We start from the raw sequence: 72,089 nt of genomic DNA, 5'->3' as shown, positions 1-72,089 counted from the left end.
AAGTGCATCCTTCGTTATTTATACGGTGAGGTAATATCGTTCCAATCACTTTCTTGCTTTATAAGTAAGTTCTTTCTTTTACCTATTTATTTATCGAAGGTATGTGTTATATTGTGTATACGATACATGTTATGAGTGTTCATTTCCAAAAATTTCAAGTGTAACCGTTGTGTGTTTCATTTAATATTTTTATAGTGGCCTCATTCAAAATATCTTCAAATGTGATCTATATCTTTTACTATTTAATGCTTACATTTTTGTGTTTGCATGTCATTGGCTAGAAAATTATGAAAAATAATCATACGCATATGTATATCATCAATTAGTTATTCATGAGTCAAGTTGAGTCTTCCAAAGTCATTCTAAATTCACATATGTCAAAATTTTAAATTTTTAAACCTCATGTGTCAACACGTATTTCGTATAGGTCGACACATAAAAACAATTTTTTGAATTATTTAAAATTGGTTCAGTATGCGTCGACTCATGTTTGTATAGGTCAGCACATATAATTAATTTTTGAAATCTTTTGAATTCGCTTTAGTATGTGTTGACTCATAACCTTTTTAGGTCGACACATGCTTCCAAGAGGTTGACTAATAAGTCATTTTTGGGTAAATTCTCTTCATTTCTATTTTGTTCTCATACATGCTTTAAATCTCCATCACTCTTTGTTGGTTCTAAGTGTTGGCAGCAATTTTGGTAAAACAAAGAGTGTTCACAAGATGTTATGTGTGATGTCTTAACATGAGATATCCTATGTACCTGCTGGAGCTTAAGAAACATAATCATGCAGGATTGTTTCAGAATGTCATACACAAGGTCATGGCATCTTATATGTGTGTACCTGTTGGAGTTTAAATGAAAGACATGATCATGCAAGATTGTTTCAAGATGTCATACACAAGGTCATGGCATCTGATATGGTTGTACCTACTGGAAGTTATAAATGGAATTATGGAATTATGCAGGATTGTTTCAGGATGTCAGACCCGATGTCATGACATCCTGTACACAGAACATTCAGTGTGAATGTCTGGTGTTTTGTGATTGCATAATTAATGGCAATCTATGTATGATTGAAGATCTGATTTGCAGGCGCATTCAATCATTAATTACAACCTGATTTACTTATTTTCCAAAAAGATCTAACTAGCTGTCATGAGAAGATTTGATTGGAAAATAGATTTAGGGTTTTCAAGATGTCCAAGCCCAGCTGAAAGCTTCTATAAAAAGGGGCTTGGAAAACCTGTTTTAACACACAACCAATACTAAGCGAAATATAGAGAGAGAGAGCTAGGGTTTGTGTCTGTTTAGTCACGAGACTTGTAAGCCATTCAAGTCATCTTTTGATGATTGAATTGGACTGATTTGTGGTTGTAATTTGTCACTCTAAAGCTGTTAAGCAAGAGTGTGTGTATACTTGATCAAAGCTGTGAAGCAAGATCAAGTGTGTGTCTACTTGATCAAAGCTGTGAAGCAAGATCAAGTGTGTGTCTTCTTGATTGAAACTGTGAAGTAAAATCAAGAGTGTGTTATTGAAAAGTGTTTTCTTTTCTCAAGGGATTGTTGTTTAAGATCACAGGTGTGATTGTAGGGAAGTGAGTGGGTTCTCATATCTAAGAGTGCTTAGGTAGAAATTGCACGGGTAGGGATTAGGTGAGAAAAACTGTAACTTGTTGAAGTGTACGGAGAGTCTTTGAATTGATTCTATTTTAGTGAATTTCCTTCCTGGCTTGGTAGCCCCCAGATGTAGGTGCGCAAGGTACTCTGATAACACACTACCCTTAATGGCCTTCTGAGTTACATACTGAATGTCATATTCTGATAACAACATTTGCCAGCGAGCTATTCTTCCAGTTAATCTAGGTTTCTCGAAGATGTACTTGATGGGATCCATCTTGGGTATTAACATTGTTGTATGACAAATCATATACTGTCTCAAACGACGAGCAGCCCATGCTAATGCACAACAAGTCTTTTCTAGCATGGAGTACCTGATTTCACATTATGTAAACTTCTTGCTCAGGTAGTATCATGCTCTTTTCTACCCGTCTCATCGTTTTTCCCCAGTACATATCCCATGGATTCATCGAGTACTGTCAAAAACATAATGAGAGGCCTTCCTGGAACTGGTGGCACTAAGATTGGTGGTTCTTGCAGATACTGTTTGATTTTATTGAATGCATTATGGCAATCATCTTTCCACCTAACGGCTTGATCTTTTCTTAATAACTTGAATATTGGATCGCAAGTGGCTGTCAGATGCGAGATGAATCTGGAAATATAGTTCAATCTGCCCAAGAAACCACAGACTTGCTTCTCTGTCCGAGGTGTTGGCATCTCCTGAATAGCTTTGACTTTGTCGGGATAAACTTCTATGCCTCTCTGGCTCATAATGAATCCTAGAAGCTTTCTAGATCTGACTCCAAAAGTGCATTTAGCAGGGTTTAAGCGCAGTCTGTATTTCCTCAATCTTACAAACAACTTCTTCAGATGAATAACATGCTCCTCTTCTGTCTGAGACTTGGCAATCATGTCATCCACATAGACTTAAATCTCCTTATGTATCATATCATAGAAAAGAGTCACCATGGCCCTTTGATAGGTTTCCCCAGCATTTTTCAGGCCGAAAGGCATTACCTTATAATAGAAAGTTCCCCATGGTGTAATGAAAGTTGTTTTCTCCATATCTTCGGGAGACATTTTAATCTGATTATATCCTGAGAATCTGTCCATGAAGGAGAATACAGAGAACTGAGCTGTGTTATCTACCAATACATCAATGTGAGGTAAAGGAAAATCATCTTTGGGACTAGCTCTATTCAGGTCTCTGTAGTCTACACACATTCGAACTTTTTCATCTTTCTTCGGAACTGGCACAATATTAGCAATCCACAGCGGGTAAGTTGCAACAGCTAGAAAACCTGCATCAAACTGCTTCTTGACCTCTTCTCTGATCTTGACAACCATGTTTGGTCGAGTTCTTCTCAACTTCTACTTGATGGGCGGGCATTCCGGCTTCAACGAGATCTTGTGCACAATTATGTTGGTGTCGAGTCCTGGCATATCCTGATATGACCAAGCAAACACATCCACATATTCATGTAGTAGCTTGACTAGTTCCTCCTTCATATTTTTTTTTCAAAGCAGTTCCGACCTTGACTTCCTTTCTATCCTCCTCAGTCCCCAAATTGATCATATCCACTGGTTTCTGATGAGGCTGAATCATCTTTTCCTCTTGTTTCAAAAGTCTGGTCAACTCTTCTGGGAGTTCGCAATCTTCCTTACCATCCTCTTCAGCTTGGTTAATTGGGAGGTCGAAGTCATAGGGAATTATAGCATTATCGTGTTCAATGGATCCAATTATTAATGATTTGCATGGAAATGATTTTTATTTTTAGCGGAAGATTTTGAAAAATGAAAGTGATGTGAAATCAAAATTTCCATTTTTTAATTTTGTTGTTTATTTGTTTGTAAAAAAATTAACAAGATGAAAGACAAGGATCTCAAAAAATGTGCTTTGTATTGATGATAAGTCTTAAATATTAAGACAAAATGGGCCCTACAAAGCTATCCATATGCCTTGGGCCCATGGATCTCAAAAAATGTGCTTTGTATTGATGAAAGTGATGTTTTTTAGAAAACAGTAAATTATTTTTAACAAGAAACTATATCCGGAACATCTGTTGCCTTCTAGTTAGTGAGAGCGGCATCCGGAGGTCCACAAAACACCATCTTGGACAAATATGGATCTTCATCTTCAAGAGCATTCACTTGATCATCACTTCCCCTGATGTATCTTTTGATCTTTGAAAAGTTCAATAGATGGCTGATATCCTAATCCACACTTGTCTTTCTTCTCTGGTAATTCAATCACTGTGCCCCAACTTCCAGGGCAACTAGCTTCAATTGCAGGTTTCACACTCTTCCACGAGGACATGACCCCTTTGGGTTCTTCAACAAGTTTCAGCTTAGTCTGGACCACATTGACCACTTTAAGGGCTTGGAGAGGAGTTTCAACAATGTCTTCACCTACTTCAATGTATCTGAAAGAAGTCAATGGATGACGAAAATATCTTCCTCTCCGGATACTGATACCAGCTTACCAGAAGTAACAAACTTCAGCTTCTGGTGAAGTGTCGAGGTGACAGCTTCAGCAGCATGGATCCAAGGTCTACCTAACAGACAACTATAGACATGCCTAATATCCATTACCTGGAAGGGAATATGGAAAGTTTGAGGGCCAATCAGGATTGGGAGGTCAATCTCCCCAATAACTGTTCACTTAGACCCATCAAAAGCTTTCACTATCAAAGCACTGGGTCTCATCTGCACCCCTTCAATATTCAATTGTGCCAGGGTAGTCTTAGGTAACATGTTCAAGGATGAACCTGTATCTACCAGTACTCGAGCCAAAGTAACATCTGTACACTGAATGGAGATATGAAGCGCCATATTATGTTCTCGCCCATTAGGGGGTAAATCATCATCAGTGAACATCAAACAACTACTAGCATTGAGATTAGCAACCACATTATCAAACTGAATAACACTGATATCTTCTGCCACATAAGCTTCGCTCAAGAACTTTAATAGAGTAGTCCTATGAGCCTCAGAACTCATAAGTAGAGAAAGAATGGAGATTTTTGAAGGAGTCTGGTTGAGCTGATCTACGACTTTGTAATCACTCTTCTTGATGATCTTTAAGAATTCTCTATCCTCTTCAGCAGTCACTGCTTTGTTATATGAGCCTTCTCCTGCTTCTAGAGGATTCACCTCTTTCCCCTTCGTTGGTTCAACTGTTGGTGCACTTACTTTGTTTGGGATCACTTCAGGAGCGAAAACCCTTCCACTTCGATGTTAGTCACATCTGGCTCTTTCAAGATTACTGGTTTGTTACCCACATAAACTACAGGCTCATAGTTCCAAGGAACTGCTTTGGTACTGTCAAATGAGAATGGAGCGGGAACATAGATAACCATGGGCTCAATCTTCTTCACTGGCTCTAGGTCAACATTTCTCTGATAAGGGACCATAAAAGGCTTGGGAAGCCTCTCTTGATCAAACACAAGCACAATCACAGAAACATCCTCATCAATCTTTGCTCTAGTGAACTGAATAACCCGCTGATCCATCAAACGTTGAAGATAAATTTTGAATTTACCACACTGATCAGGGTTGGACGAACACACCACACAATTATCATGTACTCCATTCACCAATTCTGCTTCCATCAATCTAGCATGGACCACTGTTAAAAGAGTCTTCAACTTGAACACATCCTTTATAAATCCATCATCAGTTGAACTTTCTATAGCATTGACACCTGAACCATCATGTTTAGGCAAACGATTGTTCCCCACATTTGGAACATCAACAAAAGACAATATTTTCTAATCTATCAACTCTTGAACTCGGAGCTTGAACACCTTGCAATTCTCTGTTGTATGACCCTCTAAATTAGCATGAAAGGCATATCTAGCATTCTCATCATACCAAGGCTTATGCGGCTTCGGCATTGGAGGTAATTCCCTTGGCACGACAATTCCATTCTGAATCAGATATGGTAGAAATTGAGTGTAAGTCATTCGGATAGGAGTGGTATTCACATTATTGTACTCTTGATATGGCCTCTGTTGATTTGGCCGTTGCTGCTGAACTGGACGTGGTTAATTATTCTGTTGATTTCTCTGTTGATGTTGATGTGGAGGAGCCTGGAACTGAGGTTGTGGAGTTTGATATTGAGGAACTGGAACTTGATAGTGAGGTACCAGAGCGGGAATAGGAACAGGAGCAATTGGACAGTAAGGTATGGTTGGATATTGAGAAGCCGCTACGTAAGGGTACTGGTAATAAGGCACAGAAGCAGGAGCCATGTATGGTGCCCTCCCCCTCTGATAAGAAATGGCACTAGTCTCACCCTCCTTCCTCTTAAATCTGTTGAAAGGCTTTTTCAAGATTGGTTGACTGCTGGAACCTCCCTGGATTTTACCACTTTTCAATCCTTCCTCTACTCTTTCACCCACGATCACCATGTCAGAAAATCCTGTGGACACACTACTGATCAATCTTTCATAATATTGTCCCTGCAAGATACCCATGAAAATGTCAATCAATTCACGATCAACCAATGGCGGGTGCACCCTTGCAGCCAATTCTCTCCAGCGTTGTGTGTATTCTTTAAAAGATTCATTGTCTTTCTAGGCCATACTCTGAAGCTGAGTACAGTTTGGTTCCATGTCAGTAGTATATTTGTATTGCTTTGCAAATGCTTCAGCTAACTCATCCCAAGTGTGGATGTTGTTACACTCCAACTGCATGTACCAATCTAAAGATGCCCCAGTTAGACTATCCTGAAAGCAATGGATCATGAGCTTATCATCTCTGGCATAGGCAACCATTTTTCTACAATACATTTTCAAATGTATGTTAGGACATGTGAGGCCTTTGTGTTTTTCAAATTCCGGCGCTTTGAATTTTGGAGGAATCACCACGTCTGGGACCAGACACATCTCCAAGGCACTCAATCAGGTTAAGTTATGTCCTTCTAAGATTCTTAGCTTTTCGGCTAGCGCACGATACATCAGGATAGCCTCAGAATCCTGGACAGTAGTAGGGATGACCATTGGAGTAGCTCCATTATAATTCTGCATTTCAAACTCATCTTGGAGCTCCTCATCAATGCGGGGAATGACTACTTGATTGACTATCGGAGGTCCTTGCACATCGACTCCATCAGCTACTCCAGAAGTATGCGCAGGTGGAGGCACATGAGTTCTTTCAGGCAGTGGAACAAAACCTGGAGGAAGACCGTAGATAACGGGATTTGGAATAGGAACTGAAGGTCCTGACTGAAGAGCAACCCCTTGAACTAGAGCATCGTTCCTTGCAGCAGCGGCAACACGAGCCTCTTCTTCCCTTCTAGCCAGAGCTTATATAGCCTCAAAGATCTGCTCGATCTTGATTTTGATAGAGTCCATCTCCTCTCTGAAGGCAGCTTGTTCTTCTCAAACTACATCCATGATTCTTCTTGTGTTGGAGCGAGTAGCGTATGCACGTTGAGGAATCAGCTTGAACTACTGGAGACGAGGAAAAAATGAAATGAATTTTTGTTTTGAGAAATGAAATGCATGATGCATACTTTAATGCATGTGGCTATATAAAAAAATGTATTTTATGCTTATGTTCAATTTTATTTTCAGGGAACCGTGTTAGATTCCTTGTTATTTAGCAAGCATTCAAAGAGATCATGGGGAATAAAAAAAGAATGGAACCAAACTTTTTGTACAAAAGAAACTCAAAATCCTTCATTCATTCAATTCAAAACAGAGTACAAGGATTGAGTACAGAATATTCTTTCAAACATAAAGGAAAGTACAAAACGACAGGGTTAGACTGTAGGCTTCTGTTTGTTGAGCTCTTCCAACTCTCCTTTGAACCTTTTCATCATGTCTTCACAAAGATAAATAAAGTCAGTCACTGAAGGAGGGATGTTGTCATTTTCTATGTCTTTTAGAGCACATCTTAGCATAAAAGGCACATTCTTAGCCATGCCATTACAAAAGTCTATCAAACTGACAAACTTGTCTCGATACTAATTTCTTTGTTCATGTAAAAACTGGATGGTTTCCTCGCAGGCTGCCAAACTAGCATTCACATTTTCCCTCGCGTTCATCCAATTCACCTTCATGTAGCAAAGAGTCATGCCGGCCTCTCCAGTATCGTTCCCACTCATTAGAATTTTTAGCCTCCTGGCACTTTCCTTTCCATATTTTCAGCCTCCTTCTTTTGTTTTGTGGCGAGCTTCCACCATTTCTATTTCTCACGACAATCCCTCTCAGCCTCTTTCAGTTGGCTTTTGACGGTATTCAAGCAGCTATAAGTCTGATCTAACCCATGTTTGACTCTTTTTTCTCTTATATTCCTCCTTATCAGTCCTTTCCACATTTGCTTGAAGCTGTGTTTTCTTCCGCCCAAGCTCCCACTTATGATTATCCCTTTCTTCAGTAATCCAGAGAAGGTTCAATCGTAGCTCTTCATTCTCTTTTTCCAACCTTTGGATGACAACTTTGAGCTCTCTAGCTTCCTCCATAATGATGTGAGTAGGTTCTGGAAGATTTGTATGCATTGGAGGCTCATAAGGGTATGATAGTTTGTCTTGAGAAGCTCTGGCTTGGACCCAACTCGTATGTGGCTTTCTAGCTATACAATTCTTCTTTCCACGCTCCCTTTTTCCTTCTCTATGAACTTTAATCCAGGCACGACCTATCCTCTTCACCAGATCAAAGTCCTTCACTCCTTCTCCCATCATGAAACCTTCTAGCAACTTGTCTTCTGGTTTTTTATCCATAGGAAACCCAAGTTGCCGCATAGCAAGCTCAGGGTTGTAATTGATGCAACCTCGAGTCCCTATGAGTGGCACATTATGGAAGTTGCCACATTTGACGATTATGTCCACATCATCATAAACACGAGAGTACCAGGTGATGTCATCGGCAGTGAGAGACATGATTTTTTGAGACCACTTGAGGTTATCCTTGTTCTGAACAAAAGGCCATTCGCTTGGTAAGTGAGATAAGAACCATTTATACAGTAAAGGAGCACAACACTGGATCATCCCCCCTTCTTCTCATTTCTCCAATGGATGGAGTGATAAACATCTGCAAGCAAGGTGGGAATGGGATTCTTGATCAAGAAAATGCGTATAGCATTCATGTCCACGAAGTCATCAATGGTCGGGAACAAGACAATCCCATAGAGTATCAAGGCTAACACAAGATTGAAAGCGACCCAATCTTCTTTACTTTTGAAATCTGAAGCTTTTCCCACTAAGAACTTCAAAGTGAAGCCCAAAGTGTCTCCTTTTGGTCCAAGATTAGCTTTCACTTCCGCTTTATCTAGATGTATAGATGAACCTATTTGTTCATGTGTAGGAAATTCCCCTAGACCGGTGTAAGGGACTTCATCCTTGATACCAATGTCTGCTATATGTGAGAACTCTTCCAGTGTTGGCGCCAATTGGAAGTCCTGGAATGTGAAACACCGTAAGGGAGGATCATAGAATTGTGCCAAAGTAAAAATGGCCCAAGCATCCACCTCGGTGTTCATGATAGTCAATAGGTCACCATACTCAACACAAAAGTTGTTCCTTCTGATTTTTTTCACATCTGAGATCAATCCCATAATCAATCCTAGCTTTGGATTCCTGGACTTGAATGAATAAGTACTTTTCTGATTGCTACCCATGTCTTCCAAATTCCTGCAATCAACAGAGTCTTCAGGTCACTTGAAAATATGCACATGTCATATGTGTTATGATTATGAAATGTTTTATGTTTATGTATGTACAGTTGGGTAGGTGATCATTGGAACATTCAGATTAATTACTTCATGGAGGAAAGGTTCAAGGAATAGGAAAACCAAACACAGGTAGGCTCTAGGGTTTAAAAGGTTCCTAGAGTAATGGACCCAATTCAAGAATATTATCGTCAGAACGACTAATCGTAAGACAATAATATCTTTAAAAGGATCTATTCTAGATGAGGTCTTTGTATCAACCCAACGAGTCCTAAGTCTCGTAGGTCAATACTACACAATTGTCGACTCTACGGTTCTAGACACGGTTCCCAGAGTCATGGATCACACCTGACAACATTATCGTCAGAATGACTGCTCGTAAGAAAACAATATCCTCAAAGATGATCTATTCTGAGTGGGGTTTTCGCATTAACCCAACGAGTCCTAAGTCCCATAGGTCAACACTACACAACCATCGGTCCTAAAAGCCATAGGTTTAGAGTTCTACAAAAGGTCCTCAGAATCATATATCGAGGTTGAAAGTATCACCGCCATAATGACTAATCGTAAGACAATAATACTTTCAAGGGATCTCATATGAGTGGGGTTCTCACATCAACCTAACGTGTCCGATGTCTCGTAGGTCAATACTACACAACCACCATCCTAACTTAAGTTTTTCTCATAACTCGGGTATAAAGCTTTTCCTCACACAAATGCCAATAGTGCAGAAAGTTCCAATGATACCATATACCAATAACATAGTAATTGGAAATATAGATAATAAAGGCATATATAGATAAAAAAAATAAGAATTAAATAAACAGATAAAAGCAAAAAATCAAACACAAAACAAACTATATTAGGGTTGACTCGCTTAGGAGAAGTTCTCCAACATTGATATGTCCCCAGCAGAGTCGCCAGCTGTCGCGACGCGAAAAATACCCGAGCGTAAGGAACACTCGAAATATAAAAAAAAACAGAGTCGCCACCGAACTTTATTTATTCCCAGAGAGGGAAAGGGGAAATATCGATAAAACCCACGAAAAAACAAAAAGAAATGGTCGTCGCAACCAAATCGGGTTCAGGAGTCGGTTATGCAAGGGGAAGGTATTAGCACCCCTCACATCCATCGTACTCGATGGGACCCATTTAGTTAGTTTTGTGTTAGAGTGTTAGTGTGATATCGTTTGTGATCTTCTACTTATCAGCTGAGGAAAGAGAAAGAAAGAAAGGAAAGACTTAGGGTTTTTAATATTAATGTGTCTCACAAGATTTCGCAATCCTGCTCCTACGTATCTTCAGGTGCTATGAAGAACTCAAGGCAAACGTAGTTCTGCCCAAAGAGAACTACTAGATGGATTGCTTTTAAAGAGAGTGATGCTTGGATCACATTTGAGCGATTAAACCTTTACTTGCTGCTCGCTCTTGGAGGCTAAAGTCTTTGTTTGTTTCATATCAAAACGGATATTGCATACTCTTTTCTGAAAATGTTTTCGGAGTCGCACAAGGGCGAAAGACAAGTTTGATGAGTTTGAGTTGATTTTAAGCGGAGACAAGCATCCAAGCAGGGAGCTCTACTACAGTACTCAGATGCTCGAAAAGGAAGATGCCTAAGCCTAATCACTCTCTTTTCATCCAAAAGTTTATTTATGAAAATGTATGGCAAATTAGGTCAAAATTCATTAACGGAAGACAATTAATCAGATAGAGATCTCTACAGCAGTGTCTAAATAATCGGGAAAGAGAAGGTCGATACCAAATCAATCTTTTTCTTGTATAAGAGAAATGACCTAATTCTGGTAATTACTGTATGTTAATATGGAAGACGAATGTTTGAACATTGAGCTCTACAGCAGTATCCTAACATTCGAAATAGAGAAAGTCTAAACTTAATTAGTTTCTTCCATTTTTATTGTGAAAAGATTTTAAAAACAGGGGGACAACTTGACGTTGGATCAAGTGTCAGAAGCTGACTTATGAAAATAATTTGGATATGGCGGGGGTGGTGCTTGACTTTGCAATCAATTTGGATTTGATTTAGGAAAAAAAGACTCGACGTTGGATCGAGTGTTTGTTTTTTGTTCTTTTCTGAAAGGGTTGATTTTAATCTTTTATTAATAATCAACTGGTACAGTAAAGTAAATGAAAGCGGTAAATTTATTAAACATTTTTGGGACTGGGGGTACAGGTTTTTGAATGGGGATACAACATAATAATTAAATCATATAAGCTTTGAAAGACAGTTGAGAAATAAAAGGATCTCGTTGTAAGAAGGCCCAAGAGAAAGCCAAGGGACTCGAAATGAAATCAGAAGTTAAACTGAAAAAGAAAAATCTAGCGCAATGTTAAGCAATTGTAAGGCGATTCATATAAGAATCACCCTATCTGAGGCTGATCAATAAACTTTATACTTGTAAGCAATTTTTGAAGTTAAATTGAATTTTTAACTTTAAAATTGCTATGCATCTGTACAAAACCGATTGGACAATTAAATCAAACTTTCTTTTTAACAATAAATAATAAATAAATAAATAAATATAAATAAACAAAAACAAAATAAATAAACAATAAATAATCCAAAAAAAAAACCCAGAATAATAGATAATAATAATGATATGTAGTAACCATATGTTACCACAAGAAATTGATAGGGCATGTTGAAGGCATAATCAATGAAAGTGCCTTATGGATTTAAGGATTATACCCCACCAAGGGGAGGTTTGAAAGCCCAAGATAAACAAGAGCTGAGAAAACCACAAGTTACTAGAAGATGCAACCGACAGAAGAATCATGTTTGGTCGAAATCCATTCTGTCGACTGAACTGAAGATTGGGACTTAAGAAATTCTTGGTTATGTCAAACACATAGGAGATGGTGTCGACCTAAATACCTGAGCTGGAGAAGTTTGAAATTCAAAATGACTAGCAGTTACAGGGAGAATAAGCGCCAAAATATGGAGCAGTTTGTAGATCGTGTGGCACGACGTCTGTTATTTTTTAGAAGTTTTGCTTGTAGGAAGTTTCTCTAGTTTATTATAAATAGGGGATCCCACAGAGGACTTGGGGTGTTCACTTTGTACCAAAATCACTTGTAAAAAACTTCACATTCCCATCGCGAGGAAACAAGAGTTTTTAAGAGTGCTATGTACGTGAATCACCATATTTATTTTAATGCAACTTCCTTATTTTTCAATTGTTCCCGTTGAACACTTTATTTTAATTTCATTTACGTTTGAGTTATCATTTTACGTTGTCGTCTACGTTGTCGACACTGATTCTATTACGATAATAGAATTCACCAAAAGCGTGTTCGTCGTGTACGTCTTTTGAATGTTATAGTTCTGTTTGTCATGAGTCACCCATAGTCTATAACATCATCATCATTTTGTATGGAAAAAACCTGTGCTTGTTCAATGCTTTGTCAGAAGCCGTTTCTCATAAAGTTAATAGTTTGTCGAATTGAATGAGTCACCCTGTCACACTAGCACATATCTTTGGATCAATTGGTCGATCCTACAAGTAACCCTTAGTTTTAAGGCCTATGGAGGACCAGCGATTGTTTACCAATTTCCACAGTAAACAAAATGGCACACCCAGTGGGACCAGTCCTAGTGTAGTTACGCAATTGCATGAAACTTAGAAGTGGAAAAATATATAGTAGGCCACAAGAAATTGTGAAAATGTCAAACTCCAATACAGATGAAGTGCCACAAGGGAATTTATCCACTACGGAAACAGTAATCTCACAGGTTGCAACTTTGCCTCCGATGACAAGTGCAACCTCAACGATGTCAACTACGGGTGCGGTTGGAGCATCAATTCCTTTACCTCCCTCGGGAGGTTCATGATCAACGATAACGACGTTCAAACATTATGTGCCTCGCTTTGGCACCACAAATCCTCTTTATGGAATGTCGTATTCCTTAATGCCAGGATATTAGTCGACATCAAGTGCAACATTGTTTTCAGACAACGCTCAAAATACGAATCCCTCCTTACAAGGATCAGCGTAAGAGGGCAATGCTCAGAATAGGAATAATACTCAGAATAGAACCATGCCATTGTCGAACACTTCAATAGCGGTGTTGAGGCAACAAATGGATGATAGTAATCATGAGTTGGTTAATATGTTAACTAATCAAATGGGAACAGTTTTTAATCCTGTGATACAGGAATCTGCTGAAACAAATAGGCAGGTGGCTAATCAATTGACACACTTGTGTAACTTGCTTGGGGTACCGGCTCGACAGATGGCACAAGTGGTCGGGCAAACCATTCCTGGTCAAGTGGAGATAGGGGCAGCAGAAGATGAGACAGTCCATGATGGACAAATCCTTAGACCCCAACAAAATCAAGGCGTTGAATCAGGAGTAGCAGGACGTAACCAGATGGTGTTGGTTAACCGACATCAGGATGCTGATCAAATTGTCGATCAACATCGATAAGAAGACTTAGCAGTAGAAAATAATTTGACAACTATTGTTGAAAGGATTATGGCTAGGAATGGTATGAGTGCCACATTGCAAAGGCCACTATATGCTTCCTCATTGGCTGAATTTATTCTCCAAACCGAGGCACCTAGAGAAATGAAAGTGCCTAAATACACTAAGTTTGGGGGAGAATCTAGTGAGTCGATAATAGAACATATTGCCAGATATTTAACAGAGTCAGGAGATTTGGCTCATAATGAGTGTTTAAGGGTAAAAAACTTTCCTTCCTCTTTGACCAAGGTTTCCTTCACATGGCTCACTTCTTTGGCCCAAGTTCGATTGATTCGTGGGCCAAATTAGAAAAGAAGTTCCATGAACAGTTTTACGAAGGACACTCCAAAATCAGTTTGGCAGAATTGTCTAGCATTAAGAGAAGGTTTGCTGAGAGTATTGACGATTATCTGAATAGATTTAGATCATTAAAGGTCAGGTGCTTTACGCAAGTACCAGAACATGAACTTGTTCAAATGGCTGCTGAGGGGTTAGATTATTCCATTAGGAAGAAAATAGACCTAACTTTTGTAAAGAGTATGTCACAATTGGCTGATAGAGTTCGACATCTCGAACGGCTAAGGTTAGAAAAGGGTAGACACAATAAGGCTAAGAACGAAAAAGTAGCGTTCGTCAACTATGACGCGACATATCCAATCTATGAGGCTAATTATGCCTCATCGACCGAATTAGAAATTGACGTGGCTGAGTTAAAGCCAGGATCTGCTTATGAGTGTCGGTTATTACTTCCTGCACAAGGAAAAAATCCTGTCAAAAATAATCAAAAATTCCCTCTAAAAACTTATACATTTGATGTGACAAAGTGTGAGGAAATTTTTGATTTCTTAGTTAAAGATGGTCAAATGGTGGTGCCACCTGGTACTAAAATACCACCATTAGAACAAAGACAAAAAAGAGGATTTTGTAAGTATCATAATCATCTTGGTCATAATACCTCTAATTGTTATCTTTTCAGGGATCTGGTTCAGAAAGCAATTCAAGAAGGCTGGCTGAAATTTGCTGGCCGCAAAATGAAGATCGACGCTGACCCTCTCCACCAGGAGGAAACTCTATTCGTTGAGTCAGTCGAGATCAACATGGTCGAGATCACTGAATATGATGAGGCCGACATGCTAGAGCAAACTGGTGAAAGCCCAGATGTCGACATAGCTGAAGTCTACCCAAGGGCTGATGAAGATTTGGGTAGATTTCCTATATTGCTGCAAGAATAAAGGTTCACAAGTTTGCTTATGCCCTAGATGTGGTGCTGTCACCGACAAAGTTGCTGCTGAAAATTTCCAGAAGCTACAATTGGGCAAAAGCAAAAGAAGTGGGCTGAACAGAGAGCGCCATAATGAAAGAATCCCAAAGAAGGCTGTGGAAAATGCTCAGGCGAGGCCTAGGAGCTTCGTACCATCGGCAAGTGCTCCTAGAGGCACCTGGATCAAGCCTCAAGGAAAACAAGAAACCCCACAAGGTGTTGCTGCTGCCAGAGGAGGTTTAGCAATCAACTACAGGCGTGAGTTCAAGTCTGAGAAAAGGACTCATGTTTCTGAAAATTATCTGGGGAAGAACCCCGTGTCCAGAACTCAATGGAGACATTTTCAGCGTCACAAGCAGGCTGAAAGAGAGGCTACTAGGGGAATAGCTGGAAAAGGCATGGCTAGATGGGAGAATTCTGGAAAGAAAGTTGTTGTGAAGGTCGACACGACAACTAAAGAACGGATCAGGGAGTATGTCCGTCGACCAACTGAAAAATGTTCTGATGAGGTTACTGATGACTTCAATTCAAAATCAGAAGCAAGTTTGGACATCTTGGTCAACGTGGTGTCAATTCTACCACAAGAATATAATTGTGTGACTGAGGTGGAGGATTCGGTAGATGATGTCGACACTGAAGAAATGGCGTTACATAAGCCAAGATGTTACTTTGTGTTGAATGATGGTTCTGCTGAGAGCTAAGAAGCAGTTTTTGAGAGGCCCACGATGACTATGAAAAGTCATTTGAAACCTTTGTTGATTAGGGCCAAAGTGGAAGGTGTGACTATCAACAAAATGTTGGTAGATTGTGACGCCACTGTTAACATCATGCCATACCATATTATGAGGAAGATTGGCAAGTATGATGCTGATGTTAGATCCAACAACGTGGTCTTGTCTGATTATGGGGGCAAAACAAAAAGCACCATGGGTGTGATAATGGTGAATATCACTGTTGGTTCAATAACCAGGCCGACACTGTTTATGGTAATAGATGCCAAGCCAAGTTACAATTTGCTAGTCGGCAGAGAATGACTCCATGGTGTCGGAGTTGTACCATCTTCAGCACATCAGAGATTGGTGATTTAGAGAGAAGATGGAGTGGTCAAAAATATCGAAGCTGATCAAGGTTACTTCATGGCTGACGTGAGCAATGTCGGCAAGAAGGAATTCGAGAGAAAGCTGGCCAACATTTCTCCTTGTTTACCAGTTAAGGATGTGTATGCTAATTTGAGTGAAGCTTTTGTCTCTCTAACTTTGCACGATACTCATGGCTTCATTTGGGATGTGGAACATTTAGATGATCCATCCTATGCAGATATCCGACCGACAGGCTGGGGGGATGTCACTGATGATGACTGAGCTAGAAGCTCTAAAGAGGATTTCGGCATACGTTGCCGAGAACAAAATAAAATCGGCCCTAGAGGTTGTCGAAGCCTATGTTTTAAAGAAAGAAGGTAATTTGGCTATTGAGCTAGAGCCTCCAGATAAGCCAGCTGTGGCTAAAGGAGACGTCAACATGTAGCGTTTGGACTGCATTTATGAAGATGAACCTTTAGGGTTTGAAAAAGATCCAAAGGCGCCAGAAAAGATGCGACCAAAAGACCCCTTAGAAGAAGTCGACCTTGGCGAAAATGGCGACAAAAGGCCAACATACATCAGCGCTAACATCAACAAAGAGTTAAAATCTGAGGTAATATCTTTACTTAAAGAATTTAAGGATTGTTTTGCTTGGGATTATAACGAAATGCCTGGTTTAAGTAGGGATTTGGTAGAGCTAAAACTGCTAATAAAAGCTGGAAGAAAGCCAGTAAAGCAGACGCCTAGGCATTTCGCACCAGATATCATGGCAAAGATAAAAGCAGAGATAGAAAGACTCCTCAAAAGCAAGTTTATACAAACTGCAAGGTATGTTGAATGCATTGACTTTAGAGATCTAAATGCTGCTACCCCCAAAGACGAGTATGCCATGCCCATAGCAGAAATATTGGTCGATTCTGCCGCTGGTTTTGAATATTTAAGTATGTTAGATGGTTATTCTGGATATAACCAAATTTTTATTGCAGAGGAAGATGTGCCGTAAACGGCGTTTCGATGCCCATGAGCCTTAGGTACATATGAGTGGGTTGTGAAGGTGAGAAAAACAAGAAAGGGGGGGTTTGAATTGTTTGGAAAAATAAGCGCTTTTCAAAATGAAAATCACACAAGGATTTTATACTGGTTCGCTTATAACACAAAGCTACTCCAGTCCACCCGGCCAAGGTGATTTCGCCTTCAACAAGGACTTAATCCACTAATCTTGAAAGATTACAAACAACGCCTAAGAGAAAAATCTCTTAGTCCTCTCAAGTTTACAGACTACACTAAGTCACTTGAGGAAATCAACAAACAATAAATGAAAGATTTATGTAATCTAGAGTGCTTCTAAGAAAGCAAATATTACAGTGTTAAGAACAAGAGTTTTTCACGTTATAAGCAAAAGCTTCGTGAATATCTTAGAGAGAAAGAATGTTTTTCTTGACTTGGTGTTTCAGTATAATTTTGGCTTGTTGGCTTACTGACTGTTAGCTGGTGTCTTGAAAGTTGATTCTCAATCCTTTATATAGATCAGTGAGGTAGTAGTTGAAACTGGTGGATATTGAGATGAAGTTACGCCATCACATAAATAGCTTCTGCAGGATGACTTTTTCTTCTTGAAATGACTACTTACCACAAGTAGTATTTTCTTTATTGAAGTTGGAGATTAACGTCTCTTTCTCAATTAGGAAATCCATTTGCAAATCTTTTCTTGACTTAAACGTTACTCTTTCATGATTAGCAATTCCATGCTCAGAGTATTTGTGTATCTGGAGAATCTTGGAATCTTGCTTCTGATGTTTAATCTCTTGTGAGTTCTGATGGATTCTTCAGATAGTGCCAAGAGCTTCTGAGGTTAGACAAAACTTTGTTCAGAGTCAAAACTTCTAGAGCTTACTACTTGTCCAGATGCTTCTGATACTTTGATGTTTTGCTCAGAGTTAGAACTTCTTGACATTGTTTCCACTTCAGATGCTTCTGATCATTTGATATTTTGTATCTGATCTTGTTTTGTATCTGATGACATCATCAGATTTCTTCCTTCTTTCTTTAGAATCCTGCACACTTAGAAACTTTTCGTTAGGGTGCCATTTTTGGTTTCATCCTTTGTTATCATCAAAATCAAGGAATCTGTTGTAGAACAATTTTTGTTCTTACAATCTCCCCCTTTTTGATGATGACAAAACAACCTTAATTAGCAGATGAAACATATAAAATATCAGATCAGATAGACAGAAGCTCCCCCTGAGATAATGCTAGGGAGTTCAGAAGTTCTTACCAGAGTTTCTTAAGTACAGAGGTTTCTGAAACTTTCTGCAATTTCTTAAGTCCAAGTTAGATAATTTTTGTTTATAAAAAAATGTTGCAGAATGCTTAAGGTTTTAGACAGTATTTTCATCAGAGCTAATAATTACTTCTCCCCCTTTTTGTCAGAATCAAAAAGACATAGTAGAAAATAAGTAAAGAGAAAATAAATCAAGAGAAAAACTGGAATTCATAGATAGAAGCACAAAGGCAACAAGAAAAACATCAGAGTCAGAGAGATAGCAAAAACAAAGACAACAGGCAAGCCAAAAATAAATAAATCCTAAGTGCCTAAGGGTTCGGAGGCGGAGGCATTCTCTGAAGTAACATTGCAAGCATGCTCTGGATGTTTTCGTTGACAGAATCTTGCTTGTCCATTCTGGCCCGGAGTTCATTCTGATCTTGCTTGAGTTCTTTCAGAGTCTGAAGAACCGTAGGAATCACAGAAGAGGACTCCCCCAGAGTCAGAGCCTTCTGAGCTTCCGCTTCAGCAGCAGCTTGAGCTTCTGCATCTGCCAGAGCCTTTGCTTCAGCTTCCTTTTGCCTTAGGATTTCAGCTTCCTTAGCAAGTCTTTCTTCTTCTAGCCTTTTTGCTTCTTCTGCTTCTCTTGCAATTCTCTCTTCCTCTAGCCTTCTGGCTTCAGCCTCTCTGGCAAGTCTCTCCTGGAGTCTTGCCTCAGCATCTCTGATGTAGCCATTTCTGACTTGTTCAGAGATGCCCTTCAGTCTAAAGGCCTCAGATGTCATCCAGCCAATGACTCTGTTCCAGTGTGTCCTTACAGATTTAGGATCATCACTGATTTCAGAGTTAGTGACCAGAGAATCGACCTTTTGAACCGAAGCCTCTGCAATCATCAAGATGGCTTCCTTTAGGGTAGGTGTAGAAAGTTCAGGTTCAGGTTCTGGTTCAGAGGTATGAGGTGGAGGGCTGAGATTTAAGGTTTGAGGTTCAGATTCTGACTCAGGTTGGGGTTCAGATTCTGCTTCTGGTGAAGGTTCAGATGTTTGGGGTGAAGCATAAAGAGGGTTTAAATCTAAAGGTTCAGATTCTGGTTCTGGTTCAGCGGAGATGTTTGGTGGGTTGATATCAGAAGTGGGATGGTCAGAGGGTTGGTTTTCAGAAGGTATGGTGGTTGTTTATTGTGGTGGAGGTGAAGTTGCTTCAGATTGTGTTTGTGTTTGTTGTGAAGCAAGTCTATGAGCATAAATTGTGGCTATGGTTGGGGAATCAGGATCAGAAAATTCTGGGTCAGATGAGAGGGAAACATATGAGGGTGATTCTGGTGCTGAGGATGATGAAGATGAAGTGCTTTGGTGGGTTAGTTTAGGTTTAGAGGGAGGTATGAAGGTACGGGCTATATTTAGAACTGGTGTAGGTTGAGAGATTCTGGTGATTGAGGGTGAAATATCAGAGGTGGTATAAATAGGTTGTGAAGAGAGAGGGTTAGAAGAAGCCATCAGAGGATTAGAGGTAACAGGAGGAACAGACTTACCAGTAGAGATATTCAGAGGCGCTGAAGATTTGCTTCCAGAAGTTTCTCCGAGTCTGGCCTTCTTTGCCTGAGATGCTACCTTCTTTTCAGACAGACCTCTCTTGTATCTGACGAAGTCTTCTTCAGAGTCCAGACAGTCGTCGAGGCTGAAATCAGAGATGTCAACACCATCATCCAGCAGACGCTGAAGATAGATAGCAACATCGTCTCTGGGTTCATTCTTGAAGAATCTGGCAAGGCCATGAGGCATCTTCCTCTGATCTTTCAAGCTATCCCAGGATGTATCCAGAGTTGGCCTAACTTGAATTTTCTTGATTATCCCCATACTCTTGAGGTTTCTGGCATTTAGAGGCTTCCCCACATCTATTGCCAGATCATCCATCAGCTTGGTCTTTTCCAGCTCGTCTACCAGTCCATGCTCAATGAAGACGTCAGATAGCAATCTTCCCAGAGGAATGTAGGATCTGGGCTTCATATTGTTTCTGGTTTCTCTGACCGAATCTCTCAGATATCTGAAGAGGAGAGCAGGGAGGCAGATCTTCACACCCTTCTGAATACAGTACAGAATGCATTTCTGGTCTGCATTGATGTAATCAGAAGAGTTAGAGGCTGGACGATGGTGAATTGTTCCCAGAATAATCTTCAGCCACACTCTGAGGTTCTGGTGCAGCTCCTTGTTCTTAGAGGGGTTTCCTTCAACGTTGGGTTTGAAGATTGTTGGGTTTATCACATCTGTAATACGCTTTGACCTAGGAGGGATGTTGTAAATCCTTTTTCCTCCACTTCGCTCCATGTTCAACAAGGAGGCAATAGACCCTTCAGTAATAACAATCTTCACCCCCAGAACATATGAGACGATGAAGTTGTCATCTGCATCAGCATGTCTCCAGAACTCCTTGACAAGAAGTGGGTAAATAGGACCATAAAGTCTTTGGAAATAGTTTTCCCACCCTTGTTGACGAAGTTCTCCAGTTAGATCAACGCCATTCCTCTTCAAGTTTTCGAAATCAACAAGAGATTCGCACAACACATCCAAACCTTCAAAAGGAGTTGAAAGGTTGATATGGCGTTCACGGTCAAGAACGTGAGGTTCTTTGTAAACAGGGGTGATGGTGACGCCTGTAACCGTTGGAGTTTGAGTGTTTGAGGTTTGAGCAGTAGAAGTTGATTCCGTTTCTTGAGAGAAGTTAAAGACTTGCTGTTGTTGAGCGTCCATGGTGAAGAAGAAGATGAAGATGAAGAACTTGCAGAGAATGCTTGAGAGAAGGGTTTAGGGTTTTAGAGTGAGTGAGAGTGATAAGTGTGTGAAAGTGAGAAAAAATGTTTATATACTCTAAGTAAAACATGCAAAACGACACACATTCCAGCGTTAGCATAAAAATCAAAATAGCACGTTTGGGGGGAAAAATGATTACAGCTAATAAATGAATGTCTAATCCCAACAGTACGCACACTACTCTAGGAGATTTCAAACGTTCTGACCTTTGATTTCTTTTGACAGCTGTCTAGAAGTTCTAGGTTTAGACGTTTAGTGCTCCACATGTTGATGTATCTGATCTTCAGGAATACCAAAGGATTGGTTTCTGAAGATTTCTAACTCAGATATCTTCTTAACTTGGTAGAAGTATCAGAGTCAGAGGCAGAAGTACATTTGTCTACATCAGAGTCACATTTTACATTTTCAGAGCCATACTTCATTCAGGACAATTTTTAATGTTCAGATGTTCTAAGATAAAAAGAAGTCTATCTTCAGCTAGAGGCTTAGTAAAGATATCTGCCCATTGATGTTCTGTATCAATGAACTTCAATGTTACTATCCCTTTCTGAACATAGTCTCTGATAAAATGATGTTTTATTTCTATGTGTTTGGCTCTGGAATGTAGAATGGGATTCTTACTTAAACAAATAGCAGCAGTATTATCACAAAAGATAGGAATGTTACTCTCAAAGATTTGTAGATCTTCTAGCTGATGCTTCATCCAGAGCATCTGAGTTGTGCACAGTGATGCTGAGATGTATTCTGCTTCTGCAGTTGATAGAGCAATAGTTGACTGTCTTTTGCTAGCCCAGGAGATTAGATTGTTTCCCAGAAGCTGGCAATTCCCAGATGTGCTTTTTCGTTCTATTCTATCTCCTGCATAATCTGCATCACAATAACCCGAGAGTCTATACTCTGATGTTTTCTCATACATCAGGCCCAGGTTAGGAGTTCCTTTCAGATACTTAAGAATTCTCTTAACTGCTGTTAAATGAGATTCTCTAGGATCTGATTGGAATCTGGCACAAAGACAGACACTAAAGAGAATATCAGGACGAGTAGCAGTCAGATAGAGAAGAGAGCCTATCATACCTCGATAGAGCTTCTGACAAACCTTGTTGCTTACCTCTTCCTTTTCCAGAATGCAAGTTGGGTGCATGGGAGTTTTTGCAGAGTTGCATTCAGTCATGTCAAACTTCTTCAGAACGTCTTTAATATATTTACTTTGATGGACGTACGTGACTTCTGAAGTTTGATTAATTTGAATTCCCAGAAAGAACTTTAGTTCTTGCATTAAACTCATCTCAAATTCTGCCTGCATTAACTTAGAAAATTCTTGGCAAACAGAGATATTAGCAGAACCAAAAATAATATCATCAACATAAATCTGGCATATCATGAGATCATTATTAAGGTTTTTACAGAAGAGTGTAGAATCAACTTTCCCTCTGATAAAATTTTGTTCCAGAAGAAAATTACTTAATCGTTCATACCAAGCTCTGGGAGCTTGTTTGAGTCCATATAAGGATTTCTTAAGTTTAAAAACATGTTCTGGAAAATTTGAATTTTCAAAGCCTGGAGGTTGATTGACATACACTTCTTCTGAAATATAACCATTAAGGAATGCACTCTTGACATCCATTTGATATAATTTAATAGAATGATTTATAGCAAAAGATACAAGAAGACGAATAGATTCTAACCTCGCGACTGGAGCAAAGGTTTCATTATAGTCAATACCTTCTTGTTGACTGTAACCTTGAGCTACCAGTCGAGCTTTGTTTCTGACAATTTCTCCTTTCTCGTTCAGCTTGTTTCTGAAAACCCATCTGGTTCCAATGACGTGAGTGCCTCTGGGTTTAGGAACGAGATCCCAGACATCATTCTTTGAGAATTGATCCAATTCTTCTTGCATAGCTGCCACCCAGTCGTTATCCTGAAGTGCTTCATCACAAGACGTAGGCTCAATCAGAGACACTAGTCCCAGAGGAATATCTTCAGAGGTTCTGAAGGTAGATCTGGTTCTGACAGGTTCGTCCTTGTTTCCCAGAATCAAATCTTCAGATACATTGATACGACTTTTGACTTTCTTTGGGATTTCTGGAGATTTAATTTCTTCAGAGCTTTGAGTGACAGTTGCTTCTGGAGTTTTATCAGATTCTACAAGAGTGATTTCCAAATCTGCAAACTTTTCAACTAGCTTTGACTTTTCAGGGTCAAGCTTATCATCAAATCTGACATGAATTGATTCTTCCACAATTTTGGTTTCTGTGTTGTATACTCTATAGCCTTTAGAGCGTTCTGAGTATCCTAACATAATACCTTTCTGTGCTTTGGAATCAAACTTGTTCAGATGTTCTTTAGTATTTAATATAAAACAAGAACATCCAAAAGGATGAAAATATGAAATGTTTGGTTTTCTTCCTTTACACAGTTCATAGGGAGTCTTTTCCAGAATAGGTCTTATAGAGATTCTATTCTGAATATAACACGCTGTATTTACAGCTTCTGCCCAAAAGTGCTTTGCTACATTTGTTTCATTGATCATGGTTCTGGCCATCTCTTGGAGTGTCCTATTCTTCCTCTCTACAACTCCATTTTGTTGTGGAGTTCTAGGGCAGGAGAAATCATGGGATATTCCATTAGAATCAAATAATTCTTCAAAATCTTTGTTTTCAAATTCTCCACCATGATCACTTCTGACTCTAACAATTTTAGAGTCAAATTCTTTTTGCACTTTGGAACAGAAACTGGTGAATACAGAGTGAGACTCACTCTTGTGCTTTAGGAATTTTACCCATGTCCAGCGACTGTAATCATCAACAATGACTAGTCCATACTTCTTTCCATTAACTGATGCTGTTTTCACAGGACCAAATAAGTCAATGTGAAGAAGTTCCAGAGGCTTAGAGGTAGAAACAACATTTTTCTTTTTAAAAGATGTTTTTGAAAATTTTCCTTTCTGACAAGCTTCACACAGAGCATCTGAAGAAAACTTCAGTTTAGGTAGGCCTCTGACTAACTCGAGTTTAGTTAGCTGAGAAAGTTTCCTCATGCTAATGTGGCCCAAGCGTCTATGCCATACCCATTGCTCTTCGTGAACTGACATTAGACATTTAACATTTTGATCTTTTAAATCAGAAAGATTTATTTTGTAAATGTTGTTTTTCCTCTTGCCTGTGAAAAGGACAGAGCCATCGTTCTGATTAATGGCTTTACATGTTTTTTGATTGAAGATTACATCATAACCGTTATCACTTAATTGACTTATGGATAACAAGTTATGCATTAATCCTTCTACATAAAGAACATCAGATATAGAGGGAAGAGTACCATTACCAATAGTTCCGGAGCCTCTGATCCTTCCTTTCTGATCTCCTCCGAAACCTACAAATCCAGCGTCTTTAAGTTCCAGACTTTGGAACATAGACTTTCTTCCCGTCATGTGTCGCGAGCATCCAGAGTCCAGGTACCATGACTGGTGTCTGAACTTTGCTGCATAGGATATCTGCAACATAGATAATCTTATCTTTCGGTACCCAGAATCTCTTGGGTCCTTTTAGATTAGTTTTCCCAGAGTTTCTTATAACTTTGGGTCTTCTAGCATTTTTAAATTTGTATTCTTGTGTGTGTGTGTAGTGATATGAAAAAGGAGATTTAATTTGATCACTTGTAGAAGTTTTATCTTCCTTAGGATCATACCCAATTCCCCTTTTATTGTTCTGACTTACTCCATAAATCATGGATGCCATAATACTCCTATCTATCCCATTCTTCAGAAATTCTTGAAAGGCTTCTTCATATTTATAAATAATTTTATTTGAAGTTTGTGGTGCTTGAGACAACGCTTCTTCTAATTCTGAGCTTTTTGTTTTTGCTTCATCTCTTTCTAACATTAAAGATTTGATTGTATCTTCTTGTGATAGAATTGTTATCTCAAGTTCACTACACTCTTCAAATTTTGCTTTAAGACAGCCTTTAATATTTTTAAACTTTTGTTTTAATTTCTGGTAAGAGGTAAGAGTTTCTGACAAACATGATTCTAAGTCAGATCGAGAAAGTTCAGAAAATACCTCTTCAGATTCTTCATCTGAGCTGCTGGATGTGGTAGCCATAAGTGCTACGTTGGCCTGTTCATCAGAGTCAGATTCTGATGATCCAGATTCACTATCATCCCAGGTAGCCATCAGTCCTTTCTTTGTTCTGAAAGTGTTTTTCTTGAAGCTTTCTTTTCTAGGGTTGTCTTTCTTCAACTTGGGGCATTCATTTCTGTAATGACCTGTTTCTTTACATTCATAACAGGTAATATCTTTGTTAGCTTTACCTTTTGAAGTTGACTCTGATCGATCCCCTCTGGGTCTTGGTCTTCTGAAGTTGTTGTTCCTCTTTTTCCAGAGTTGCTTAACTCTTCTGGTTAGTAGGGACAACTCTTCTTCATCATCAGAGTCTTCAGGTTCAGAGTCGTCAGTATCTTCAGTTTCTGCCTGGAGAGCTTTGGTTCTGTCAGGTTTCCGTCTTTCAGATCTGGACTTTAGCGCTATGGACTTGTTCCTTTTCTGAGGTTCATCCTCCTCTAGTTCTATCTCATGACTTCTGAGAGAACTAACAAGTTCTTCAAGGCTGATATTGTTCAGATCCTTTGACAGCTTCAGAGCAGTAACCATAGGTCTCCATTTCTTTGGCAGACTTCTGACTATCTTCTTAACATGATCTGCAGTTGTGTATCCTTTGTCTAGCACTTTAAGACCTGCAATAAGAGTTTGAAATCTGGAAAACATAGCCTCTATAGCTTCATCATCTTCCATTTTGAAGGCTTCATATTTCTGGATAAGCGCCAGAGCCTTCGTCTCCTTGACTTGAGAGTTTCCTTCATGGGTCATCTTCAGAGAGTCAAGTATATCTTTGGCTGTCTCTCTGTTGGTGATCTTTTCATATTCATTGTATGATATAGCATTTAGAAGTATTGTTCTGGCCTTATGATGATTTTTGAAGACACGTTTCTGATCTTCTGACATCTTACTTCTGGGAACTTCAACTCCATTTAAGACTGGAGGTGTATATCCATCTGTGACAATGTCCCAGAGGTCGGCATCATAACCCAGAAAGAAACTTTCGATTCTATCTTTCCAGTAATCAAATTTTTCTCCATCAAAAACAGGAGGCTTAGCATTGTAAGAATCTTTTTCATTTGAGTGGGCCATAGTTTTTCTCGTACTGGATCTCTCTACACTGTTAAGTGTTTGATTAGAAAATCAATAACAGAGCCGGAGCTCTGATACCAATTGAAGGTGAGAAAAACAAGAAAGGGGGGGTTTGAATTGTTTGGAAAAATAAGCGCTTTTCAAAATGAAAATCACACAAGGATTTTATACTGGTTCGCTTATAACACAAAGCTACTCCAGTCCACCCGGCCAAGGTGATTTCGCCTTCAACAAGGACTTAATCCACTAATCTTGAAAGATTACAAACAACGCCTAAGAGAAAAATCTCTTAGTCCTCTCAAGTTTACAGACTACACTAAGTCACTTGAGGAAATCAACAAACAATAAATGAAAGATTTATGTAATCTAGAGTGCTTCTAAGAAAGCAAATATTACAGTGTTAAGAACAAGAGTTTTTCACGTTATAAGCAAAAGCTTCGTGAATATCTTAGAGAGAAAGAATGTTTTTCTTGACTTGGTGTTTCAGTATAATTTTGGCTTGTTGGCTTACTGACTGTTAGCTGGTGTCTTGAAAGTTGATTCTCAATCCTTTATATAGATCAGTGAGGTAGTAGTTGAAACTGGTGGATATTGAGATGAAGTTACGCCATCACATAAATAGCTTCTGCAGGATGACTTTTTCTTCTTGAAATGACTACTTACCACAAGTAGTATTTTCTTTATTGAAGTTGGAGATTAACGTCTCTTTCTCAATTAGGAAATCCATTTGCAAATCTTTTCTTGACTTAAACGTTACTCTTTCATGATTAGCAATTCCATGCTCAGAGTATTTGTGTATCTGGAGAATCTTGGAATCTTGCTTCTGATGTTTAATCTCTTGTGAGTTCTGATGGATTCTTCAGATAGTGCCAAGAGCTTCTGAGGTTAGACAAAACTTTGTTCAGAGTCAAAACTTCTAGAGCTTACTACTTGTCCAGATGCTTCTGATACTTTGATGTTTTGCTCAGAGTTAGAACTTCTTGACATTGTTTCCACTTCAGATGCTTCTGATCATTTGATATTTTGTATCTGATCTTGTTTTGTATCTGATGACATCATCAGATTTCTTCCTTCTTTCTTTAGAATCCTGCACACTTAGAAACTTTTCGTTAGGGTGCCATTTTTGGTTTCATCCTTTGTTATCATCAAAATCAAGGAATCTGTTGTAGAACAATTTTTGTTCTTACAGGTTGTCATGCCATTCGGACTGAAAAATGCCGGAGCGACATATTAGAGGGTAATGAACTCAATGTTCCATGATTTTATTGAAGATTTCATGCAAGTATACATTGATGATATTATGATAAAATCAAATGGTCGACTTACTCACGTCGAACATCTCCGAAAGGCCTTTTTAAGGATGAGAAAATGTGGATTGAAAATGAATTCATTAAAGTGGGCGAAAAAAGGAAAGAAGAAGAAGAAACAAGGGTTTTATAAGAGTTAAACCCTAAGAAAAGGAAGAGTGAACACTTGATTTTCCTTTTTGACACATGTACCCATGTTCCCACGTCTGCAGACACGTGGAGGCGAAGAGGCAGTTATGATGGTAAGCACATTTCCGTCATAAAGATGTGAAATGATGGAGACGTGATTTTGTGTGTCTCGAGGAAAAAAGAAGATGTTTGTCATGATTAGATGACGTCAGCAGCGTGAGACAAACAGGTGTACCACTAAGTAGAAGTGGAAGCGGTGAAAAACAAGTCGACATCTCAAAGATGCCATTATCTCACAAAAAGTCGACATTCGAAAATGGCATCTCTAGGGGGCATTTTGTTACCACAAGAAATTGATAGGGCATGTTGAAGGCGTAATCAATGAAAGTGCCTTATGGATTTAAGGATTATACCCCACCAAGGGGAGGTTTGAAAGCCCAAGATAAACAAGAGCTGAGAAAACCACAAGTTACTAGAAGATACAACCGACAGAAGAATCATCACTACGCCAAATAAGGGAAAAGAGGGCGCTTTTTTTGGCCTATAACAGCGCTTTAAAGCGCCCTCTAATCTGGCGCTGGCATAGGTAAAGACAGCGCTTTTTTTCCTGGTGAAATCGCTCTCTAAAGTGGCTCTTTAAGCCCTTTAAGGGCCACTTTAGAGGGCGCTTTTTAAAGAAAGCGCCCTCTAAAGTGGAAACTTTTAAGGGTTTAGAGGGCGCTTTTACTGGAAAGCGCCCTCTAAAGTGGAAACTTTTAAGGGTTTAGAGGGCGCTTTTACTGGAAAGCGCCCTCTAAAGTGGAAATTTAAAGGGTTTAGAGGGCGCTTATTTTGGAAAGCGCCCTCTAAAGTGGGTGGTTATTTAATTTTTTTTTTTTAAAAAGCGCTATATTTTTTTATTTATTTTAGACAACCTGTATATTGAAGCAGTACACCTAAAACTGTATAATTTGAAGCCCTTTTTCACATATTGTATTCAACAAGCCTTATATACAACAATCCATACATATACAACAATCCACTGATATATAATCGTTTAACTTCTAAAGATTCTAAATATACAACCAATTCATAACTTAAAAAGAAATAAAACTAAGTAGCAAAAGCATCTCTGAGATGTATGTTTTTTTTGCTAGCCGCAGTCTTCTTAGCAACAACCTCTTTTTGTTCAATATCAATAGCATGAACCTAAAATATCATAAAATTAGTTAGGTGAAGTATAAGATCAAGAATTAACATTTTCTATGCATAAATATCATATAATTGTGTTTATACCTTTTTTTTTTGATGCAACTGACTCGATTTGCTGTAATAAAAGCCATTTTACCTGTAATAAAGAAAACAATTAAAATCATTTGACCTGTATCTTTTTCACTAAGTTCTCTTTCTTTTCTTGGTTGGAATATGTTCTACATGTCTCTTAACAACACGGACGGTTGGATTGATCCAAATACCCTCATTATGATCATTTCTAATATATGAATCATTTGATATAATATTCTCATCTTGATCATTTCTGGTAAACGATTCAATCTCAACATCAATATCACCTTGATCTCCAGTGTTTTCATCAATTACTTTGTTGGAAAAAAGAACTATAGACCATTTCGTACTTTTCGGATCATTGACATAGAACACTTGTCTAGCTTGAGAGGCTAGAATAAAAGACTCATCTTTGTATCCCACCCTATTAAGATCCACTTGCAAAAATCCTGACTTATCCATTCGAATGCCGTTATTATTTTCAACCCACTTTCAACCAAATATAGGAATCTGAAACTTCTCATAATCAAACACCCAAATGCGCTCGATAACACCAAAATACGACAGATTTGCAAATTTGGGGTTTAAGTCCCTCACACTTGATATGTGCATTGCTTCAGCTACCACGGTGACACCACTATTCTGCATAGTACTTTTATCATCTTGTTCTTTGGTATAAAATGTGTATCCATTAATCGCGTATGCGCTATAAGAAAAAACATGGAAACTTGGACCATATGCTAAGCATCTCAACATTTCTGTTATTGAAGCGGGATCTGAATAATACTTTGAATAAATATGATCCTTAAACCAAGGTATAAAACATCGATTATGCTCTGGTACTATCCAATTTTCATTTCTATTGGAATTTAAACCTCGGAGAACATCCTTGTGAATTTCAACATACGACTCAACCTCATTCTCATTGTGCAGAACATACAAATGCACTTGATCCCGTTCGACCCTTGATACTGCCACGATTTTATTTCCAATTAGATTTTTTCCTTCTTTCTTTTCGACAAGCTGAGACTTGGGGAGTCCGATTGACTGAACATTAGACAAATATTCAGTACAAAACTCAATCGCTTCTTCAACAATGTATCTTTCAACCATACAACCTTCTGGTCGACTTCGGTTCTTCACGTACCCTTTTAATATTTTCATATAACATTCAACAGGGTACATCCATCTCATATAAGCTGGTCCACACAATTGTGTCTCTTTCACAAGATGAACAACTAGATGTACCATTATGTCAAAAAATGATGGAGGAAAAAACATTTCAAGCTCACACAAAGTAATAACGATTTCTTTTTGCAACATTGGTAAGATCACAGGATCGATCACCTTACTGCAAATTGACTTGAAGAAAGAACACAACTTAGTTATAGAGCTTCTTACTTTTTCTGGAAGAATAGAACGTATACCTATTGGGAGAAAATGTTCCATTATAACATGGCAATCATGGGTCTTTAAACTCTTTAACTTGAGGTCTTTCATAGACACAAGTCTTCTAATATCTGAAGAGTACCCTTCTGGAACTTTAACTTCACTTAGAAACTTATACAATGTTTTTTTCTCCTTTCTAGATAGAGTATAAGCAGCAGGCGGTAGATATGTTCGTTTTCCTTTCTTCAAGGGTCCTAATTCAGTTCTTATTCCCATCGCTATCAAGTACTTTCTTGCCTTAAGGCCATCCTTAGACTTTCCTTGTATATTGAGTAACGTGCCAATAACACTTTCAAATACATTTTTTTCAATATGCATAACATCAAGAAAATGTCTCACATACAAGGACTTCCAATAAGACAATTAAAAAAAAACTGACCTCTTCTTCCACCCACTTTTGACAAGTGTGTGGGCAAAAGGCTTGCCAAACTGAGTATCCAAATCTTTCACCTTTTCAAAAATTTGATCACCCGTCAATATAGGTGGAGCTCTGCCTTGTTCTGTCTCTCCATTGAACGCCTTTCTCCATCCACGGTAGTGATGATTTGAATTTAAGAATCTTCGATGACCGAGAAAGACATTCTTCTGACCAAACTCCAAGCGCTTCCAATCTGTTTTATCTTCACAAATAGGACACACACATTGACCTTTTATGCTATACCCTGATAGATTTCCGTATGCTGGAAAATCATTAATTGTGCCAAACAACATCTCCCTCAAGTTGAAACTTTCTTTCCTATATCCATCATAAACCTCCACACCGGTCTCCCACAAAATCTTTAAATCTTCGATTAAGGGCTTCAAGTACACGTCTATGTCATTCCCTGGTTGTTTAGGTCCAGAAATCAACATAGACAACATCATGTACTTACGCTTCATACATAGCCATGGAGGTAGGTTATAAATCATAATAATCACAGGCCATGTACTGTGTGAGATACTCTGGATACCGTGTGGGTTCATTCCATCAGTAGATAATGCCAACCGAAGGTTTCTTGATTCTTCTCCAAATTCAGGATAATCATTATCAATTTTCAACCACTGTGGTGAATCTGCCGGATATCGATACTTTCCATCTATAATTCTTTCATCTGCATGCCAGGTCAAGTGTCTTGAATCGGTTTCACTACGAAACATGCGTCTAAATCTCGGAATAACAGGAAAATACCACAAGACTTTTGCTGGAGACAACTTGTTCTTATATCGCGAGACACCGCATTTAGGACACTCATTTAACGATGCATACTCATTTCGAAACAAAAGGCAATCGTTTGGACATGCATGTATCTTATCATAGCTCATGCCAATAGAGCACAACATCTTTTTGGTCTCATATGTTCGATTGGGAAGAACATTATCCTCAGGAAGCATATCTTTCAAAAGGGCTAATAACTCTGTGAAACTTTTATCCGACCATCCATTGCCCGCCTTTAAGTTGTACAACTTTAATACCGCAGACAATCTTGTGAATTTAGTGCAACCATCATACAAAGGTTTCTCTGCATCACTTACCAACCTCTCAAACATTTCAGGACAATCCTTAAGATCTCCTTCAAGTGCTTCTGCAATCTCTTCAACTCGATCACAATCGTATGTATCTGCGCCACTATAGTTTGAGGCATAGGTCGTACTATCCCCCGGTTCAACATTCTCGTTACTTTTCTCACCATGCAAATTCCAACACGTATAACTTCTATCAATTCCATTCCTCATTAGATGCAATGTCAACTGAACTGCGTCAACCTGTTTCCCATAACAACAACCCAAGCAAGGACATATCATTCTACAGGGGTCTTCGGCGTGCGCAACGGCAAACTTAACGAATTCTGATACCCCATTCTCGTACTCTCTCGACAATCGATTGGAAGACATCCATGTATTATCCATTACTAATTAGAATAAACAAAAAAAAAATTCAGAAGAGAAACCAAAAATGGGATGAGACAAAACAATTTCGCTTTATTGAGTTAGTCTCTGTGCAGGGCATTCATGTCTCCAACAACAACCCAAAACCAAAACAATTTTGGTTTATTGAGTTAGTTTCTCAACATTTTCAGATATCTCTGACTTCAATAGCATGAGAACGTATGAACCATGCATTAAGCATTAGTGGTATGCACTAATTTGTAGCATAGTTATATATCATCATATAGTTTTTACAAAAGATAAACATTGACTAAAAAATATATATGTAGAATTGTATAATGGTCTAACTGAAAGCTAACAGAAGAATAGTCGACTCTAATTTACTCTATCAAATAACATCCATACCTAAACTTCTTAAGTTACTAGCTACGCTATGTATGCTAGAATAAATACACTCATAAGCTGCATAGTGTACCTTTGATTGGTAGAAGGTGTTTTAGATAATGATGCCTCCTTTTTCTACATCGAGAAACAAATGGAACAGTTGGTGAAATTTAACCCATAATGCCTAGTATCCATTGCTAGCATTGCAACACAATAATTATTGTTGAGAATACTCAATAAATGTATGAACCAAGAAAAATGAAACCAAAAATGAACAATAGCGAACGTCAGAAGAGAAACCAAGTAATATGAAGATTAGAAAAATACCTATGGTGTCAAAATCGAACAGCTAACAACGAATTAATAGAAGGAGGAAACGTCGTAGATCTAACAGAGGTGGAAGGAGAACGCCTTAGAAGTAGCGAAAATCGTAGCAGTGAGAACCCTAACGTGAAAAAGAACGAAAATAACAGAGAGTGAAATAACAAAACGCGCAGTATGTTATAATTTTAATGTTTACTAAAGGGGACCTTAGAGGGCGCTTGTGGAAAAAAAGCGCCCTCTAAAGGGGGCCTAAGAGGGCGCTTATGAAAGCGCTCTCTAAGGCTTTCCAAAAGCGCTTTATAAACTGGAAATGCACATGGACTTATAGAGCGCTTTTTTAAAAGCGCCCTCTAAGGGTAACCTTAGAGGGCGCTTTCTAAAAAGCGCCCTGTATTGTTGTCCCTCTATCTCCTCCTTATTTTTTCGCTTCACCTTAGAGGGCGCTTTATTACAAAAGCGCCCTCTAAAGTGCGCTGTCTATTCCAGTTGTTCGCTCCTTATTTTTTCGCTTCACTTTAGAGTGCGCTTTTGTAATAAAGCGCCCTCTAAGGTGCGCTGTCTATTCCAGTTTTTGGCGTAGTGCATGTTTGGTCGAAATCCATTATGTCGACTGAACTGAAGATTGGGACTTAAGAAATTCTTGGTTGTGTCAAACACATAGGAGATGGTATCGACCTAAATACCTGAGCGGGAGAAGTTTGAAATTCAGAATGACTAGCAGTTACAGGGAGAATAAGCGCCAGAATATGGAGTAGTTTGTAGATCGTGTGGCACGACGTCTGTTATTTTTTAGAAGTTTTGCTTGTAGGCAGTTTCTCTAGTTTATTATAAATAAGGGATCCCACAGAGGACTCGGGGTGTTCACTTTGTACCAAAATCACTTGTAAAAAACTTCACATTCCCAGTGCGAGGAAACAAGAGTTTTTAAGAGTGCTATGTACGTGAATCACCACATTTATTTCAATGCAACTTCCTTATTTTTCAATTGTTCCCGTTGAACACTTTATTTTAATTTCATTTACGTTTGAGTTATCATTTTACATTGTCGTCTACGCTGTCGACACTGATTCTATTACGATAATAGAATTCACCAAAAGCGTGTTCGTCGTGTACGTCTTTTGAATGTTATAGTTCTGTTTGTCACGAGTCACCCATAGTCTATAACATCATCATCATTTCGTGTGGAAAAAACATGTGTTTGTTCAATGCTTTGTCAGAAGTCGTTTCTCACAAAGTTAATAGTCTGTCGAATTGAATGAGTCACCCTGTCACACTAGCACATGTCTTAGGATCAACTGGTCGATCCTGCAAGTAACCCTTAGTTTTAAGGCCTAGGGAGGACCAACGGTTGTTTACCAATTTCCACAGTATACACCATAATATACATATTAATCAAAACTAATAATCAATAAATAGTACTCTCCAATGATAATAATAATAATGACCGTGACAGTTAGTAAAGTCAAACTTATAGTATAATAATCATAATGAATAATATTAGTTATAGTTAATAAATAACTATAATAATAATACTCATAATAATAATAATATTAATAATATATAATAATAATAATATATAATATATAATATATAATAATAATAATAATATATAATATATAATAATAATAATAATAATAATAATAATAATAAGTATAAGTATAAGTATAATAAATAACTAACAAAAAGAAGAAAATAAATGAGAGTGGCAGTTTGCATGATAAGTATAGAGGGAAAGGTTTTGGGAGTTTTTTTTCTAAAAAATAATAAAAAAACAAAAATCCACTAACCAAACGGTGACAAGTGGCAAGGAGAAGAACAAATCAAAAGAAAAATTCATCTATTTCTTCCTCATGCGTTAACTGCAGTAACAATACAACTTCACTCTTTTCTTCTTATTTATATATATATTTTTTTAAATCTAAAACTCTTATTCTCTCAAGCATCACATAACAAATAAAAGAAACATAAAAACTTCATAACAAAACTTGTTTCTCCCACTTTTCTCTTCACTTACCCTTTCCAACGAATTTTTCTACGGTGGTTCGAAGGAGTTTTACGGTGTCAGCTGTTGTTGCATGGTGGTGAACACGTGAAGAGGTGGCGAGTCGTGAACGGAGTTACACGGTGGTGCGTGTATGACGGTTGAGCATTTTGTGGTGGTAAGTGTTCGATATCATCAAGTGAAAAATGAGATAAAAATAGTGTATGATTGTATAAGATGGTGATGGAGTTGTGGTGTTTTTAATAGAGATAGTGTTGGTTTTATGATTAAGGAAGGAGATGGAGTTATGTGAGATGGAATAATGGTTTTTGTTAAGGTGTTTTTTTTATTTAGTTCAGTAACAGAGAGTGAGGTGAGGAAGAGTTTTTTATGGAGTTCGTTGAGTTTATGTTGTGTTAAGGTGGTTGAAAGTTTTTTTCTTAGAGAGAAAAAAGTGAGGTAGAGAAAATGATGATGATAGTGATCGATGGTGATATCCCCTTTCTTTTGAAGTGAGAGGGATAATATATAACGAGAGTGATGATGAAAGAGGGTGGTACATGTTCACCAACTTTGTGAGGAAAGGGATCTTTTGATCTTTGTAGGTGGCTTCCAATCAAAGTGAGCCGTGCGTCTTTCATCATGTGATAGATTTGAGATTTTTCTCATAATTACAATGCCTTCAGTCACGTGTATGCTCCAATCATTGACAATTTTTTTGGTTCTTTTTGTTATCCTTTGAAATATAACAAGATTATTAACTAATTAAATTAAAAAAGCAAATAAAATAAAATAAAAAAATCAAAACTCACAATATAAATAATTCTCTTCAATTCTAACGATAATTTTGACTAAAAAACAAAAATAAAAGGATAAAAAATGAATAAAAATCGGGCGCGAAAAATGCTCGAAAAAATAAACTAAGTGCACTAAAATGATCAACGCGAAATAAACTTCTCGGAAACATAAAGGTTTTGATCAGCTTTTCAAATAAAATATTATCGGTTAAAAGGCTTAGACCGATCAAAATGCGACTGAAAAATTAGTCAAAAAAATTAAAACGCGCACACCAGGTTAAACTACGTGGAACGTAGATTAACAAAACTGACGTCTGAAAGCTCAATTTTGAAATTTTTCGCCCGCTAATTCGACGTACAGTTGAAAAACGATTAGACCGATCAATCTGTAGATCCAAAAAATTATTTTGAGTGACATTTTAAGTGTTACGCAAAACAAAATGCATGTTATGACAAATATAAAATGCAAACGTCTTGTGAATGCATTAAATTATTGACTGAATAATCATGAACAAACAATTGACTGTAAATGAATCGCCCTTGGACCATTTACCTTTAATTCTCAATCACAATTAACACCATACAAAAACTCAGATGATGATAATACTCTTGATTTCACCTTCTAAACCTCTGAAAAATATAGCAATGAAAACAAATGATGCGATAGAGATTGAGAATCAAGTTTTTGACTTCTTAATCAAAAAACGACTGAATGAATGCCATCAAGACCAGATAAAATTTTGGAGCTCCTAAATTTTTATCTGAACCCTGATTAATGCTTTTTAACCGATAAAAATGCACGACAAAATGGATCGATTTATGTTATGCTGATGTAAATGAAAAACTCAGGGTAAAATTTAGGTTATGATAGGTAGCAACTGAGTATATGATACAAGGATCTAGTTACGCTGAGGACGCTTCTTATCATAACATCTACCATGACCTTGACTTTGGTTTCGGTTATCTTGCGGAGGTTGCTGATACTGAGGCTGGTATGCAGGTTGCTGATATTGAGCAGCGGCAATGTGTGGATACGGGTAGTATGGAACAAGAGCCATAGGTGCTTGAACTTGAGGGTAGACATTTGTTATCACATCACTTGCCTCGGCCTCTTTATTCTTAGCAAAACTATGGGATTTCTTGACCTCTGTATGGTTATTAACACTAGCAATTTTTATGTTTTTCATCCCATTCTCAATGCATTCTCCAATGGTTACTATGTCTGCAAAATTGGACGATAAACTGCCAACCATCTTCTCATAGTACATACCTTGAAGAGTGCCCATGAAGATATCAACTAATTCAGCATCTGTTAGCGCATGTCTAACTCTAGAAGCTATATCATGCCATCTTTGAGCATATTCTTTGAATGTTTCACTACTCTTATGAGCTTAATTTTGCAGTTGTAACCTGGTGGGAGCAATGTCCAATTTATACTTGTATTGCTTGAGAAAGGCTTCAGACAAGTCCTTTCAAGATCTGACTTTACTGCGCTCCAAGCTCATATACCAATCTAAGGATGCCCCATATAAGTTGTCTTGGAAGAAATGGATGATAAGCTCATGATTATTAATGTAGGATGCCATCTTCCTACAATGCATAATGACATGACTTCTAGGATAGCTTAATCCCTTGTATTTTGGTAGGTATGGTGCTTTGAACTTAGGAGGAATCACCATATTAGGAACTAGGCACAATCCCTTAGCATCCATACCATAAGCAGAGAAACCTTTGATGGCTCTGATCCTCTCATCTAGTAACTGATAATCTGCTTGTCTATTCTGATCTGAACCAAAAGCAATCTGATTAGCAGTCTGAGGATTAACTTGCTGATTGAGAAGTTGAACACCCTGAGAAGTTGTTTGAGTAATGACTAGAGGAGAAGCAAATTGGGGATACCCCTAAGGATACATCAATCCCGAATTTACCATTTAACCATCATTCTAACAATATTGATATGGAGCATAGGGTACCCTAGGATACACAAATTGGGGTGCAACAGCAGAAGATTCCCCAAGATAAGGAAGAGGTATCTGAACACCTTGATTCAAATTTTGAACAGCGGGTTGAGCATCTCGAGGAGGAAGACGAAAATGAAGGTTAGGGCCTTTGTACTCATTTTTGTTATCATCGGGAGTTTCAACAATAACTGGTGCAGAAGTTTGAATAGCCTGTTCTAGGTTGATCTCACGGTTGTCAACATTAACCATCTGAGAAGAGTGAATGGTCATGCCCATAGGGTGGGAAACAGAATTCCCATTTGAAGGATGTACAGTAAACATATGATATGGCATAAAAGCATTCCCATTAGCAACTTAGGGAGTAAAATTTGGAGACAAACCCCAGGGATAGGCAGCAGCATGCCTACGACCTGGCTGACAGGTAGGTTGGCTCACCACATGTTGAATCACAGTGTCCATAATAACATCAACAGAAGTGGTGACAATAATAGCATCAATAACCACAACAGTAGCAGGATTGGCAGTAAAGGCAGAGATAGTAGCCTTCTGGGCTTGAAGGTACTCCATTATGGTGTTCATGTTCCCTTGGAAGGTGTCCATTTTTCCTTGGAACTGAGCCAAGGTTTCCCTATAGGTAGCATTCTCTTGTTCCAGATATGCCATAATTCTCGACTTGTTAGCTCTCGTGAAGTACTGGTCTCAAAGAGTCGTCGTCTTTCGGGCTGGGAAAAGGACAAAGGGATCTCTTTTAGGTTGATAGGCATGAGATGCAAATGAATTGACATGTTGGGGATGAAATGAAAATAATTATGCAACATCCATAGATTCAAAGCACTGATGGTGTAATAACTCGGGGTCAAAACTCTGACATATATACAGTAATGCAAAAATGATATGCAATAATGTATGTTAACAACATAAAATAGTGTGGATAATCTACGTATATTGCCCGATGCAGTATCAAAGGTTTGGCGTATCCATGAGAATAACGGTATGTAGAGTCTATGGTTTCCTACAGAAAAACCCATATCCCCCTCACAGGTAGGTTCTAGTCTTCAGAAGGTAGTCCTTATAAGGTCTCCTAGAGTCATCGACTCGAAATGAAAATACCCTACCATAGTGAATTCTCACAAGACAAAAGTACTTCAAAGTGAATCTAGTATGGGTGTGGTTCTCGTGACAACCCAATGCACGAAACATATGTGTACATGACTATCCACGAATCTATCTTGTGTATGTACTCATTTCGGGTATAGAGCTTCACTCATGTAACATAACCCCAACCCAACAGAGAGTATAACAAATAATATCCAGTATAAACAATATTTAAAGGGATAAAGAATACGATAAATAAAGCGAGTATATCAATAAAGGTAAACACCCATAACAAGCAAAAATAACCTAAACTAGGCTTGACTCCTTTTAGCGACTAGGAAGTACTCTAAGAAACAAAGTATCCCCAGCAGATTCGCCAGCTGAAGCTAGCGGAAATATACCCGAACTCATCGCACACTCGAACATACAACAGAGTCGCCATCAAACTTTATTTATTCTCGAAGGAAAGGGAAAACATTGATAAAACCCGGGGGAAAGAGATATGCTGGGTAAGGAAGTCGATTATGCAAGGGGAAGGTATAAGCACCCATAATATTCATGGTACTCCATGGGAACCGTTTTGATTGTTCTTGCTCAAATGGATGTGATATCTAAAGATTACTCGCGAAAGAATAAAGGAATAGAAAGATAAGTAGATAAAGTCCTCGGTGAGTATTGGGGCCCCATGCCTACGTATCCTCATAGTGTAATGAGGAATTCAGAGCTCCATAGTTCAAAGAACTAGTGGTGGGAGATGAAAATAATTGTGATAAAGGTATGGTCTGAACCGAAGGATAATCTTATTTGAACTTCAATAAGGGGTGAAATATGAAGCCAAGAGTAAAACTGGTATGAACCAATAAGTGAGGGGCCTAAGGCATGGTGTCACTATATTGGAATAATCGAAAACAAAGAGAATTGCCTGTATACAGCTGCACAGTAAGTAAGGAGATGCTCATCTAAGAAACAAGAGGACTAACAAGACAAACAAATTGGCTCTTGGTTCAAAGGCAGACACTATATATTTGCCTAGAAGTATGCATGGAACTAAATAAAGATTATATTTGGTTCAAAGAGAATAGTATATCACATGGAGTGAATGAAGGTAGAATATGAATGCATCATGAAGATGAATGGAGGAAAAATAACTAAGTATGCTCTCGGAGAATCCGAATCCTCCTGCCTACGTATTCTCACCATACAATGAGAAAATTAGAGCAAGCGTAGTTCAACCTACTACAGATGAAACAAATGAAGATAGATTAATTGCCAAGAGGCAAGGTAGGTTGCTTAACAAGCAAGAGTGTGGTACTAACCAATGATGGTAATCAACCACAAAGACAAATGAGATATGATTAGCCTACATACGAGAGGATTTACTAGGCAAGATCATCTAAGCATGAGAGGTCTTATAAGACGAACAATGAATAAGAAATGATTGGCCTACACATGATAGGGTTTACAAGGCAAGAGCTCAAAGGGGGTTCTTCTAAGCACAAGGGGTCTTAAAAGGAGAACAATGATTACAGGGTTTTCCAAGGCACAAGATGACTGATAAGGCAAACAATAATTAAATGGAGTGGGCCTAAGCATACGAGGTCTGATAAGGCTCATAATGAATAAGGGTTTCCAAAGCACAAGAGGACTAACAAGGCAAACAATGATTGAATTTATTGATTAGGATTCCAAGACTAGATCACAAGGGAATTGATCCAAAGGATGTCTGAATATCAAAGAGAGTATGATTAATGATCCACTGAGGATAAATGATTGAAGTGTAATTGTGTTTCACTATTGCAGTGTTGAATGATGCTCGCTTGAATAAGACTTGTTAATTGTATGATTTGAATTGCACTAAAGTCAATGCACAAAGGTGAATACCTTGAGCAACTGGGTCATTCGTCCCGTACTCAAGGATACCCTAGACAAGGATATACATTATCCACTCTCATAATTCTTTGTTTCTTAAGGCTCATATCGTGCAACTCAAATCAAAATTGATAAGTTGCTGATAGGAGATTCGGTATGTTGTTCTTATTGATGCAATTCTACTTGTTATAGAAGAAGACTTGACAATCACATAATTTGAGTTGTGCTAAAGTCTATGAATAGAGGTGAATACGATGAGCAACTGGGTCATTCGTCCCTTACCCAAAGATATTTAGAATGAGGATAGGAGTTCGCCACTATCATTCCTTCTCTATTTCTTAAGGCTCATATCACACACTCTAAATTATGATCGACAGTCGTTGATACCTTTGTTGTGCTTGAGAAAGGGTCGACTTTGCTAGCTATGCTTGTCTGATGTTGACTCGAAGTCTTGATCTTGCATTTGAACCTTGAGGTGTTGAGCTCCTGAGATTCAGCATATCCATAATAGCTTGAGCGTAATGAACTTTCCGTTTCAAGTGATCAAGGGTGTTTTGATCACTTGAATGGGCTTGGGGCTTATAACACAATTACAAAGGATTTGGTCGACCAAAGTGTCCTTTGGTTAACACTAATCAATGGGATTAAAATAACAGTTGAACTATGTATAAAATAAACCTATTGAATTAATCAGCTAAGTAGAATCTGACAAATCTGATTAAAGCCTTAAGCTAAGGGGACGTGTATTAAAATTAATATCTTATGCCCTAAGGGAAAAATTGCCAATATGCTAAAAATGAGATAATTAGGAAAATAAAGTTTCTAATAATCAACATTTAATTAAGAACTAAAATAATCCTACTTGTATTTATGCAAAAACCTGATTAATTGGATTATTAAAAATAAAATAAAATCCTAATTTTCATTAAGATTTAATTATTTCAAACAAGATATTCTAATTAACATATTTAATCAATAATTAATTTTAATTAAAATTAAAATTCAATTAATCAAATTAATTTGATTGAATTGATTCCTAATTAAAAAATTAATCAAGCAAGCTATCAATAATTAACCCTTAATCACACTAATTAACTAAAAAAACAAATAAATAAAAAAGGGGCAGGGTCTGAACTTGAAATTGGGATTTTGCTTAGGCTTGGGGCCTAAGGCCCGAGCTACAAACCCATGGTCCAGAACGGGGGTGCACGGCTTGAAGAAGGGTGCAGAAAGAAGCACTTGGGCTTTTGGACCAAAATGAATGCCAAATCCAACTTCAACATTGGCCACATTATACTCTTGAAGCCACAATGACATTCCATAAGCTTAACCAAGCAAAACCATTATGCGAAAAGTCGAGAAGCACGATCGAAACGATACAGAGCTGAAATGCCTCTTCAAATAAGCATCGTGACTTCTCCGATTTTTAGCGTCACGTTGAATGTTCCCGCAATCATGGATTCTATCGCGTTTTTCCCTGTCTTCTTTAGCTCTCTCAGGAGAATATTCAAACCCAACAAAACACGAAGAAAAATCAAAGAAATCAGATTCTCCAATCACCAGAATCAAATTTGTCATACCAGAACGAAATCTCTCGAGCTTGAATCTTCTTCTCAATTCATTTTTATTCAAGCATGGAAAATGAACAAGAAGGAGAGGAACGACCTACCGGAATGAAACTCTGACGCGATGACCACCGGTGATAACAGGTATTGAATCCCTTCCTCTTCTTTCTTCTATCACTTTGATGATTCTTCCTTCTTCTTTCTCGGGTCTTCTTATATTATTGCGAATTAGCTTGTGTTTTCCGTATCGTAGTGAATGAGCGATTGAACATGAAGATGGATGAAGAATCAATTTTTGTTATGATTTTCCCCCTTTCTGTTCTAAGAATTTCGAATGAATGATGATGAAATTCTCAGAGTTGCATAACCGTTTGCGTTAAATCTGGGAATTTTTTGTGTGAGTGAAAAATGTGAATGATCGAAAAAGTAGAAAAAAAGGAAAGTTTTTTGTGAGAGTGAGGGTGAATGTATTTATAGAGCTTTGATTTGTCGTTTTCGGTTAGAAATGCCAGATCCAAATTCAAATGAAATTAAAAAATTAGTTATAAATTCAGGTTGAGTTTGTTGTGAATTAATTTTTGTTAGTTGTTAATTTTTGTTCTATGCATTGTTTCTGTTAGTTTGTTGTTAGTTCAGGTTGTTAACACAGTTAGTTAAGTTGAATACTTTGTCCGATTAGTGAAATGCCATTAGCTGATTAAATGAAACTGATTTTTATGCTTTGAATGATGAACTGGTGTGTGCCTTGCAAGGTTCTGCAGGATGCAGGGTGAATTGCAGTCTCTTGGATCCTACATTTGAATGAAGAACTTTGCTTTGTCTTGTTACTTCACTAGGAAATTTAATTTCTACAGGGTGAATGCTTGAGAATGTCTTGAAATGCTCAGGTTGTGGAAGGTTTTGAATGAAGGAGAATAACAATCCAAAACGCAACGAAATTTAAAAAATTTATCCTTTAGTGATCCTTACGAATGGGCATGATCAGTGATAGAATCATTATCTCTTGTGACGATTGAAACCTTTGATGCAGATCTACAGAGTGATCACGAACGTTGAATGGTGACAACACCTCTACTCAGTCCACACGAACGAATTCCTTCAATCTCAGCGCTAGCTGCTACGAATGAAGGCTTTGAGTGAGAGAGAGAGAGAGAAACGAAATTACAACTACACAAATGCTTCTGCACAAGGGTTCTATTTATAGAACCACTTGTGTGGGCTACAAGCTAAAAAGCCCACTTAAGTGTATGTGACCCATATCTTATGATATGCTAAAATCACTCAAGGGTGTGGTACCTTACCATATTTCATATTCTAATTAAGTACACCGTACCTTACAATGTCCTACAATTCACTTAAGTGCACCGTACCTTATGGTGTTCCTTAGTTACTCTATCTCTCATCAATCTGTCCTTTTGTGTGTGACCCTGTAGGTTTTCGCGACATTAGCAATTATATTAAATCACGTATTTAACATAATAAATAGTGAGCGGTATCTAGCAACACATCACTGCTACCCAAGACACGGAAATAACGTGTGATATGACAAATCCTTTTGTGATAATGCTTATGTGTACAATTATCCTTTTGCCCATATGTCTATATTGAACATGATAACATGAAATTATATCACATTTTAGGACTTAATTCAATTAGATTATATTATCATTTACTTTAATTTATCTCATTTTATAAGATATTATGCGGTATTTCCTTTCTATTTATGTCAGGTATCCATTTTGAAGCAAAAGTGAAAAAAGGAAGAAAAGGAGGTGTAAAAAGGAATAAAAAGGAAACAAATAACAAAGACCAAGCCCAGCCCAAAGAAAGCGCACGTTGTGCCTGTGACGGGCGTCACAAAGGTTGTGACGAGCTTCACACTAAGCACACTCCTGTGACGAGCGTCACACTAAGCACACTCCTGTGACGAGCGTCACACATGGTGTGACGGACGTCACACCATTCCCCTATATTTTTGGCACTAGGAACGCAACTGACCACGTTGAAAGCTATTTCCACTCTTGACCCTCGGAACGAAAAGATCGTGTATACGGAAACCCTTGGAAAGCAGTTACACAAGTAGCAGTATAAATAGCAGCTAATTGGGAAAGCTCAGGGTTCGGAGATTTTCCACGCCTTTTGCCGTTTTCGCATTTTTTTCTTCCAGCAGTTTAGGCTCATATTTTTATAGTATTACTTTGCAGAATTTTTATTGTTTTACCTTTCTGCAATTCTATTTTCCTTTCTAGCATTTAATTAATTCTTTTCGCACAATAGTTTCTACACTGGAAACTATTGTGCAACTTTTACCGGATCTAACCTTACGTTAGAATCTAGTTTTTATTCCCTTCGTTTTAATTCGTTGTTTAATTGAAGAATCCAAGAACAAATCCTACCGGCTTGTGGTGGAGTGTTCAAGACTATTGTTTAACGCATTTAGGTTCTTTAATTATTATTTAATGCTTTGTTTTATTACTTATTTATATTATCTTCCTGGGATGAGTCTGTTTATGCATGATATGTATTTTTGTCTGTTTAGTATGTCTGGCTAACTTGCCTAGATGTCGGTATGTAAAGTAAGCGGAATAAGGGATCAAGACTAAGTCGGTCTAATTAAATTTAAAAGTAAAATCAATCTTTTTACGGTCTCAATTTACAGGTTTAATAACAAGAATTTTTTACAAAAGTAAAAGACATAAAGAAGTTAAAATCAATAGAGCGAGAGTTTGAGGTTTTAACTGGACAGTGTAAATTAGGCATTAATTCTAGATCAGGGCGAGAGCAAGTTTTAGAGTTAATTAAATTCTGACCTTTTCCAAAAAGTATTCTTAAAGATTGAATGTGAGGACGAGAGTTAAGCATTCGGGTTTAATTGTATAACCTAAGTCAACAGAGCGAGAGTTTGAGATAAGGGTGTTTAAAACGGTCAGTGTTTTCCTAAAAAGAGTTTCTGCAACTTTATTGCTTTCAAAAAGTGGTTTTTGACTTAATTATAAGTGACAGCTACATTAACATAAAATCATGGTTTATTCAACAGAGCGAGAGTTTGAGATAAAACCTTTAATCAATAAAGTTAACTGAAACGATTTATTTTAAAACCAAGAAACCGACAAAGAATTGATTCCCTAATTACGACGAACTACATACCGATATCCGATTTATTAATATTTAATCTAGATCTTAGTTTAGTTTTTAGCTTCGCCCCCAAACAATCAACCATTATTCACCTTAGCTTTACGAAGTAACCTTAGATAACGGTATATCGATTCATAAGTCCCTGTGGGATCGATATCTTTTAAAACTACGCGATAGAACTGTGCACTTGCAGTTTGTACCCCAATTTCGACTCATAAAGTCGCGATCAAGTTTTTGGCGCCGTTGCCGGGGACTTTTATTTAATCGATATCGTAACTCTTCCGTTACGCTGTAGAGACTAAGATTTCTTTTTCTTCTATTCTTTCTTTCGTTGATTTGTATGCCACACACTCGCTCACAAGGCGAACCGCTCTATTTACGAATCAACGATATCGAGCTATATCTCCGAGTCTTACGACGAATTCGGGAATATCGTGCTGCAAACAATCTCCCTCCTATAGAACTTCCTGATTTCAAAAACCTTTTTCCTTCGATAACCGAGATGGCAGAACCAGCTCGTGCTCTTAGAGATTACGCCGCTCCATCGCAAGATGAGCCGCATTCAAGTATTGCTCCGCCCGCAATCGAAGCAAACAACTTCGAACTTAAACCTTCGCTGTTGCAGGCAGTGCAACAGAACCAATTCTCTGGAAATCCTACCGAGGATCCAAACCTACATTTATCCGTATTTGTCCAATACGCTGATACTGTTAAAGCTAATGGTGTCACTTCAGAGGCAATTCGACTTCGTCTTTTTCCTTTCTCATTAAGAGATAGCGCTAGAAGATGGCTTCAATCTCTCCCTTCCAACTCAGTCACCACATGGAACGAGTTGAAGAAAGTTTTTCTTGCCCGATACTTTCCGCCAAGCAAAACAGCTATGTTAAGAGCCCAGATAAACGGATTTAAACAAAAAGACAACGAGTCTCTTTTCGAAGCATGGGAAAGATACAAAGACATGATGAGACTTTGCCCACACCATGGTTTGGAGGACTGGTTAGTAATTCACACATTTTATAATGGTCTCTTATACAACACAAGGTTAACAATAGACGCCGCTGCAGGTGGTGCATTAATGAACAAACCTTATGCTGATGCTTACCAGCTTATCGAGAGCATGGCCCAAAACCACTATCAGTGGGGAACCGAACGAACAACGGTGGAAAAACCTCAAACGAAAACTGGCATGTACGAGATAAGTAACCTTGATCACGTTAACGCAAAAGTGGATGCTTTGGTCCAGAAAATTGAAAGTCTAAACGTATCACCTCCAGCCGCCGTGGTTGCTATAACTCAGAATTGCGAGGTCTGTGGAATCCAAGGCCACACTCCTACGGACTGTCAACTCTTGACAGGAATCCAAGCAGAGCAAGTAAACTATGCTCAAGGAAGCCCTTATTCGAACACCTATAACTCAAATTGGAAGAACCATCCAAACTTTTCATATAAGAGCAATAACGCTTTGTACGCGCCTGGACAGTCTCCAAATCAAGCCCCAGCTATACCTCCGGGATATCAGAAACCGAACCCATCCATGCCTAACAATAACGCCCCTAGGAAATCCAACTTGGAAATCATGATGGAAAACTTTATAGCTTCCCAACAACAAACCAATAAAGATTTCTTAAACCAGAATGTACACACTGGCGAACAACTTAAACAACTAGCAAGCAAAGTAGATGCCTTGGCTACCCATAACAAAATGCTGGAAACACAAATATCACAAGTAGCCCAACAACAAGCACCTACTGCTGCCCCAACTGGTACATTCCCTGGACAGCCCCAACCTAACCCGAGAAGCCACGCTCATGCAATTATATTAAGAAGTGGAACGGAAGTGGAAGGACCGTCTGATCCAAGGATAGAAAACCAAAACCCTAAGAAATCAACTGAGGGAAGTGAACCTAAGGAAAAGGAAGAGAGTAATAAGGAAACCCTAGAAAAGAAGGAACCTTATGTACCTCCACCACCTTACAAACCACCTATACCTTACCCTCAAAGGCTTGTTAAAACCAAAGATGCGGGCCAATTTAGAAAATTTGTTGATCTCCTTAAACAATTAAACGTTACAATTCCGTTCACCGAAGCTATTACGCAGATGCCCTCATATGCTAAATTCTTAAAAGAAATCCTTTCTAATAAGAGGAAACTTGAGGATAGCGAAACCGTTACACTCCCTGCCGAATGTAGCGCTATAATCCAAAACATGCCCCCTAAACTCAAGGATCCAGGTAGTTTCTCTATACCCTGTCACATAGGAAAATTTGCCATTGACAAAGCCTTATGCGATTTAGGAGCCGGAATTAGCGTGATGCCTTTATCCATATGTAAGAAACTGGAAATGGGAGAATTAAGACCAACCAAAATGTCTGTGCAACTAGCAGATCGTTCCATCAAATATCCTGTAGGAATCCTTGAAAACGTTCCCGTACGCATAGGTCAATTCTACATTCCCACTGATTTTACAATTATGGACATTAGAGAAGATGATATTACACCCATTATACTGGGAAGACCATTCTTAGCAACTGCCGGTGCAATCATAGACGTAAAACGAGGACGACTCACCTTCGAAGTAGGTGAAGAGAAAATTGAATTCATTCTTTCCCAATTCTTGAAAGCACCTGCAATAGAAGATACATGTTACTTCATGGATATCATCGATGAATGCATAAAAGAAGCAGAGTTAGAAGAAGACAAATCATCTGACTGCCTTGTAGAAGATAGATCTAACCAATGTTTAGCAATAACACCGGATCCTACGCAATGTCTTAACAAACCAACCCCTGACCTGAAAACACTTCCCAAAAATCTGAGATATGAATTCCTAGACTTAGAACTTGAACGACCTGTGATAGTTAATGCAGACCTAGGAAGACTCGAAACAGAAAAACTCCTACATATCTTAAGGAAGTATCCAACCGCACTAGGGTACCACATCACCGATCTTAAAGGAATAAGTCCTTCTATTTGTATGCACCGCATCATGTTAGAAGAAGACTGTAAAACCTCTAGGGAACACCAGAGAAGACTAAATCCGATCCTGAGTGAGGTAGTAAAGAAGGAAATAACCAAGTTATTGGAAGCAGGTATTATATATCCTATATCTGATAGCAAATGGGTTAGTCCTGTGCACGTTGTACCAAAGAAAGGAGGCATAACCGTTATTGAAAACGAAAAAGGGGAAACTATAACTAAACGAATCGAATCAGGATGGAGAATGTGCATTGATTATAGGAAACTAAACAAAGCAACCCGAAAAGATCATTTCCCTTTACCATTCATTGACCAAATGTTAGAACGATTAGCAAAACATTCACATTTCTGTTATCTAGACGGTTATTCAGGCTTCTTCCAAATACCAATTCACCCTGATGACCAAGAAAAGACAACGTTCACGTGCCCTTTTGGTACCTTCGCTTATAGACGAATGTCGTTTGGTCTGTGTAATGCCCCTGCAACCTTTCAAAGATGCATGATGGCAATTTTCGCCGACTTTCTCGAAAACATCATGGAAGTATTTATGGATGACTTTTCTGTATACGGACAAAGTTTCGAAGAATGCCTTGAAAACCTGGAAAGAGTTCTTGAGCGATGTGTAAAAGTAAACTTAGTACTTAATTGGGAAAAGTGCCACTTTATGGTACAAGAAGGAATTGTTTTAGGACACATCATCTCGAACAGAGGAATTGAAGTAGACAAAGCCAAAATAGAGGTAATCGAAAATCTTCAACCCCCAAGAACCGTGAGAGAAGTACGAAGCTTTTTAGGACACGCCGGTTTTTACCGACGATTCATCAAAGACTTCTCTAAGATAACTAAACCTTTAACCGGACTGTTGATGAAAGATGCCGAATTCATATTCGATGATAACTGTTTAAAAGCATTTCAAACGCTTAAGCAAGCACTGATCTCCGCACCCATAATGCAGACACCAGACTGGAATGAACCATTCGAAATAATGTGCGATGCCAGCGATTATGCTGTAGGTGCTGTTTTAGGACAACGAAAGGATAAAAAGCTTCACGTTATATATTACGCAAGCAGAACCCTGGATGAAGCGCAAATGAATTACGCCACTACCGAGAAAGAACTCCTAGCAGTGGTATTTGCGCTAGATAAATTTCGTTCTTACTTGGTCGGAGCTAAAATAATAGTTTACACTGATCACGCTGCTATCAAGTACCTTTTAACAAAAAAGGATGCTAAACCTAGACTCCTAAGATGGATCTTGTTGCTACAAGAATTCGACTTAGAAATCAAGGACAAGAAAGGAACTGAAAACGTAGTAGCTGACCACCTCTCCAGACTTGAGAACCTTGAACCGGAAAGAACATCAATTAATGATGATTTCTCGTATGACAAACTTATAGCTACTGTGGAAGAGAACAACTCCGACATGCAAGTAGAAACCACCTTAGCTATATCTGCCACACCGTGGTACGCTGATCTCGTCAATTATTTAGCTGCCGGAATAGTCCCACCTACTTTATCTTACCAGCAGAAGAAACGATTCTTCTACGACATAAAACACTATTACTGGGATGATCCCTTACTTTTCAAAAGAGGCCCCGATGGTATTTTCCGTCGATGTATACCCGAAGAAGAGGTAGAAAATATAATCCAACACTGCCACCCCGCTCCTTATGGTGGACACACAAGTACATCCAAGACCTGCTCTAAAATCCTACAAGTCGGCTTTTATTGGCCAACTATATGGAAGGACGTACATGCGGCTATTAAGGAATGTGACAGATGTCAACGCACGGGAAACATATCTAGACGTGACGAGATGCCACAAAAAGGTATTTTGGAAGTAGAGATCTTCGACGTGTGGGGAATAGACTTCATGGGACCTTTTCCATCCTCTTTCGGTAACAAATACATACTCGTGGCAGTTGACTACGTATCAAAATGGATCGAAGCTGTAGCCTCCCCAACAAACGACACCCGAGTAGTAACTAGACTCTTTAAGAATATAATATTTCCGAGATTTGGCATCCCAAGAATAGTAGTCAGTGATGGTGGATCGCACTTTATATCCAAGGTACTCGAAAAATTACTATTTAAATATGGAGTGAGACATAGGATAGCGACACCTTACCACCCTCAAACCAGTGGACAAGTGGAAGTATCTAACAGAGAAATCAAGCAAATACTAGAAAAAACGGTCGCCACTTCAAGGAAAGATTGGTCATTGAAATTACCAGAAGCTTTATGGGCATACCGAGCTGCTTATAAAACCCCCATAGGGACGACCCCATTTAAGCTCATTTATGGAAAATCCTGTCACCTCCCGGTAGAATTAGAACATAAAGCCTATTGGGCTATTAGAAATCTGAATCTAAACTATAAAGCCGCCGGTGAAAAGAGAATCCTTGACATAAACGAATTAGAAGAACTCAGAAGAGACGCCTATGAAAATGCCAGAATCTATAAAGAAAGAACAAAACAATGGCATGACAAGCGTATATCAAGGAAAATCTTCAAGCAAGGCGACGCAGTCCTTTTATTTAACTCTAGACTAAAGTTATTCCCGGGAAAACTACGATCCAGATGGTCAGGACCTTTTCATATCACTAACATCTTCCCTAGTGGAGCAATAGAAATTAAAGGCAAATCCACAGAATCGTTTACCGTAAACGGGCAACGTCTGAAACACTATCATTATGCGGAAACCAATGGAGATTCGCAAATCCTACACTTAGACGAAATGCCCCCAGGACCTATAGATTATACTTAACAGTTTCTTTGTCGAGCTTGCGACATTTAAACAAAGCGCTTAGTGGGAGACAACCCACAATTATTTTCTTATTCTATTATTATCATTTTCCTATTTTTTTCCTCAATTATTCTTTTAATTTCTGTTTAGTATTAATTTCTGATTTATTTTAATTCAAAAGAAAAAAAAAATATATATATATATATAATAATTTTTTCTTCTTTCGGCATTTGGCCAAATCCTGACTAAAACTCATGTTTTCTTTTCTCTAGCCAACACTAACCAGATGGGACATTTTGATCGTATGGGTATCAAATTCAGAGGAATGGCTCAGAAACAAAAGTTTGAAGAACTAGCCACTAGAGAGATGCTACCTAGTTTATATGCTAATGATTGGGCTATGACTGCCCTTGGACTTAGACAAAGTGTCCTGTATTTGCTGAACCAGATAGGATGGGAGACATCCCCTATCCTGAGACATTTCACCACCTACCGGAGACTCACACTAGAATTCCTTAGCTCATTAATCTATCTACCCAGCCATGGAAAAGGAATTAGCAGAGGTTTTATCCAGTTCAGAATGTTCAATATGGAGTACCAATTTAATATTAGAGACTTTACCAATATTTTGGGTTTTCCTACCTCCTTTGACACATTCACAGTAAGCCAGGAAGAACTTTTTGAACATAGAGAACTTGAACACTTTTGGGGTAAGCTGACTGGAAATGATGAGCCTGAAGAACATGAGTTTCTCTCTGGAAACATACACAACCCGGCCTTTCGCTATTTCCATAAGATCCTGACCCACACTTTATTTGGGAAGAAGCCAAATAGTACTTCAGTTTCACGTGATGAACTCTTCATCATATTTTGTGCTTCCCAGAACCGTCCAGTAAACGGTGCCACTTTTATGTTAGCTAATTTGGACCACCTTATCCAGGATGAGCGAGCACCCATTAGAATAGGCGGTTTGATAACTATGATAGGTAATGCTATTGGACTACGTCAGCCTATGCTCGACCTAAGCCCTTTTTGTGGCATTACTACTATGAGTATACCCATCCTCTTCAACACTATGTTTATAGCAAACCTAGGGTCTGACGAGTTTGAGCTTATTATTGATAACCAGGTTCTTTGCCTATTCACCATGCCCGATCCTAGGACTAGCATTCATAACCGTAGTAACTGGCTCTACAACCTGAACGAAACTCCCACTCCTGCTAGATCCACTGAATCCATCCAGGACTATGAGATTTGTGATGACTATGAGACTTATGATGACCAGATCCCTCATGCTGAATCTGACCCTCAGACACCATCCGGCTATTATGATATTGACCCTCCTCCTCAGCCTGTTCAGACCGAAGAATCAGCCATATCCGACCTCCGGCATCATATGCCCGGAACTGACTATCACACCGCCATTGAAGCTTTGATGTCAGAACAAGACGCCCTTAGAGGAGAATTTACTAACATGAGACACGAAGTTCTAGGATACATGAGCAGTATGACAGATCAGTTTCACGAGTGGATACATCGTGTTAACTCTTTTGCTCCTCCGGCCAGAGATCGTACAGAGGGATAGAATTTAGTTATTTTTCTAAGTTATTTAGTTTTAAGTTAGATTATTCATTAATGTTATTTGAATTCATGTTCACATTTATTTCTCTTTCATTTCATTGTTTTTCCTTTCCTGTATTACATTATGATCATTTTATTGAAGCTGTTTATTTAATTTTATTATGCAATAGCTATTATGCTCTACTGTTGCTACCTATGACTTATTATTATGCAAAGCAGATTAAGCGTGCACGATAAATTAAATTACAGAATAAACCAATCATAAGCAAAACAAAACAAAATAAATAACAAAAATAAAATCCTTTACCAAAGTGATTCTGTGAAATGCTACTGAAACCTTGCCAAAATGGAATGTGTGACGAGCGTCACACAATCCATAACGGACGGCACGCCAAGTGCCCGTTACGAACGTCACACCCCTGTGACGAGCGTAACACCCTTCAGACTAGTGAAGGAGCCGTTGGAGACGAACGTTACACTTTTTTTTTTTTTACTTTCTACCTTCCCCATTAATTTCCATTCAACCACACTTAATTACTTTTCAACCACTTTTTCTTTCCAACTTCCAAATTCTTCTCCTATAAATACCCCTCCAAACCTTCCTTCATTCACCACAAACCATTCTCTCCTACCAAATACATTTCTTTTCTTTCCAAATCACCCCTTCAAAATTCATTCATCACAATGGCGGGAAATCAGAATTTTGGAAATATCATCTTCCGATCCGAAGATGAAAATTACCAAAGGGAGCAATTCGAGCGTTTCCAACAGCGAGGTGTCGTTTCCACCAGGTACCCCGATTTAACTTGTTTACAACGATTAGGATTACTCCAAGGTATCGAATGGATGCTCCGTCAAGCCAACTTAACCTTCCTTTGCACTCATAATCAACCCACCTACCCATCCCTAACCTTAGAATTCTTAAGTTCATACGACTACACCACTCCCGCCGGTGAAGACGAATTTTTAACCGGTACCGCAACCTTCCGTATGTTTAACACCGAGTACTCCTTAACCCAAAACCAATTGAGTACCATGCTACAATTCCCCATAGAAGGTCTGCTACACCCCAGAATCTCTCCAAACTCAAACTGGAACACAGTTGGCGTTTTCGGCCTTTTTAAGAAAATTTCCGGTATAGATACCTACAACTGGGAAGAGCTCCTTCTCTCCCATATACATAACCCCACTATCCGATACTTTATCCGCATCTTGCAAAACACAGTTTTTGGAAGACCAAACAACAGCAAGGTCAACTCAAAGGAGCTATTCTTCCTCCAGTGCGTCTTCGAACCAGATACTCAGGTAAACGCCGCCTCCTTTCTATTTCATCATATCCGCACCTTATGTGCTAGAGGCCGGCAACCTTTTATAATTGGTGGATTAATCACCACCATAGCACTTGGCCTAAACCTAGGGGATAAACTCCAAACTTTAGAATCTCCACCTCCCCTAGCTATGGATATCAGCTACTGTCGATCCAGCCGCTTGATTAAGAACAGAGTAGGCGGAGGATATTATCTTATGGTGAACAACCAGGCAGTCCCAAGCGTTGTTCTACCAAATATCGCCCTAACTGATGTCACAAACCCCGACCGCCACCTCTATGATCTAAACGCTCCCGAAGCCACCGAGCCTTCACAAACAAACCCGCACACAGACGAGTTTGAAGCAATGGAGCAAGGTGATCGTCCGCCTACACAACAGTCAGTCCCGCTCAACCCTTCCGGCAATGCAACTGACCCATCCTCCCAACGTTGTCGACGAAGAAGGCCTGCAACCAACGACGACATCATAGATGCTATTGAGGGTATGCAGGCACAGAATGTCGAGATGATGCAGATAATGCATCAAATGCAACAACAACAGGATGCTAGGAATGCCATAACCGACCAGCGGTTTACTGAGTTGTTCAGCAGGTTCGACGACTTAGACTTACGTCAAAGATCACCAGGTCCAAGAACCAGAGGCGGAAGACAACCTTAGTCGTAGTTTCTCTTTCCTTTCCATATTGTATTTCATTTCCTTAAAACATTGGGGACAATGTTTCGTTTAAGTATGGGGGGGAAACCATGTTCTTTCTATTTCCATTTCTTCAAGTATGTACCTTTCCTTTCATTGCTATTTTAATTATTATTTATTTATTAAAAAAAAAAAAAATTCCATTATCTATTCCCTCAAACTTTCATGAGCCACAACAACAAAAATTCAACACCCAATAAGTATAAAGGTTGCTCATCTTATCGATCTTGAGTCGAATCAAGACAAAGACTACTACCGCCAAACACTCTAAACGAACCCAACACGTTAGATCAGGATAAGTACCTATTATACCAATCCCTTGAACTTTTAGTTTTATAGTAACCCCAAGTAGTTTATACGAGAAGTCAGCACCATCTTAATAGCAAACTACGTGGAGAACCGATGAAAATAAGTGGACGATTCCCAAAGTAACATAACAAAAAAAATATATCAGGAAATGCACTAATTAAGTTAGGTGATCCTTACCAGATCATTTAATCTAAAGGTTGCAGATCATACAAAAGCATAATATGAAAGATCCATTATGAGTTGGTTCAGCAGGTATCTGGTACTGAACTTGGTAGGGCGGACTATGGTTCGATCCCCCGCAATTTGCAATGGGCTGAATAACGAAGTTATCCGATTTATGTACCAGAACTTCCAGCTAAAAGGGAATCATAATCACTAACCGGTTACTCCACTATGTGCGCGAAAAGATAAAGGGCTTAATGTGATTTCGCTAGAATGAAAACGGGTGAAATAAGAGTAAAAGAACTAGGATAGCTATCATAGTGTACTTGAACTGATTTGCACGAGGCAGGGTTATCTAGGTTGTGACGGTAGTTGTTGATATCGAGATTTAACTCAAGTTGCTTCTAAACAAAATCCACTTGCAACCTATTACGAATTGATGTGTGTTTTGAAATTTCATCTGGCTAAATTTCTAATACGAGTTATATACTGAATTTTGCTTGAGGACAAGCAAAGATCTAAGTATGGGGGAGTTTGATAACATGAAATTATATCACATTTTAGGACTTAATTCAATTAGATTATATTATCATTTACTTTAATTTATCTCATTTTATAAGATATTATGCGGTATTTCCTTTCTATTTATGTCAGGTATCCATTTTGAAGCAAAAGTGAAAAAAGGAAGAAAAGGAGGTGTAAAAAGGAATAAAAAGGAAACAAATAACAAAGACCAAGCCCAGCCCAAAGAAAGCGCACGTTGTGCCTGTGACGGGCGTCACAAAGGTTGTGACGAGCGTCACACTAAGCACACTCCTGTGACGAGCGTCACACTAAGCACACTCCTGTGACGAGCGTCACACATGGTGTGACGGACGTCACACCATTCCCCTATATTTTTGGCACTAGGAACGCAACTGACCACGTTGAAAGCTATTTCCACTCTTGACCCTCGGAACGAAAAGATCGTGTATACGGAAACCCTTGGAAAGCAGTTACACAAGTAGCAGTATAAATAGCAGCTAATTGGGAAAGCTCAGGGTTCGGAGATTTTCCACGCCTTTTGCCGTTTTCGCATTTTTTTCTTCCAGCAGTTTAGGCTCGTATTTTTATAGTATTACTTTGCAGAATTTTTATTGTTTTACCTTTCTGCAATTCTATTTTCCTTTCTAGCATTTAATTAATTCTTTTCGCACAATAGTTTCTACACCGGAAACTATTGTGCAACTTTTACCGGATCTAACCTTACGTTAGAATCTAGTTTTTATTCCCTTCGTTTTAATTCGTTGTTTAATTGAAGAATCCAAGAACAAATCCTACCGGCTTGTGGTGGAGTGTTCAAGACTATTGTTTAACGCATTCAGGTTCTTTAATTATTATTTAATGCTTTGTTTTATTACTTATTTATACTATCTGCCTGGGATGAGTCTGTTTATGCATGATATGTATTTTTGTCTGTTTAGTATGTCTGGCTAACTTGCCTAGATATCGGTATGTAAAGTAAGCGGAATAAGGGATCAAGACTAAGTCGGTCTAATTAAATTTAAAAGTAAAATCAATCTTTTTACGGTCTCAATTTACAGGTTTAATAACAAGAATTTTTTACAAAAGTAAAAGACATAAAGAAGTTAAAATCAATAGAGCGAGAGTTTGAGGTTTTAACTGGACAGTGTAAATTAGGCATTACTTCTAGATCAGGGCGAGAGCAAGTTTTAGAGTTAATTAAATTCTGACCTTTTCCAAAAAGTATTCTTAAAGATTGAATGTGAGGACGAGAGTTAAGCATTCGGGTTTAATTGTATAACCTAAGTCAACAGAGCGAGAGTTTGAGATAAGGGTGTTTAAAACGGTCAGTGTTTTCCTAAAAAGAGTTTCTGCAACTTTATTGCTTTCAAAAAGTGGTTTTTTGACTTAATTATAAGTGACAGCTACATTAACATAAAATCATGGTTTATTCAACAGAGCGAGAGTTTGAGATAAAACCTTTAATCAATAAAGTTAACTGAAACGATTTATTTTAAAACCAAGAAACCGACAAAGAATTGATTCCCTAATTACGACGAACTACATACCGATATCCGATTTATTAATATTTAATCTAGATCTTAGTTTAGTTTTTAGCTTCGCCCCCAAACAATCAACCATTATTCACCTTAGCTTTACGAAGTAACCTTAGATAACGGTATATCGATTCATAAGTCCCTGTGGGATCGATATCTTTTAAAACTACGCGATAGAACTGTGCACTTGCAGTTTGTACCCCAATTTCGACTCATAAAGTCGCGATCAGAACACAAGGAATAGACCGTGTCATCCTTGTCTAGTTCAATATTGGGTCCGTAGACATTTATCCTGTTATGCAGGATGAGCAAATTCCATCTAGGTCACTCATGTCCCTCAGCATGCTTCGTGGAGTACCCATAAACTGTCTTAATGGTTATCCAATTATGGACAATGTTTGATTAGGAATAAAGCACTTGACTCTACATCTAAGGTCCATAGTGGTTTCAGGTCGAAGGGTGGTATACACCGTTATCACCATGAGAATAACTTATCACACTTAGCATAACATTCTATATAGTATTCTCATAGCGGGTCAATCCAGTATAAATATTACTCTTATTATTCATACTTATGTTTAAGACTTGATAACTCCTTATCCAGGATCCATGAGATGTGATCATCAGTCTATATACATAATAGTCTTAATGCTTTAATGTTATCCCATTTTACAACAAAGCTCGACTACGTAAACTTTAAGAATAATGTCCTTATGTTTAATGGGATCTCATGATTAGGTCACACTTGATACATTAAACGGACTATCTATTCTAGGGACTTTATTAAAGAAACATAATAAAGAAAAATCCTTTTATTATTAATAAATAAATTGATACAAGTACCAAAAGTATTGGCCTCTAGGGCTTACACCAACAATCTCCCACTAGCACTAGAGCCAATCAGGCATACCCCTAATGCCCATAGATCTAGTATGACCATCATGCTTCAGTTGTTCAAGAGGTTTTGTTAGTGGGTCAACAATATTGTCAAGTGTAGGCACTCTGCATATTTTCACATATCCTCTATCTATTATCTCTCGAATGAGGTGATAGCGCCTAAGTATGTATTTGGATCACTGGTGAGATCTAGGCTCCTTAGCTTGTGCGATAGCACCATTGTTATCACAATAGAGATCAATGGGATCCACAATGCTAGGAACTATGCCAAGTTCACTAATGAACTTTTTGATCCAAACAACTTCCTTTGCTGCACTTGAGGCAGCAATATACTCGGCCTCGGTTGTAGAATCAACAATTGTATCTTGCTTTGATCTTTTCCAGCCCACAGTGCCACTGTTTAAGCAAAACACATAATCAGATTGTGATGTAAAGTCATCCTTATCTGTCTAGAAGCTAGCCTCGGTGTATCCAATTACAGGAAGCTCTTCCTGACCTCCATATATCAAGAATGAGTCCTTAGTCCTTCTCAAATACTTAAGGATATTCTTGACAGCTACCTAATGAGCATCACCGGGATCATTTTGGTAGCTACTCGTTGCACTTAAAGCATACGAGACATTCGGTCAAGTACATTGTTGGTGTAATCCCTAGAGGCTAATACTTTTGGTACTTGTATCGAATTATATATTAATAATAAAAGGCTTTTTCTTTATTATGTTTGTTTAATAAAGTCCCTAAAATAGCTAGTCCGATTAATGTATCAAGTGTGACTTAATCATGAGATCACATTAAACATAAGGACACTATTCTTAAGGTATCCTTAGTCGAGATTTATTGTGAAGTGGGATAACATTAAAGTATTAAGACTATTATGTATATAGACTGATGATCACATCTCATGGATCATGGATAAGAAGTTATCAAGTCTTAAACATAGGTATGAATATTAAGAGTAATATTTATACTGGATTGACTCGCTATGAGAATACTATATAGAATGTTATGCAAAGTGTCATAAGTTATTCTCATGGTGATAATGGTGTATACTACCCTTCGACCTGAAACCACTATGGACCCTAGATGTAGAGTCGAGTGCCTTATTGCTGATCAAACATTATCCGTAACTAGATGACCATAAAGACAGTTGATGGGTACTCCACGAAGCATGCTAAGGGACATAAGTGACCTAGATAGAATTTGCCCATCCTGCGTAACAGGATAAATGTCTATGGGCCCAATATTGAACTGGACAAGGATGACACGGTCTATGCCTTGTGTTCAATATAGACATAAGGGCAAAAGGATAATTGTACACATAAGTATTATCACAAAAGGTTTTGTCAGATCACATGAAATTTTCGTGTATTGGATAGCAGTGATGTGTGGTTCTAGATACCGCTCATTGTTTATTATGTTAAATACGTGATTTAATATAATTGCCAATGCCGCGAAAACCTACAGGGTCACACACAAAAGGACGGATTGATGAGAGATAGAGTAACTAAGGAACACCGTAAGGTACGGTGCACTTAAGTGAATTATAGAACATCGTAAGGTACGGTGTACTTAAGTAGAATACAAAATATGGTAAGGTACCATATGCTTAAGTGATTTTGGCATATTATAAGATATGGGCCACATACACTTAAGTGGGCTTTTTAGCTTATAGCCCACACAAGTGGTTCTATAAATAGAACCCTTGTGCAGAAGCATTTGTGCAGTTGAAATTTTATTTCTCTCTCTCTCTCTCTCTCTCTCTCTCTCTCTCTCTCTCTCTCTCTCTCTCTTTATCTCTCTATATCAAAGTCTTCATTCGTAGCAGCTATCACTAAGATTGAAGGAATCCGTTCTTGTGGACTGAGTAGAGGCGTCGTCATCGTTCAACGTTCGTGATCGCTCCGTAGATCTGCATCAAAGGTTGCAATCGCCACAAGAGGTAACGATTTTATCACTGGTCATGTCCATTCGTAAGGATCACTAAAGGAGAAATTTTAAATAACGTTGCGTTTTGGACCACTCTTCTCCTTCAGTGATATCAGAGCCACTTACGAAACCATGCATCTGATAGTTGTTTATTTTCTATATTTTCTGTATTAATACGATTAAAAGACAGAATGAATCAAAGAATAAACGAGTAATTAAATTTGGCATCATGTGTATACGATTTGGATGATTGATGTTGACTATGCTTCAGAATCCGACATTAGTATGGTGAAGCAGCGATACATCGATCGTCCATAGGTTATGCAATTGAGATCGATTAAGTTATATATATGATATAAGTAATCCTGATGTAAAATACAGTATATATGATATAATGTTTCTGTTTCGTTCATTCAAACACTTAATGGTTGTTTTCCTTTGAGCGATCAATGGTCGTTTGCTTCTTGATCCGACATTAGTATGGTGAAGCAATGACGTGTTGATCAATCATACTGCATAGTCTGATCGGTCGCCAAAATTTAATTTGGTTTTAATTAATTAAAAGAATTAAAATTAATAATAGTAATGTGTTTATTATTATTGTCTTGTGGTGATCGGTTATGGCCTTAGTTTTCCTTTATTTTATTTTGGGTTTTTAAAATACGACCTGTGTGTCGTGCCTCTCTTTTAATCTCTTAATGTAACTTCTTTTCTCATCTCACTCCCTCGTATGTAAAACGAGTTTCTTTTATGTAATGTAATGTTATGAAGAAAGAGCATAATTCAATATCAAAGGAGGACAACCTTGAAGATCTTGCTTGGAGAAGCTTAGATCGTTATTAGGTTAGCTTAGGTTCTCTCATTGGCTTGGGAGAACAATTGCGCTAGGGGCCATAACCGTTTCATTATGTATGTTGATGCATGTGAATGTATGTTGATGCATGTGAGATATGATTTATATGATAAATAAGCTGGTGAGATCAGAATAATTACAAATTCCCTCAAATTAAATATTAAGTTTATGCTTTCCAAGTTTTAGCACTCATCAAGACTAGTATCAGATAATGTAGGTTTCGCCTACGCAAGGTGCATGTTCTATATTAGAAAGGTGCGATGGGATAATTGTAATATCCAATTGCTAAAATAATGGGTCAAACTTAACTAAACAAATTATAATAAGATTATATATGTTTAGAAGCAAGAGTTGGAAACGATCCATGTGATGGATTGGAATAAGGAGTTATTCATCCAACTAAAATATTCGAGAGTTGTATTAGATACAATTGGAAGGAGTTCCTACCTAAATAACCTAGTTTTGTGTAATCCGCCTACACGTACTTAAAACAAAGTGAAATGTGGATCTCAACCCACTAGAAAATCTTCCAACGGGATTTTTCGAATCAAATGGTGAGGGTCATTTGTTTTGAGTAAAATAGTGGGAGCATATTTAATTAAAGGTCTAATTAAATATGTTATTGATACTTATATTTTCATTATTTTCATGTAGATTACCATGACAACAAACACCTCTAACAACATTTTGCGATCAATCCTTGACAAGGAAAAATTGTCTGGGACAAATTTTCTAGATTGACACCGAAATCTGAGGATTGTCCTCAAACATGATAGAAAGCTCTATGTCTTGGAGAAACCTGTTCCTTAAGAGGAACCTCCTAGTTCTGCACCTAAGGCAGAAAAAGATGCTTAAAGGAAGCATGTCGATGATGCAAATGAAACTGCTTGTCTCATGCTAGCTACCATGAACTCAGAGTTGGAAAAATAACATGAGAACATGACAACGTTCAATATGATCGAACACCTGAAGATGCTCTATCAAGAGTAAGCAATGCATGAAAGGTTTGAAGTTTCAAAAGCCCTTTTTCAAGGCAAGTTAGCTGAGGGAGCCCCTGTAGCTCCCCATGTGCTCAAGATGATTGGGTATGTGGAAAACCTTGAGAGGTTGGGTTTTCCCCTCGGAAAGGAACTTGCGACTGATTTGATCTTGCAATTGTTGCCAGATAGATTCAGTCAATTTGTCCTAAATTTCAATATGAATGATATGGACAAATCTCTTCCTGAACTGCTAGCCATGTTAAGAACTGTTGAGCAGAATCTGAATTCAAAAGGGAAGTCCATTCTGATGATCGGAAATGGAAAGAGACAGAACAAAAGACCCACCAAGCAGGGTGATAAAGGGAAAGGCAAGGAAGTTGCCAAACCTAAACCCACTGTTGCTGCTTTGAAGCCTAGTGGAGGCATAGCAAAGGAAGACACCTGCTTCCATTGCGGTAAGACCGGACACTGGAAGAGAAACTGCCCAAAGTACTGGAAGATAAGAAGAATGGAGTAGAGACTTCAACTTCAGGTATTTTTGCTATTGAAATTAATTTATCTACTTCTGCATCATGGATATTAGACACTGGATGCGGTTCTCACATTTGTACCAATGTGCAGGGGCTAAAAAGGAGTAGAGATTTGGAAAAATGTGAAGTTGACCTACGAGTTGGCAATGGAGCAAAGGTTGCTGCTTTAGCCGTAGGAACTTATGTATTGACTTTACCTAGTGGTTTAATAATTCAGTTAGAGAACTGTTATTATGTACCTGCAATTAGCAGGAATATTATTTCCGTTTCTTGTTTGGACAAGTTTGGTTTTTCATTTATAATAAAGAACAATTGTTGCTCAATTTATTTGAATGATATATTCTATGATACTGCACAAATGAACAATGGACTATATGTCCTTGATCTTGAAATGCCTATTTATAACATTAATACTAAAAGGATGAAACCTAATGAGTTAAATCCAACTTACCTTTGGCATTGTCGATTAGGCCACATAAATGAGAAACGCATTTCCAAACTCCATAAAGATGGACTCTTGGACTCTTTTGATTATGAATCATATGAGACATGCAGATCTTGTTTAATTGGAAAGATGACGAAGTTTCCATTCACAGGAAAAGGTGAAAGAGCTAATGATCTTTTGGCCCTCATACATACTGATGTATATGGACCACTGAACATACCAGCTAGAGGAGATTTTTAGTACTTCATCACATTTACCGATGATTTCAGTAGATATGGTTATGTGTATTTAATGAAACACAAATCAGAGTCCTTTGAAAAGTTCAAGGAATTCAAGAATGAAGTACAAAACCAACTAGGTAACAATATTAAAACTCTTCTATCAGATCGAGCTGGTGACTATTTAGGCCTAGAGTTTGATGATCATCTGAAAGAGTGTGGGATCCTATCCTAACTTACTCCTCCTGGAACACCCCAAAGGAATGGTGTATCTGAGAGAAGAAATCGAACCCTGTTAGAAATGGTCTGATCCATGATGAGTCACATTCCAAACTCTTTTTGGGGACATGCATTATTGACAGCAGCTTACACACTTAACCATGTTCCATCCAAAAAGGTTGAGAAGACACCATATGAGATATGGAGTGGTAAGAAACCACATATGTCTTACATGAATATTTGGGGTTGCGAAGTTTATGTGAAACGACAAATTTTAACTAAGCTTTAGCCCAAATCTGACAAATGCTTATTTGTGGGGTATCCTAAAGAAACAAGAGGGTATTACTTCTATAATCCTTCTGAGAGCAAAGTGTTTGTCGCTCGAACTGGAGTTTTCCTAAAAATGTATTTTATTTCCAAAGGAATCAGTTGGAGGAATGTAGAGCTTGAAGAAATTCAAGAATCACAAAGCATTGATACACCTATGGAGGAATTAGAGCAGGAAAAACAAGTAGTTGTGGAAGAGCAACCTGCTCAAGTAGAACAAGACCAGTGTAGGTCAAGCAGGATACGTCATCTACCTGAGAGATATGGATATCTCATAACTGATCAAGGTGATGTATTACTCATGGATCAAGATGAGCCTGTGACCTACCAAGAGGCCATAAATGGTCCCGAGTATGAGAAGTGGCTAGAAGCCATGAAATCTGAAATGGATTCCATGTACACAAACAATTTTTGGACCTCGGTAGAGCCTCTTGTAGGAGTTAACCCTATAGGATGCAAGTGGGTCTTCAAAAAGAAGACTGACATGGATGGTTAGGTACATACCTATAAGGCAAGACTGATTGCAAAAGGATATAAACAAATTCATGGGGTTGACTATGATGAAACCTTTTCACCAGTTGCAATGCTTAAATCTGTTTGGATTTTACTTGCTATTGATGCATATCATGATTATGAAATATGACAGATGGATGTCAAAACTTCTTTCCTTAATGGGAATCTTCTTGAGGATGTGTACATGACACATCCTAAAGGATTTGACATACCAGAAGAAGCCCAAAAGATATGTAAGTTACAAAGATCAATCTATGGATTGAAGCAAGCTTCCAGAAGCTGGAATCTTTGTTTTGATGAAACAGTAAAACAATATGGATTCATCAAGAACTAAGATGAGCCTTGTGTCTACAAGAGGGTTAGTGGGAGCATGATCGTTTTTCTAGTGTTATATGTAGATGACATATTACTCATGGGAAACGATGTCCCTACCCTGCAACAAGTAAAGTCTTGGTTGGGGAAATGCTTTTCTATGAAGAACCTAGGTGAAGCAGCCTATATATTAGGAATCAGAATCTATAGAGATAGATCATAAAAACTTCTTGTCCTAAGTCAGAGTACGTACATAGACAAAGTGTTGAGACGCTTTAATATGCATGATTCCAAGAAAGGATTCATACCTATGCAACATGGCATGTGTCTATCAAAAACACAATCCCCTTCAACTAAGGAAGAAAGGGATCGCATGAATAAGATTCCATATGCATCTGCAATTGGATCTATCATGTATGCCATGTTATATACTCGACCAGATGTCTCGTATGCTTTAAGTGCAACGAGTAGGTACCAATCTGATCCTGGTGATGCTCATTGGATAGCTGTCAAGAATATCCTTAAGTATTTGAGAAGGACTAAGGACTCATTCTTGATATATGGAGGTCAGGAAGAGCTGGTTGTAATTGGATACACCGATGCTAGCTTTCAGACATATAAGGATGACTTTAGATCGCAATCTGGTTATGTGTTTTTGCTTAAACGGTGGCGTTGTGAGCTGGAAAAGTTCAAAGCAAGATACGGTTGTTGATTCTACAATCGAGGCCGAGTATATTGCTGCCTCAAGTGCAGTAAAGGAAGTTGTTTGGATCAAAAAGTTCATTAGTGAACTTGGCATAGTTCCTAGAATTGTGGATCCCATTGGTCTCTATTGTGATAACAATGATGCTATCGCACAAGCTAAGGAGCCTATATCTCACCAACGATCCAAACACATACTTAGGAGTTATCACCTCATTCGAGAGATAATAGATAGAGGAGATGTGAAAATATACAGAGTGCCTATACTTGACAATATTGCTGACCCACTCACAAAGCCTCTTCCGCAACAGAAGCATGATGGCCATACTAGATCTATGGGCATTAGGGGTATGCCTGATTGGCTCTAGTGCTAGTGGGAGATTGTTGGTGTAAGCCTTAGAGGCCAATACTTTTGGTACTTGTATCGAATTATTTATTAATAATAAAAGGCTTTTTCTTTATTTTGTTTGTTTAATAAAGTCCCTAGAATAGCTAGTCCGTTTAATGTATCAAGTGTGACTTAATCATGAAATCACATTAACCATAAGGACATTATTCTTAAAGTATCCGTAGTCGAGCTTTATTGTGAAGTGGGATAACATTAAAGCATTAAGACTATTATGTATATAGACTGATGATCACATCTCATGGATCATGGATAAGGAGTTATCAAGTCTTAAACATAGGTATGGATATTAAGAGTAATATTTATACTGGATTGACCCGCTACGAGAATACTATATAGAATGTTATGCAAAGTGTTATAAGTTATTCTCATGGTGATAATGGTGTATACCACCCTTCGACCTGAAACCACTATGGACCCTAAATGCAAAGTCGAGTGCATTATTGCTGATCAAACATTGTCCGTAACTGGATGACTATAAAGACAGTTTATGGGTACTCCACGAAGCATGCTAAGGGACATGAGTGACCTAGATAGAATTTGCCCATCCTGCATAACAGGATAAATGTCTATGGACCCAATATTGAACTGGACAAGGATGACACGGTCTATGCCTTGTGTTCAATATAGGCATAAGGGCAAAAGGGTAATTGTACACATAAGTATTATCACCAAAGAATTTGTCAGATCACATGACATTTTCGTGTCTGGGATAGCAATGATGTGTTGCTAGATACCGCTCATTGTTTATTATGTTAAATACATGATTTAATATAATTGCCAATGCCGCGAAAACCTATAGGGTCACACACAAAAGGACGGATTGATGAGAGATAGAGTAACGAAGGAACATCGTAAGGTATGGTGCACTTAAGTGAATTATATAGCATCGTAAGATACGGTGTACTTAAATAGAATACGAAATATGGTAAGGTGCCACGCGCTTAGGTGATTTTGGCATATTATAAGATATGGGCCACATGCACTTAAGTGGGCTTTTTAGATTATAGCCCACACAAGTGGTTCTATAAATAGAACCCTTGTGCAAAAGCATTTGTGCAGTTGCAATTTTGTTTTTCTCTCTCTCTCTCTCACACTCAAAGCCTTCATTCGTAGCAGCTAGCACTGAGATTGAAGGAATCCGTTCATGTGGACTGAGTAGAGGCATTGTCATCGTTCAACGTTCGTGATCGCTCCTTAGATCTGCATCAAAGATTACAATCGCCACAAGAGGTAACGATTCTATCACTGATCATGCCCATTCGTAAGGATCACTAAAGGAGAAATTTTAAATTCCGCTGCGTTTTGGATCGCTCTTCTCCTTCATACATAACATGGCATACATGATAGGTCCTATAGCAGATGCATATGGAATCTTGTTCATGCGATCCCTTTCTTCCTTAGTTGAAGGGGATTGTGTTTTTGATAGACACATACCATTTTGCATAGGTATGAATCCTTTCTTGGAATCATGCATATTAAAGAGTGTCAACACATTGTCTATGTACGTACTCTGACTTAGGCCAAGCAGTTTTTGTGATCTATCTCTATAGACCCTGATTCCTAATATATAGGCTGCTTTACCTAGGTCCTTCATAGAAAAGCATTTTCCCAACTAAGACTTTACTTGTTGTAGGGTAGGGACATCGTTTCCAATGAGTAATAAGTCATCTACATATACTACCAGGAAGACGATCATGCTCGTCTTCATTCTTGATGAATCCATATTGTTTTACTGTTTCATCAAAACAAAGATTCCAGCTTCTGGAAGCTTGCTTCAATCCATAGATTGATCTTTGTAACTTACATATCTTTTGGACTTTTTATGGTATATCAAATCCTTCAGGTTGTGTCATGTACACATCCTCAAGAAGATTCCCATTAAGAAGAGCAGTTTTGACATCCATCTTCCATATTTCATAATCATGATATGCAGCAATAGCAAGTAAAATCTGAACAGATTTAAGCATTGCAACTGGTGAAAAGATTTCATCATAGTCAACCCCATGAATTTGTTTATATCCTTTTGCAACTAGTCTTGTCTTATAGGTATGTACCTTACCATCCATGTCAGTCTTCTTTTTGAAGACCCACTTGCATCCTATAGGGTTAACTCCTATAGGAGGCTCTACCAAGGTCCAAACTTGGTTTGTGTACATGGAATCCATTTCAGATTTCAGGGCTTCTAGCCATTTCTCAGACTCGGGACCAGTTATGGTCTCTTGTAGGTCACAGGCTCATCTTAATCCATGAGTAATACATCACCTTGATCAGTTATGAGATATCCATATCTCTCAGGTAATTGATGTATCCTGCTTGACCTACGCTGGTCTTGTTTTACTTGAGCAGGTTGCTCTTCCACAACTACTTGTGTTTCCTGCTCTAATTCCTCCATAGGTGTATCAATGCTTTGGGATTCTTGAATTTCTTCAAGCTCTACTTTCCTCCCACTGATTCCTTTGGAAATAAAATCCTTTTCTAGGAAAACTCCAGTTCGAGCGACAAACACTTTGCCCTCAAAAGGATTATAGAAGTAATACCCTCTTGTTTCTTTAGGATACCCCACAAATAAGCATTTTTCAAATTTGGGCTCAAGCTTAGTTGAAATTTGTCGTTTCACATAAACTTCGCAACCCCAAATCTTCATGTATGACATATGTGGTTTCTTACCACTCCATATCTCATATGGTGTCTTCTCAACCTTTTTGGATGGAACATGGTTAAGTGTGTAGGTTTTTGTTAATAGTGCATGTCCCCAAAAGGAGTTTGGAAGACCGGCGTGACTCATCATGGATCGGACCATGTCTAACAAGGTTCGATTTCTTCTCTCATATACACCGTTCCATTGGGGGTGTTCCAGGAGGAGTAAGTTGGGATAGGATCCCACACTCTTTCAAATGGTCATCAAACTCTAGGCTTAAATACTCACCACCTCGATCTGATCGAAGAGTTTTAGTATTCTTACCTAGTTGGTTTTGTACTTCATTCTTGAATTCCTTGAACTTTTCAAAGGACTCTGATTTGTGTTTCATTAAATACACATAACCATATCTACTGAAATCATCAGTAAATATGATGAAGTACAGAAAACCTCCTCTAGCTGGTATGTTCAGTGGTCCACATACATCAGTATCTATTAGGGCCAAAAGATAATTAGCTCTTTCACCTTTTCCTATAAATGGAGACTTTGTCATCTTTCCAATTAAACAAGATCTACATGTCTCATATGATTCATAATCAAAAGAGTCCAAGAGTCCATATTTATGGAGTTTGGAAATGTGTTTCTAATTTATGTGGCCTAATCGAAAATGCCAAAGGTAAGTTGGATTTAACTTATTAAGTTTCATCCTTTTAGTATTAATGTTATAAATAGGCATTTCAAGATCAAGGACATACAGTCCATTGTTCATTTGTGCAGTAGCATAGAATATATCATTCAAATAAATGGAGCAACAAATCTTCTTTATTATAAATGAAAAACCAAACTTGTCTAGAAAAGAAACGAAAATAATATTCCTGCTAATTGCAGGTACATAATAACCGTTCTCTAACTGAATTATTAAACCACTAGGTAAAGTCAATACATAAGTTCCTATAGCTAAAGCAACAACCTTTACTCCATTGTCAACTCGTAGGTCAACTTCACCTTTTTCCAAATCTCTACTCCTTTTCAGCCCCTACACATTGGTACAAATGTGAGAACCACATCCAGTAACTAATACCCATGATGCAGAAGTAGATAAATTAATTTCAATAACAAAAATACCTGAAGTTGAAGTCTCTACTCCGTTCTTCTTATCTTCCAGGTACTTTGGGCAGTTTCTCTTCCAGTGTCCGGTATTACCGCAATGGAAGCAGTTGTCTTCCTTTGCTATGCGTCCACTAGGCTTCAAAGCAGCAACAATGGGTTTGGGTTTGGCAACTTCCTTGCCTTTCCCTTTATCACCATGCTTGGTGGGTCTTTTGTTCTATGTCTTTCCATTTCCGATCATCAGAATGGACTTCCCTTTTGAATTCAGATTCTGCTCAACAGTTCTTAACATGGCTAGCAGCTCAAGAAGAGATTTGTCCATATCATTCATATTGAAATTAAGGACAAATTGACTGAATCTATCTAGCAACGATTGCAAGATCAAATCAGTCGCAAGTTCCTTTCCGAGGGGAAAACCCAACCTCTCAAGGTTTTCCATATACCCAATCATCTTGAGCACATGGGGAGCTACAGGGGCTCCCTCAGCTAACTTGCCTTGAAAAGGGGCTTTTGAAACTTCAAACCTTTCATGCCTTGCTTGCTCTTGGTAGAGCATCTTCAGGTGTTCGATCATATCAAACGCTGCCATGTTCTTATGTTATTTTTGCAACTCAAAGTTCATGGTATCTAGCATGAGACAAGCAGTTTCATTTGCATCATCGACATGCTTCCTTTAAGCATCTCTTTCTACCTTAGGTGCAGAACTAGGAGGTTCCTCTTAAGGAACATGTTTCTCCAAGACATAGAGCTTTCTATCATGTTTGAGGACAATCCTCAGATTTCGATGCCAATCTAGAAAATTTGTCCCAGACAATTTTTCCTTGTCAAGGATTGATCGCAAAATGTTGTTAGAGGTGTTTGTTGTCATGGTAATCTACATAAAAATAATGAAAATATAAGTATCAATAGCATATTTAATTAGACCTTTAATTAAATATGCTCCCACTATTTTACTCAAAACAAATGACCCACACCATTTGATTCGGAAAATCCCGTTGGAAGATTTTCTAGTGGGTCGAGATCCACATTTCACTTTGTTTTAAGTCCGCGTAGGCGGATTACACAAAACTAGGTTATTTAGGTAGGAACTCCTTCCAATTGTATCTAATACAACTCTCGAATATTTTAGTTGGATGAATAACTCCTTATTCCAATCCATCACATGGATCATTTCCAACTCTTGCTTCTAAACATATATAATCTTATTATAATTTGTTTAGTTAAGTTTGACCCATTGTTTTAGCAATTGGATATTACAATTATCCCATCGCACCTTACTAATATAGAACATGCACCTCGCGTAGGCGAAACCTACATTATCCGATACTAGTCTTGATGAGTGCTAAAACTTGGAAAGCATAAACTTAATATTTAATTTGAGGGAATTTGTAATTATTCTGATCTCACCGGCTTATTTATCATATAAATCGTCTCTCACATGCATCAACATACATACAAAAGGAAACAGTTATGGCCCCTAGCGCAATTGTTCTCCCAAGCCAATGAGAGAACCTAAGCTAACCTAATAACGATCTAAGCTTCTCCAAGAAAGATCTTCAAGGTTGTCATCCTGTGATATTGTATTCTTATCTTTCTTTATAACATTATATTACATAAAAGAAACTTGTTTTACATACGAGGGAGTGAGATGAGAAAAGAAGTTATATTAAGAAATTAAAAGAGAGGCACGACACGCAGGTCATATTTTAAAATCTCAAAACAAAATAAAGGAAAACTAAGGCCATAACCGATCACCACAAGACAATAACAATAAACACATTATTATTATTAATTTAAATTCTGTTAATTAAATAAACCAAATTAAATTTCGGCAACTGATCACACTATGCAGAGTTAGCGGGGGGTTCCGCTGCCCGGTCAGCCGACGCAAAATTTTAATGAATAATTCATTTGAAATCGACGTCGATTTTCGCATCAACACTTGATACTTTAAAGCACAACTCTTGCGCAGTCATAACCCTAATCGCATAAATCTTTGACAGCACAATCCATGTAACGTCATGAACCCTAATGCACCAATTTCAGACCGTCAAACACACCTCGATTGTTAATTCAGTATGATTAATCCACACGTCATTGCTTCACCATACTAATGTCGGATCAAGAAGCAAATGACCATTGATCGCTCAAAGGAAAATAACCATTAAGTGTTTGAATGAACAAAACAGAAACAATATATCATATATACCATATTTTGCATCAGGATTACTTATATCATATATATAACTTGATCGATCTCAATTGTGTAACCTATGGACGATCAATGTATCGCTGCTTCACCATACTAACGTCGGATTCTGAAGCATAGTCAACATCAATCATCCAAATCGTACACATATGATGCCAAATTTAATTACCCGTTTATTCTTTTATTCGTTTTGTCTTTTAATCGTATTAATACAGAAAATACATAAATAAAACAACTATCAGATGTATGGTTTCGTAAGTGGCTCTGATACCACTGAAGGAGAATAGCGATCCAAAATGCAACGGAATTTAAAAAAATTCTCCTTTAGTGATCCAAAACGCAGAGAAACAAAATTACAACCACACAAATGCTTCTGCACAAGGGTTCTATTTATAGAACCACTTGTGTGGGTTGCAAGCTAAAAAGCCCATATAAGTGTATGTC

General features: G+C 38.1%; 1 pseudogene; it reads right to left on the bottom strand.

Moving 5' to 3' along the window:
* Nucleotides 1-46,388: 46,388 nt before the first annotated feature.
* Nucleotides 46,389-46,488, bottom strand: LOC127077382 (uncharacterized; annotated as a pseudogene).
* Nucleotides 46,489-72,089: the final 25,601 nt, after the last annotated feature.

This window comes from Lathyrus oleraceus, chromosome 4 (assembly GCF_024323335.1).
Source record: "Lathyrus oleraceus cultivar Zhongwan6 chromosome 4, CAAS_Psat_ZW6_1.0, whole genome shotgun sequence".
NCBI classification, from domain to species: Eukaryota; Viridiplantae; Streptophyta; class Magnoliopsida; order Fabales; family Fabaceae; genus Lathyrus; species Lathyrus oleraceus.
Note: the sequence above shows the minus strand (reverse complement) of the source record. Positions and strands in the feature narration are given on the sequence as shown.